The sequence below is a fragment of the Pseudocercospora fijiensis genome (assembly GCF_000340215.1).
Source record: "Pseudocercospora fijiensis CIRAD86 unplaced genomic scaffold MYCFIscaffold_3, whole genome shotgun sequence".
Lineage (NCBI taxonomy): Eukaryota > Fungi > Ascomycota > Dothideomycetes > Mycosphaerellales > Mycosphaerellaceae > Pseudocercospora > Pseudocercospora fijiensis.
In genome coordinates, this window is record NW_006921534.1 from 2892165 (window position 1) to 2958241 (window position 66077).

At 48.0% G+C, this 66077-nt stretch overlaps 23 protein-coding genes across 23 annotated transcripts; 10 read left to right on the forward strand and 13 right to left on the reverse strand.

Moving 5' to 3' along the window:
- Window positions 1–5302: 5302 nt before the first annotated feature.
- Window positions 5303–6632, reverse strand: MYCFIDRAFT_116486 (uncharacterized protein; the record flags this gene model as incomplete). Its single annotated transcript, XM_007926768.1, has 2 exons — window positions 5303–6134; window positions 6187–6632. Coding segments are annotated over 2 exons (1278 nt in total), but the record flags the coding sequence as incomplete, so codon positions are not given.
- A 717-nt stretch (window positions 6633–7349) lies between these two features.
- MYCFIDRAFT_210852 (uncharacterized protein) lies at window positions 7350–8419 on the forward strand. The gene is made up of 3 exons (XM_007926769.1): window positions 7350–8069; window positions 8140–8334; window positions 8398–8419. The coding sequence occupies exons 1-2, from the start codon at window positions 7521–7523 to the stop codon at window positions 8221–8223; spliced, it is 633 nt and encodes a 210-aa protein (XP_007924960.1). The 5' UTR covers window positions 7350–7520; the 3' UTR covers window positions 8224–8334; window positions 8398–8419.
- MYCFIDRAFT_134113 (uncharacterized protein) lies at window positions 8415–10136 on the reverse strand (the record flags this gene model as incomplete). Its single annotated transcript, XM_007926770.1, has 1 exon — window positions 8415–10136. One exon carries the CDS (start codon window positions 10134–10136, stop codon window positions 8415–8417), a length of 1722 nt encoding a protein of 573 aa, XP_007924961.1.
- Window positions 10137–10878: 742 nt separating this feature from the next.
- On the forward strand, window positions 10879–11841 carry MYCFIDRAFT_134610 (uncharacterized protein; the record flags this gene model as incomplete). Its single annotated transcript, XM_007926771.1, has 1 exon — window positions 10879–11841. The coding sequence occupies one exon, from the start codon at window positions 10879–10881 to the stop codon at window positions 11839–11841; it is 963 nt and encodes a 320-aa protein (XP_007924962.1).
- Window positions 11842–11929: 88 nt separating this feature from the next.
- MYCFIDRAFT_173348 (uncharacterized protein) lies at window positions 11930–12345 on the reverse strand (the record flags this gene model as incomplete). Its single annotated transcript, XM_007926772.1, has 5 exons — window positions 11930–12007; window positions 12034–12067; window positions 12101–12153; window positions 12180–12281; window positions 12313–12345. 5 exons carry the CDS (start codon window positions 12343–12345, stop codon window positions 11930–11932), a joined length of 300 nt encoding a protein of 99 aa, XP_007924963.1.
- A 385-nt stretch (window positions 12346–12730) lies between these two features.
- On the forward strand, window positions 12731–13525 carry MYCFIDRAFT_195418 (uncharacterized protein; the record flags this gene model as incomplete). Its single annotated transcript, XM_007926773.1, has 1 exon — window positions 12731–13525. One exon carries the CDS (start codon window positions 12731–12733, stop codon window positions 13523–13525), a length of 795 nt encoding a protein of 264 aa, XP_007924964.1.
- A 602-nt stretch (window positions 13526–14127) lies between these two features.
- On the reverse strand, window positions 14128–15061 carry MYCFIDRAFT_133559 (uncharacterized protein; the record flags this gene model as incomplete). Its single annotated transcript, XM_007926774.1, has 2 exons — window positions 14128–14890; window positions 15012–15061. The coding sequence occupies 2 exons, from the start codon at window positions 15059–15061 to the stop codon at window positions 14128–14130; spliced, it is 813 nt and encodes a 270-aa protein (XP_007924965.1).
- Window positions 15062–15431: 370 nt separating this feature from the next.
- MYCFIDRAFT_135022 (uncharacterized protein) lies at window positions 15432–17879 on the reverse strand (the record flags this gene model as incomplete). The annotated part of the gene is made up of 1 exon (XM_007926775.1): window positions 15432–17879. One exon carries the CDS (start codon window positions 17877–17879, stop codon window positions 15432–15434), a length of 2448 nt encoding a protein of 815 aa, XP_007924966.1.
- A 3463-nt stretch (window positions 17880–21342) lies between these two features.
- On the forward strand, window positions 21343–22833 carry MYCFIDRAFT_152568 (uncharacterized protein; the record flags this gene model as incomplete). Its single annotated transcript, XM_007926776.1, has 3 exons — window positions 21343–22281; window positions 22406–22517; window positions 22578–22833. 3 exons carry the CDS (start codon window positions 21343–21345, stop codon window positions 22673–22675), a joined length of 1149 nt encoding a protein of 382 aa, XP_007924967.1. The 3' UTR covers window positions 22676–22833.
- A 9456-nt stretch (window positions 22834–32289) lies between these two features.
- On the reverse strand, window positions 32290–33063 carry MYCFIDRAFT_210854 (uncharacterized protein; the record flags this gene model as incomplete). The annotated part of the gene is made up of 2 exons (XM_007926777.1): window positions 32290–32725; window positions 32786–33063. A coding segment is annotated over one exon (217 nt), but the record flags the coding sequence as incomplete, so codon positions are not given.
- MYCFIDRAFT_182322 (uncharacterized protein) lies at window positions 32521–33063 on the reverse strand. The gene has a single exon (XM_007926778.1). It carries the CDS (start codon window positions 32715–32717, stop codon window positions 32541–32543), a length of 177 nt encoding a protein of 58 aa, XP_007924969.1. The 5' UTR covers window positions 32718–33063; the 3' UTR covers window positions 32521–32540.
- A 1957-nt stretch (window positions 33064–35020) lies between these two features.
- On the reverse strand, window positions 35021–38710 carry MYCFIDRAFT_114131 (uncharacterized protein; the record flags this gene model as incomplete). Its single annotated transcript, XM_007926779.1, has 3 exons — window positions 35021–36825; window positions 36865–37300; window positions 37343–38710. Coding segments are annotated over 3 exons (3609 nt in total), but the record flags the coding sequence as incomplete, so codon positions are not given.
- A 27-nt stretch (window positions 38711–38737) lies between these two features.
- MYCFIDRAFT_173354 (uncharacterized protein) lies at window positions 38738–40421 on the reverse strand (the record flags this gene model as incomplete). The annotated part of the gene is made up of 12 exons (XM_007926780.1): window positions 38738–38762; window positions 38794–38950; window positions 38978–39149; window positions 39178–39349; window positions 39386–39539; window positions 39567–39591; window positions 39656–39769; window positions 39881–39912; window positions 39939–39967; window positions 40016–40051; window positions 40113–40189; window positions 40230–40421. 12 exons carry the CDS (start codon window positions 40419–40421, stop codon window positions 38738–38740), a joined length of 1185 nt encoding a protein of 394 aa, XP_007924971.1.
- A 764-nt stretch (window positions 40422–41185) lies between these two features.
- On the forward strand, window positions 41186–42165 carry MYCFIDRAFT_120403 (uncharacterized protein; the record flags this gene model as incomplete). Its single annotated transcript, XM_007926781.1, has 2 exons — window positions 41186–42005; window positions 42068–42165. Coding segments are annotated over 2 exons (918 nt in total), but the record flags the coding sequence as incomplete, so codon positions are not given.
- Window positions 42166–42648: 483 nt separating this feature from the next.
- MYCFIDRAFT_202985 (uncharacterized protein) lies at window positions 42649–44057 on the forward strand. Its single transcript, XM_007926782.1, has 3 exons — window positions 42649–43251; window positions 43318–43381; window positions 43554–44057. Exons 1-3 carry the CDS (start codon window positions 42975–42977, stop codon window positions 43954–43956), a joined length of 744 nt encoding a protein of 247 aa, XP_007924973.1. The 5' UTR covers window positions 42649–42974; the 3' UTR covers window positions 43957–44057.
- MYCFIDRAFT_210856 (uncharacterized protein) lies at window positions 44025–44780 on the reverse strand. Its single transcript, XM_007926783.1, has one exon. The coding sequence runs from the start codon at window positions 44742–44744 to the stop codon at window positions 44310–44312; it is 435 nt and encodes a 144-aa protein (XP_007924974.1). The 5' UTR covers window positions 44745–44780; the 3' UTR covers window positions 44025–44309.
- A 2017-nt stretch (window positions 44781–46797) lies between these two features.
- On the reverse strand, window positions 46798–47046 carry MYCFIDRAFT_173357 (uncharacterized protein; the record flags this gene model as incomplete). Its single annotated transcript, XM_007926784.1, has 2 exons — window positions 46798–46918; window positions 46949–47046. The coding sequence occupies 2 exons, from the start codon at window positions 47044–47046 to the stop codon at window positions 46798–46800; spliced, it is 219 nt and encodes a 72-aa protein (XP_007924975.1).
- A 78-nt stretch (window positions 47047–47124) lies between these two features.
- Window positions 47125–47943, forward strand: MYCFIDRAFT_135169 (uncharacterized protein; the record flags this gene model as incomplete). Its single annotated transcript, XM_007926785.1, has 1 exon — window positions 47125–47943. One exon carries the CDS (start codon window positions 47125–47127, stop codon window positions 47941–47943), a length of 819 nt encoding a protein of 272 aa, XP_007924976.1.
- Window positions 47944–48230: 287 nt separating this feature from the next.
- Window positions 48231–49704, forward strand: MYCFIDRAFT_152572 (uncharacterized protein; the record flags this gene model as incomplete). Its single annotated transcript, XM_007926786.1, has 2 exons — window positions 48231–49193; window positions 49259–49704. 2 exons carry the CDS (start codon window positions 48231–48233, stop codon window positions 49664–49666), a joined length of 1371 nt encoding a protein of 456 aa, XP_007924977.1. The 3' UTR covers window positions 49667–49704.
- An 87-nt stretch (window positions 49705–49791) lies between these two features.
- Window positions 49792–50989, forward strand: MYCFIDRAFT_173359 (uncharacterized protein; the record flags this gene model as incomplete). Its single annotated transcript, XM_007926787.1, has 4 exons — window positions 49792–50739; window positions 50782–50882; window positions 50912–50947; window positions 50974–50989. 4 exons carry the CDS (start codon window positions 49792–49794, stop codon window positions 50987–50989), a joined length of 1101 nt encoding a protein of 366 aa, XP_007924978.1.
- A 145-nt stretch (window positions 50990–51134) lies between these two features.
- Window positions 51135–51938, reverse strand: MYCFIDRAFT_135526 (uncharacterized protein; the record flags this gene model as incomplete). Its single annotated transcript, XM_007926788.1, has 1 exon — window positions 51135–51938. One exon carries the CDS (start codon window positions 51936–51938, stop codon window positions 51135–51137), a length of 804 nt encoding a protein of 267 aa, XP_007924979.1.
- A 1734-nt stretch (window positions 51939–53672) lies between these two features.
- Window positions 53673–55413, reverse strand: MYCFIDRAFT_182325 (uncharacterized protein). Its single transcript, XM_007926789.1, has one exon. It carries the CDS (start codon window positions 54143–54145, stop codon window positions 53813–53815), a length of 333 nt encoding a protein of 110 aa, XP_007924980.1. The 5' UTR covers window positions 54146–55413; the 3' UTR covers window positions 53673–53812.
- Window positions 55414–55721: 308 nt separating this feature from the next.
- Window positions 55722–57493, forward strand: MYCFIDRAFT_173361 (uncharacterized protein; the record flags this gene model as incomplete). The annotated part of the gene is made up of 3 exons (XM_007926790.1): window positions 55722–55764; window positions 55796–55968; window positions 57485–57493. 3 exons carry the CDS (start codon window positions 55722–55724, stop codon window positions 57491–57493), a joined length of 225 nt encoding a protein of 74 aa, XP_007924981.1.
- Window positions 57494–66077: the final 8584 nt, after the last annotated feature.

Consider the following 66077-nt stretch of genomic DNA (forward strand, 5'->3'; position numbering starts at 1 on the left):
TCGAGAACCCTAGGACACCGCGATAGGGAATAGTAAGGTTAACGCTCCTCGCGGGGAACCGCTACTATTAGACGGTCTAGGATCGGCCGGATAGTCCTTATTTGTTACCGGCTTAACGCCTACGCCTAAGCTAGAGAGTAGGGCAAGTAATAAGGATATAGTATTAGATACTACGGTCGAGAGGTATACGGCCGCGCCTAAGCTAGATAATATAATAGATAAGGAGGTTGTAGTATTAGATACTACGGTCGAAAGTCGTATAGCCGCGCCGGAGGTAGATAATATAACGGATAAAGAGGATGCGATATTAGACGAAACAGTCGAGAATCGTATAGCCGCGCCGGAGCCTAAGGATATAACGAACGAGAAGGATATAACGCTTAATACTACGGTCGAGGAACGTACGGCTACGCCTAAGCTAGAGAATTTAGAGGGCCTAGAAAGGGATTCGGCAGGTAGAGAAGACGTAATAGCGGATTAGATCGGCGAGCATCGTAGAGAGATAGATAACGCTACGCTTAACCCGCAATAAGCGCGTCTAGAGGAATACGGTACTAACCTAGCGTAGACGCTAGAGGGCTTTACGATCCTCGCTACGGTAGAAGGCAATCTTCGATAGACCTTTCGTAAGGCGCTATCGCTTATTTCTACTAATAGTAGTTTAAGTACCGGCGAGGTTTAGGCGGTATTAAGCTACGCTACTAAGAATAGACATATACGGCCTTTCCTAATGTTTACCGAGGACGGATTAGATATAGAACTATACTACGTATTAATAGACTCCGGTCGACAACTATTATAGCGATACGCCCCGTTATTCTTAGGCTATAGTCGCATTAACGATACGCTAATAGCGAGCTTAGCACCGTTGCCCCTAGCTAATAATATAGACGAATCTAATTTAGAATTACTCGAGGTAATAGCTCGCCCGTAATCGTAGAGGACGCCGGATAGCGAGTTTAGTACTATATAGCGTTAGACTATTACTAGCCTATCGATAGTACTTCCGAATCTAGACTATCTGCTCTCTAATATTAGACAGTTCTTTTTTCTAAAATATTACGTACTAGCGGTTATTGCGGCGGTTAATCTAGATTACGTTTTCGATAGGAAGTCGTTTATATAGGCGGTTACGGCGCTTACTACGAAGAAGAAATAGTTAATAGAGCTAGCGAAGGCGTTGCTAGACGAGGGCCGACAGACGGGCCGAGCGCTCTATAAGGCTATAGCTAACTACTTTATCGATAAGGACGACCCTCCGCCGCACTATTTAGGTAAATAGGAGTTTGTTTAGAAGGGTAAAGCGTTATAGGTCGAGATTCTAGAGGCCGAGAAGCTATAGGATATCGTGCCGGGCTTCTTTGCCCTTTACCGAGACGCCGCTACCTACGCGTCTAGTAGCCCGGTTAACGGTACGGAAAGCGGCCTAATTAATCCTATTAGCGCGCAGCCTTTTAACGCGCCTTCGGCTTTAGAATCGGTACTACCGTTAATAATACCTACAAATCGACCGGCTTTACTAGAATTACTATCTCCGCTAGCGCGTATACTTCCTAATTTACCGCTACTATAGGTACTCGCCTCCCTAACGTAGGCGCCGAGTAACGGCTCGCTATAAGCGCCCGCACTAGCTCCTCCTAAGCTCCTAGCTACTCCGATCGAGTCGGTTTTTAAGGAACCTCTAGTCCTATCCCCTAAAGAACTTAAGTTCGAGCGGTAGCGGCTTCGAGGCTAGCGCGCGCGCTAGACTTTAATTAACAAGCGTCTCCTTTGCGCTAACGAGACGCCCGAGCAAGCTATAATCCGGTAGTACGTAGAGTACGAGGACTATAATAAGAAAGTCGATACGCTAATCGCCGCTAATCCTATAGAGCGTAATAAGAACAGAGACGTACGCTTTGTCTAGGCCGCGAAGCTTGTACGCAACGCGTACGCTAAGGACGCTAACGGTCGGCTGCCTAATCTTTTTCGCCTATGCCTATATAAGCGAATAGTCGAACACTATTTAGTAAGGCTTTAGCATTACCTATATTATCTACACCTTATAGCTAGCGATCGGCGCTTCTAGATTCTACGCGAATTGTATTAGTATATAGGTAAGCTAGTTACTAATTTTAAAAACCTACTCTTTACGTAACCGTGCTCCTTCTAAATTGTAAACAACGATCTCGCCCGTAAATACTCTATCTTTAGGACCGACCTCTACTCGGACGGTTACGATATATAGTAGGAGATTTACGCGATTCGCTTTAGCGAGTATATAGCGCTTATAACAGCAGGCGAATTAAAGGAGCTTCCTAATCTAGCTAACCTCGATACGAATTTTCTACTAACTATTACTTTCTACTACGCGAAGTTGTAGTACCGACTTCTAGTAAATATTACCCGCTTACGCGAGAACTTCCTTAGCTTAAGTACCTATACTGGCGACCTACGATTCTAGCTAGTACCGTCTCTAATCCGCAATAGAGCCGTCGGTCTTATAGTACGCGCTATCTTATACTTCCTATAGACGGTCGACCTCGTACGAGAGTAGTTCTACCGCTTCGTCCTAAAAGAACATCGCGATAGCATTATAGTAGGCGGTTACCCGGTCCTATATAAGCGTAGCGAGAACAGTAAGGACGTATTCTACTATAACTACGGTAAGGAATACCTAAAGACAGGCAAGCGACCTATTAGCGAACACGTCGGAGCGATAAAGTATTATAAGATCGACCTAACTACCTACGGCGAAGTCTAATTCTTATAGATAGTAGCTACCGGACGACTCTCGATAGTACGCCTACCTTTACTAGACTCCTAGCTTAAGGACTATACAGTTTAGCTACTGCTAATCGGTATAGAACTTAGTGCCTAGTCGGCTATATAGCTCTATAAGTAGTACGAGTCGTCCCTTAATTCTAGTAGTCTACCCTACCTATACCGTCGCAACCTAGGTCGCCTAGCTATTACCTAGGACGTCGTCGCTTATACCTAGCGGTATATTACAGTCCGCAACGCCTATACGCTTCGCGGTAAGGGCTACATATCCGCCCTCTATACTAATAAGGCGCTTACGGATACGAAGGCTACTAATGCGTCGCGTATAAAATAGTACGCTTAGCTTATAGGTAGCGGTCGCTACTAGAACGGTACCTATACCGCTAACAAGGGTAAAGGTATACCTCTACTACTCCTTAACCGTTAATGCCCGATAGACTTTAGCCTAGTCTGCTAGCTAACTTAGATCGATCCGGTATACGCCTTATCTATCTTTATCGCCTATATCTAGACGCTTAAGGACGGCGCTATCCCTAATAGATTAGAGCCCGCGCTAACGCTATAGTTCTATAATTTGCCGAAGACGGTCTCTACCGATTTAGTCTTCGATCCTTTAGGCGTCTAGGAGCGTATTATATAGGGCAATACTATTTTTAAGTACGATAAGATAGTAACGAATAAGAATTACTAGTAGTACAATATCGACTATACTTAGGATCCTATAGGCGTATTCCTAGTGCCGTTATCCGACTACTCGCTAGACGAGACCGACCTTACTAACGTATACCTTTTTAGTAAAATCTTCTCTCCTAAGCTCGCGACTCGGGCTAAGCCGCAACCTCCGGCCGTTGCCTCGCTAACTAAGGCGATCTAGCTAAACTCCTCGCACGTATTACTATCGACTAAGTTAAATACTCGCTAGAAGCTAACCGCTAGCCCGTTCTTAGCGCCTCGCCTATCGTCGAAGATACCGCTACCGTCTAACCTATTCTCTACGCTTACGAAGGCTCTAGCTACGGCTTAGCTACTACCGCCTAACAATACGGTTACGTAGCTATAGTACAAGCTCCTAGCGCTTCCGATACGCTTACTACCTTTGCCCGCCCTATAGGAAAACACTATAGGCGCCTACGGATAATACTAATATAATGCGACGGTAATTAGTATATATACGCTTAACTTATAAGCTCTCTGCTATATGCGCTAGTCCGAGTTAGTAGTAACCGAGGTACACTAGCTACAATAGATGCTAGCTAAGGTATAGATCCGCGAAGTAACTAAGCGCTAGATAGCCTAGTAGTATCGTCTTTCTGCTACAATCTTAAAGGAGTCGCTTACGCTATCGCTAACCTATCTTTACTACGATTTCTTACGCGTCGCGCCGCAATAGGCAATCCCTATACTATACCTAATCTACGAGGACGCTTTTAAGCTACTCGGCGGCGTATAAGGCAATACTACTAAGGATAAGATCGCGAAGCTTAATATATAGATAGCCGACTACTTTAAGCTATACGGTGCTATATACGACGCCGATACGCTACTATTACTAGATGCCGACTTCCCTAACATCCCTATCGATTAGTTAGACCGCGCTGCTACTATAGCGGACGTAGTTAATACCTCGCTATCCGATAATAAGACTATAAAGACTGTCGCGCCTTAGCCGCAGCTAAAGGCGGTTTAGACTATACCGACTAGCTTACGCGACGCCCTTCGTAACCGTCGTAATAAGCAAGCATAAAACCGACGTAGTTATTACTAGAGAGATACGATTCTATACCTAGTATTACCGTTCTAGTATACTGTTTAGGCTTAGCCTTTATATAACGCTATTACGCTCTTTTGCCTTAAACCTTCCTATAGTGCGGCCTACTAAGGACCTTTGTTTTAGGATACTATAGATAGTGCCGACTTTTTTTATAGAAAGGGAGGCTGTTACGATATAATACTATTATATATACGATAGCAGGTAGCAGTTACTATCGACCGCTACGGTCGCTATTGCTACTAATAGTGGGACTATTATATAGATAGCTTGCCTCGCGGCATCTTAGAGAATGTATTAACTTTTATACCGTATAACCGTTACGATACCTTCGTACTATAACCGTATGCCTAGTATGCTAGTATAGCAGTAGAGCATAGCACATTCTACCTAACCGTTATTCCTAGTTATATACACCTAGAGTAATCTAGAACTAATATATTTGTAAGGATTAACTGGTATACTTATGAGTTCGGAGATTAACGTAGTGCCATCGCGCAGAGCGGCCAAAAAATATATATCGATTACTCGTGCCTACTCAGTCACGGCAGAATCATCGCAAATTTGTTGTTGTCATCGAGACTATGGATCTACCAATTTGCTATAAGTCGGCCGCCCGCACATTCTGCGAATATACCTGCGAATGTGTGGCATGCGGCCGAAAATCAGTGGCACTGCTATACCTGCGAAAAACGCCAATGCGACTCTCGCGCCGGAATATGGAGTCGACCTGGCCTTCATGACCCAATTGCTCGAGCCTGGTGCTGAGGAGAAGCCCCGACCATGCCATCCCAGAGGCAGTTCGGTGGACTCCAACGATGAGTTTCCGAGCGAGCGACCATCGCTGCTCACAGCCTCCACGAATACAAAAGGGTGGAATCCTCTTACCACGAACGACGTCTCGAACCCGGTCTTCTGCTCCTGGCCACGCAAGATAGCACTCTCCTCTCCATTCTCCGCCGAGTACAGTCGCCATTGGTCCACTTCAGTCGCTCCGTTCCAGCTTACGTATACGACTGTCGTTACACCTTCATACTGCGTAGAGGAGGCGAATGCCTTGATCGCCGGTGTGCTTGCTGGACTCGCCTTGAAGTGAAACTTATAGCCACGATACGTGCTAAAACGATCCGAGGCGAACTGAGCCTCAAATACGATGTCGCCACTCCGAGTATGCTCGCTAAGTCTCGCGTTCTCGCTCCAGCATCCGAGGCGGTTGCCATTTTCCAGAAACTGCATGTTCCCTCGAGAGGTAGTGTGTCCGCCACCAGGGCGTGGATGCCGCTCAACGACAGTGGCAATCCTCTCGATCTTATGCAAAGCTACCACCATCAAAGAGGATGCCTCTGCTGTCGACACGGAATTGTCATTGTCATATGCCGCATTGTCGAAGAAGGATAAGATCACGTGCGTTTCGTTCTGCTCGCGCCAGCGTGCGTCGTGTTGACGCGAGAAGGTGAAGTCACGCAGCTCGAAATCCGATATGACTCCGCCGAGACGCCAAAGGACAGTACCGTTGTCGCCCGAAACGAGATAAATCGTATCGGCATGCCGTCCGGAGACCAGGAAGTTGCCATCCTCATTCTTGTCAACGGAGTTCATATGCCTGGACATGGCATCAGCATCATGGACAACTTTACATCTGTCGAGACACGTACATGAAGTCCCAAGAAGAATCGTTTGGTCTAGGTACCGTGGATTCCAGGAGTGACAGATGCTCGAACGCCTTCCACTGAAAAGCCACTGCCTCAGAAGGCAATTGGAGTTCCTGAAAGAAGTTTTCAAGAACGGCTCCCGACCAGTTTGTTTGCGAATCCTCAAAGTGGGCCTCGGCCATGAAGTCGAATTTGCCTACGAGGATTGCAGAGGCTCCAGAATTGATGATGGAGAATTCATGCAAGTTGAAAGATCCGCCTCGTACGGAGAAGTTCGACCTCATCTGATAAGAAGCATCCAGGATGACAGCACCTCCGCTGGGAAGTGGCGCATTTGGAACATCACTTTGCCCAACCATGAAGGTCAAGATTGGACCTTCTGATGTTTGTTGGACCTTGAAGTCTTGATAATGTCTTTCGGGAAACATCGAGCTTCCACTCCATATGAGATCCTGTGAACGTTGGCATATCTTCTTAACCAAAGCTGGCGCGTTGACCAATTAACGATACTGTTCTCGAGGGACTATCGGTTGGTACGCTGTAGACCGATGTCACCTGCTTTGATTCGAATTATTATAGTATTGCAGAAAAGCTCACTGGAAGATATCATTGTTCATCCACGAGCATACGACACTCGTTCACGCTCGTTAGTACGCTGCATCCACATCGCGCCTTCTTTCACTGTCTCATTACTACAGTGCAGTCGATCGTTCTAGATTGCCGGAACGATCGCTCGACGGATCTCGGGATAATGTACGTATTACAACCTGCGGTCGCACAGTCGTGATTAAGCGATCGGTCATGTTGACGCGACCGAGGACGTAATTTCATATACACTCTGCAAGCTCCCCTAGACAGCTGTTTACCGAGGTCTGCTACTCACAATCAAAGGTAGTCATTGGTCAAGATCAAAGACACCATAGGCAGAGCCTCACGACTCATTTGACAGCAACTAGCATCATCGTGCAACACCGAAGCTTAACAAGGCTGAACGCCTGTCTCCGCACCGAATTGGCCAATGACACCCCAGAGACAGAAGACCCAAATATCAATCCTCACTCGGCCCTCATCCGGATATGCAAGGCTGCAAGCCCGTCTTTGACAGCCCGTTATAGACGAACGTTTCGCAGCCATGTTCCAACCCATGGATTCTGGTCACGTTCGAAACGCCATCTCCTTCTTCTCACGTTGGCTCACCACACCATTCACTTAGTATTCGCAGCCGGTTGATCTGCGAACCCACACTCGTTTTGAAGGGCGAAACAACGAAACCACGACACTCCTTTACTTTACCTCCCTCTCCGACCGACTAGACGAACGAACGAAGAACGATCAAGATGCGTCTCCTCACCACCGTTTTCTTGAGCGCGTGCGCCCTCCCTGTAGCTCTGTCACAAAATGCCCAAGCAATCGTCTCCGGCCTTCAAGCAATCCAAGGCCAGACACAATATCTCGACAACATGGTCGCCCATTTCACGGGCACACCACTGCTCGGAGCCGTTGACGTGGTCAATATCCAACAACAGTCCGACCAAGTCGCACGCGCGATTGAAGCCTGTATAGCGGCAGCACGTGCAGTACCTGCCAGACTCAGCCCAAGGGATTCCGAAGCGGTCGCTGCGGCTGTTCTGGCCTTGCGTCCGGTCACTGAACAGCTTTTGGACCGACTCGCAACTATGAAACCAATCTTCGATCAAGCCTTCGTGGGGCTCGTCAGTGTGAGCAAACAGGTGCAGACCTCGTTGCAGGATCAGAAGGCGTTGGTTTCGGCTTTGGGGTATGCTATCGCAAGGAAGTTGTCGGGCGCGTATCGAGCGGCTGCACGGGAGCTGTTGGATGAGTTCAAGGATGCGTTTGATGAGGCCATCTCAGAATATGTGGTTGCGGTATGGTTTTTTTTCCGTGTCGAGAATGTGCGCTGCTGTCGTCGTGTCAATTGCTAATACGTCCACGCAGGATCATGTTCAACTTCCAGTAATTCCCATCCCAGGTCTGATACCGAAGCGCGAAGCCGCAGAGCCCGTCGCATCCGAAGCGTGAACGTGCAAGGTCGAAGAGGTCTCTTGCAGGAGTCGGTTCGACGGAGCAAGGGAGAAAAAGAACTCAGAAGCCCCACAGAAGTCGATCTGAAGGGAATGGATGTGGTAAAGTGTATTGCATAATGTTTGAGCGGTCAACATATATAGTACAAATTAACTTCTGGGTATCATACAGCGAAATCATCTACCAATCTATGCCACGCCCTGCCACTTCAGCCCTTTCTCTCCTCCATTTGGTACTGGACCGTACGTCCATCTTGGCGAAGGCTCTGCAATGTCGAACTTGAAACCTGGCGCTAGGATACGATGCTTCTTGCCGAACTTGGTGTCAAATGTGACGAATCTGTCTTCTTTCTTCAGGACGTCTGAGTTCTCTTGCCATGCGCGGACCATAATGTCCAACAAATCGGTAACCATATGATGTGGTCTCATCGGCTCGAACTTGTAGGTGTCCTGCACCCTGGCGACGATGTCCTTGGAGTAGAGACCGACCTCAGGTTCCAATTGCCATGTGTCGAGGGCAGTGAGTGCAACATGGGCATGGTAGCTACCGCCCTTGACCGCTCTGTCTCGGATTCCGAGCAGAGTCACCAGAGTACCGACAGCGCCGGTCAGCATGTCGGCGATCGGAAGCGATGGCAAGACACCAGTGCCTTCTGGCAATCCATATGCCAAGCCATTGATGTAAGAGCAGCCTGACGCACAATCCGCAATCTGCTGATAACCAGGGCGCTCAGCATAGTAGCCATCTGGGCCATAGCAGTTGATGTCGACGTAGACCATGCCTTTGTTACGCTGACGAGCCAGTTGCACCATGTCGTCCAGACCGAAGCCCTTGCGTTCAAGAGACTTGAGACGGAAGCCTTGAACTAAGACATCAGCGTCATTGAGAAGTCCTTGGACCTCTTCGCGGTCCTCTGACGTCCGCAGATCGAGTGACGCGACTCTCTTGCCAGCCTGCAACGTTACACTAAGGAAGCCAAGATCAGGCAGATCTGGAGACTGAATTCGAATGACATCTGCGCCGAGAGCGCTCAGATATGTGCCGATAGCAGGACCAGCAATCACACGAGAGAACTCCACAACTTTGACGCCTGCCAATGGCCTCTTGTCGCTGATGTTGACTGGCAGAGGCACCCGAGGGAGGTCTTGTGTTCCTCTTACTTGCTTGTAGTTGACCATTGGGTGTTTCGCAAGCGCTTTACCCATGGAGGTCTCCCTCCATGCCTTGGGAGAAAGCACAGTCTGACCGACGTATCCTTTCTCGATGCAAATGTGTTCGAGCTCCCGAGCAGAGTAGGTAGTGGTGACAGACTTGATCTTCTCGTAAGCTTGGTCATTGGTCTTGATATCGGGGTCGTCTGCGTTGAGACCAAAAGTTGCTAGGAAGTCCACCGGGCTGAGGGAGGAGAGAAGCTGGAACCATTCATTGCCGTTTTTGGTCGGATAGATTGACCATGATCGGAACCGCATGGGCGTTTTGCTGATGACACCCTGGTCGACATCGAGTCCAGCTTTCTGCACGACTCGGTTCTTCTGGATCGCCTTCCAGTCCTGGCCATCAACCGTGACGAGTCCCACAGTGGCTGGGTACAGAGCCGCGAGGTCGGTGTCCACGTGTACGTCTCCTGTCTCAATCCCTCGGAGTGCGCAGATCTCTTTCGAGACCAAGCCGATCATGCCCTGACATACTGCGCTAAATATTTGCCCCTTGATTGGTCCTGGTAGAAGTGGCAGGTCTTGACCGCTGAACTTGACCTGCTTCAGGAAGTCGGGAGATGCGTTGAATCCGGGAGTTTTCTCTGCAATATATTGCAAGATTCTTGATGCCTCTTCTGGCACAGGCGTGAATGAAGTATCGGTGTAAGAGCCTGGACCATACACGTCCGGCACAGTCTGGTGCTGTGGTGCCATGTCTGTTGTAGAAGGCCTAGCGAATTTCTTGATTAGAATGCTTATAGAACGAGAGATAAGCTGACAATCAATTTGTGAGGGTGAAAGGGCTCTGCGAGATTGTATATATCAATGATAGCCCGCACAGCATACCGCATCATTACGGACATGGCCCTCGTCCGAAGAGCGGAGCGGAGCGGTGGAGACATGTGCTGCGGCATAGCCCGACGCATACAGAGCCATGAAGTCGTCTTGCCATTCAGAAATCCTGTATAGAATCCTCTGGCAGTTTGTACGGTGGTGGCGAGTTTTCTCCGGGCGTTTGTTTCGCCGAAGATTCACCTCAAGTTGTGCAACGTCAGTCTGCAGAATGCTCCCCCTCTATTCTATGCACGGCCGTGCAAATGTGACATGGGCCGAGTGAAGATGTGGTCGTGGGGATATGCGTCATTTCGATCGTGTAGGTAGATCCATGAACAGATGGCCAGGATGTTGTCGAAAAATCAGTTGCCGCAGCGATCTCCATCATCATCATCAATGCGGCGAACTTGACGTCTTGCTGTTTGGGGATCACCAAGATGGTACCCACTGCAGCCAGTGTGAAAGAGAAGAATGGCATTACTTGCAGCGATTTCACTCTTACTCATACCACAAGCGAACTACCTCTATGCTTGCGCCCAAGATTGCCCGAGCCACGACCACCATAGTCCACAGACCCATCGCCCAGAGACCATTCCAAACAATCGCAAAGCAAGTATCGAACATGAGCGAACGCGGCATCAAAAACGTGCTGGTGGTGGGCACAGGGGTAATCGGAAGCAGCTGGACCACACTTTTCCTCGCGAAAGGCCTCAAAGTCATCGTATCAGATCCAGCTCCAGGCGCGAAGGAGAAGCTCGCAGAATTCATCAAGAGCGAGTGGCCCCGAATGCAGCGAGTGGGCGCTGTAGAACACGCAAACCCAGACAGTTACCAATTCGTGGAGGACATCTCGACCGCAAGCCTCGATGATGTGGATTTTGTCCAGGAAAATGCGCCTGAAAGACCAGACTTCAAGACCAAGCTCATGGGAAGCTTAGACTCGACATTGAAGAAAGATGTGGTCATTGCCAGTTCCTCAAGCGGCATTCCGTCGAGCAAATTTATTGGCGAATGCAAGGTGGCTCCCGAAAGAGTCCTCATCGGCCACCCTTTCAATCCCCCGCACCTGATACCTCTGGTCGAAGTGGTTCCGCATCCCGAAACGAGCCAAGACGCTGTTGAGCGAGCAACAGAGTTCTACAAGTCTGTGGGCAAAGCTCCAGTTCTGATCAAGAAGGAGACACCGGGTTTCCTGGCCAACCGGCTTCAAGCCGCGGTCCTCACAGAAGCATATAGCCTCGTAAGCAGAGGCATTGCGAGCCCAGAAGATGTTGACACTGCCATCAGTACCGGTCCAGGTCTGAGGTGGGCACTCGCGGGGCCGTACACGACCAACATACTAGCTGGAGGAGCGAGTGATGACCCGTTCAAGCACTTCATTGATCATCTTGGTCCTGCCGTGCATGGCTGGAAGAAAGATATGGACGAGCATAAATTCGAGTTCCGCGAGGACGAGATGAAGCAGTTATCCGAGCATGTCAGACCTTTCCAAGGGAAGCTTGACCGTGAAGGAGTCAGATCGGACATGGGCAATGGATTGGTCGAGCTGCTGGACATGAAGAAAAACAAGAACAACCTGATGTAGATACCCAGAGTGACGATTCTATGATTTCTCGACCGCTTCATGCATCCCGTTGTCAACTATGACTGCTAGCAGTTCATGTCGCAACGTGTCAATTGCCTGATGCCAATAGATCGAAGCGAGGGTAATGGCGTGAGCTGTATGGTGAGCCATGCTCACGGAAAGCCTGCTGACTGCAATCAGTACATTGACCACAGCTTCTCGCCTTGATGCCCACGTGCTGGAAACGCTCAGACAGCATCGATGTGCTTCCCCCGATGACGTTGTAGCCAGTATACAAAGCCGGAGATCTGGCGGCCTAGTCTGATCATAATCCTTGTGACTGCTTCCCCCGAAGCAACTCCGTCCATGTCCGATTTTACAGCGACTGTTGTTCGGTGTTTGAGAAAGACGAGAGGCGCGAGTGCATGCGCGACGAGTTTTCGCACAAAGACTTCTCCCGTCTCAAGGTCGCGATGATGTTATGCCTTTCACCCACGACTCAGAAGCGATCCAGACTCGCGTCATAGTGGTAGACCTGTCTCCGCCTTGTCTCCGTGTAGGAACCTGTTCGAAGTCGTAAGATTGTATATACGGATTCGAGATGCGTCTCAAGAACGTCCGCAAGAAGCTCAAGCGCAATCAATTCACATCTACCCCATTCCGATCAGCTGACTTTCGCCTCAGCTCTTTCGACTTACTGCGCAGAGTACCATCAAGACCTCTCAGTAGAAGAGCTCCTGCAGCAGCTCGTCCATTCATGACGAAATTGTACGTACTAAGCATATATCATGCTACGCCTGAGGTACCCCTGGACACTCAAAGCTTGGACGACATAACACATCGAGGCCGCATCTTATCCTTAGATGCAGGATGGAGCGCGGAGCCGAAGATTTTACTAAATAGCCTCCATATGCCAGATGGTATCGCCATCAGTAAGAAGCATGGCCGAATATTTTGGACGCAAATGGGTAATCCTGGTTCAAATGACGGCTCGTTAATGTCTGCCAATCTCGACGGCGGCGATGTCAGGTCTCTCTTGCCTAACGGGGCAGTCAACACTCCAAAGCAGATCGTAATTGACGAGGACGTCGGCAAACTGTATTTCTGCGATCGAGAAGGCCTTCGTGTGTATCGCTGCAACCTGGACGGCAGCGACCAAGAGATATTGGTGCAGACAGGAGATTGGCAGCTGAAAAAGGACCAGACGAGATGGTGTGTCGGTATTGCTTTGAGCAAGAAGCTGAATAGAGTCTTCTGGACGCAAAAAGGCGCGCCCAAATCCAAGCAAGGCCGAATCCTTTGTGCAAGTCTGGACATACCCAAAGGCGAGACACCTCAAACCCGACAGGACATCGAGCTAGTAGCTGGAGGCCTTCCAGAGCCGATTGATTTAGAGCTTGACGAAAGTGGGCCAGCGCTAGTTCTGTATTGGACGGATCGTGGAGAATTCCCATTCGGCAACACGCTCAACAAGAAGACTCTAGTCGGCAGCGAGGTCCCTAATGCTGAGAAGAAGCTGGGAAGACAAATTCTTGCAGAAGGCTTTGCAGAGGCGATTGGCCTCGCATTGGACCACGACAATGACTGCATCTGGGTGGCTGATCTCGGCGGTCGCGTGTGGAAATGCGATATGCACAAGCCGGCAAAGAAGGTCAAAGTGTATGAGAGCGAAACCAGTGTGTTCACGGGGCTGGCGATTGTTTGAAGATAGATGCTGTGTTGGAAAGGAGGGAAGTCCGGCAGAAAGCGGAAAGCAGAACGGGCGCTCAAAGAGCCACAAGATCCACAATGGCTGTACTCAGGACACGCCTCCGCGATCTTGAGGCCAAGTGCCTGCTCCACAACTGCACTCCATGACCCAGCAAACGGCGCTTGAATGCAAACAGCACCACTCCCGCACCCTCAAGCGCTGCTTCAAGCCAGTGCCGGCCAAATTGACAATTTGGCTTCTGCAGCTGACTGGGGAAGCTACTCAGCCGAGAGGCGCACTGCGTCCCCCCAGGATAGAAGCTCAAAGAGTCGCGCTCGAGGCATTGACTCGTCCGGACGAGATGTGCATTATGGATGGCGAGAGGATGATTGTGAGAGCTTAAATAGAAGGGTAAGAAAGCAGAGTTTCGGCAAGCGTGCATTGATCTTGATGAGCCGTCGACAGAGACGAGTGTGGTTGAGGAAGATCGCTCATAGAACCTCATAGCAGAGCTCTCATATAGCAGCTCCAATGCTGGTGTTCCCTTCCTTCTCAGTGATTCGCCGACTTCGTGGGTATACCCTCTTCCTTGAGAACAATTCACATATGCCCAACCACTAACCCCGAATCTGTGTCCAAACCAAAGTCAGCAAGAGTTGCACATCACACATTTTGTTGACCCGACTCAACTTACCGACATGGACCGCTTGGCCAGTGACACTCGTATTCTTGGCCAAATCCACAAAGGCCTGCGCACAGTCGTCCAGCTTGGTCTCCTGCTTAAGCGCAGCAGCATTTTTCAACCCATTAATCCTCTCATCACCATAGAGATTGCCCCAGTCCGTGAGCAAAAGACCAGGCAGAACAGCATTGACCCTAATTTTCGGCCCCTGCGTGTTCGCAAGGCACTTCATCAAGTGTACCTGCGCAGCTTTCGTGACACTGTACGCCATACTGCTCCCACTCAGAGACTTGCCCGCCACAGAGCCGGTCATGATCAGTATTCCACCATCCGGATTCGAATTGAAAGTTGGAAGTGCTTCCTTCAGTAGGGCATGGTTTGCCGTGACATTGGTATGCCAGCATTTATCCCACTCTTCGTAAGTCATGGCATCGAGGTCCTTGAAATCCGAGAATTTAGTGAAGCCCGCGTTTCCAACGATAATGTCCAGGCCTCCGAATGCTTTGATCGTCTCTCGGACACAATTTTGGACGTCGGACACTACGCCGCCGTCGCCTTTGATTACGGTGGTTTTGATGCCGTGATTTGATTCGAGCTCTTTTGAGAGGTCACGTGCGGGTCCCTCGTTGTTGGCATAGTTGATCGCGATGTTGCAGCCTTCTGCTGCGAATTTTCGAGCAACTTCGGCGCCCAGGCCTCTGTGGCGGTGTCAGTGTCAATAAGAGTGTCGCGTGTAAGAGGATGGTTGGGGCAGTGGAAGCTCGGAAATAGTGTGGGAATAGCTTTCGACCCAAGTTCAAGGTAGAAGCGAAGGCATACCTTGAGCCGCCCGTAATCAGGACATTCCTTCCTACCAGAGCGTACGGCATGGTATCAGTTTTGGCTGTTCAATGGCAAGCTAGTGTTTGCGTAGGAGGAGATGAAGTGTAAGCACAAGGAAGGGTGAAGCGCGATCCACAGAGACCCCACTTCCGCGCCTACTGCAGTTTTTAGTGCAACATGACCCGAGGCACGAGCAAGTGTCAGATAGCTGCTAGACTAGCAGCATCAAGACAACTTTGACTGTAGGAATGAGAACAGTACGACGCGCAACCGCCGGCATTGACCGTCGCGCCTCGACGACTGCGGAGAAAAATCCGCGGTCTATTCTTCATCTCGCCGCGGAACCAATGCTACCCTGAGTATCTGCAAGAACGATCAATGCTACAAACAATGTTCAAGTGGACTTGCTCACAGAGGCTATCCGAAGTTGAAGTCCAGATCATCTCCCATGTCACCCATACCCATGTCCAGGCCTGCGAAAATATCCTCTTCTTGGTTTTGGAGATCACCCTGTTGATTCTGCTGCTTGTCGTCCGTATTCATGCCCAGTTCGATGAACATCTGGTTCGAGTCGACGTCCATTGCGCCTGGCCCAGAGGCCATCTTGAGAAGATCGTCGGCAGTAGCGTTGTTGATGCTGGTCATGTCAATTTGTTGCTCCAGGCCGCTCATATCTGTATTCTGGTTGAGTGCGCCGTCGTTGGTAGCACTGGCAGTATTGCCATCTAGCAGATCCTGCAGCATCTGGTCTGCTGCCTGCTCTGGAATTTGTAATGGGAGCGCCATTGGTGGCATTTGTGCGGCGAATGCAAGTTGCGCCTCAACTCTGCGTCCTAGGCGCACGAGGACCTCAGCCTCACTTACCGGTCGTTCCAAGAGCCCTTGCACATTTGAATTGGTCAAACGCACGCAATCGCGGAGTTTTGCTGCTGAGGACGCGGCTGCAGATGGTGACTGCATGGACAAAGGTCCTGCTGTCGGCGCACATATGAGACCAGTACAGAGATCGAGAGCGATAGACATGTTCGCCGGTCCGGATTGCAGCACTTCCTCGACTAGGGTTTTCAGTATTTCTTGGTCATCGAGAGTCTGGCAAGCAGCCACAAAGAATCTATGCGCATATCTTGGTGGTGGGTTGGGTGGGTTGGACTGTGTGGCACCCCAATTGATGACGTCGCGGACAGTCTGTCGGATGAGGTTCTTCATGCCCCCCTGATTGATGATAAGGTCAATCTCCGCCTGCGTACATCTGAACGTTCTCTGCTCGTTGACGTAAGGTCCGAGCAGTTTGAGAAGCTCGGTCACTTGCTTCTTGCTGGGCTGCTTCTTCGAGAACTCTTCGAGCGAAGAATGGAGGGAATCTGCTACGATGGCAAGCACAGCTCGGTGCATTGCTTGTGTCTCTTGAGAGCTGCTGGAGTGCCGCAACAGCTTTTCGAGAACTTGAAGCAGGACATCGGCATCATTATGATCTTCCCAAGAGTGGCCGGCAAGCCAGCCGAGGCCCATGATTAGCGAAGGAAGCAGGAAAGGCTCAAGAAGTAATTCAAGTCCTCCTTTGAAGGTTTTCATCTTGAGCGCACTGGCCTTGCAAGCCAGAATGCTCTGTTCGAGCAGGGTTGGAACTAGTTGATAGAAGCTCTGAGGTGGGCATTGTCGCATCACCTCATCACTTATGCCACTTGGCTCCCCGTGCTCATCGACTGTAAACAGTCCTTCGAGCCATTTACCAAGCTGTGATCCTTGTTCGGCGGACAGCTCGGTCGTGGGCTTGCTGACAGTCATGTCATCAAGGAGTTTTGCGATGAAGCTATCGCCTTGAACACCAATATCAGTGAATTTGAGGTTGTATCGGTGTATGACGGAGAGGGCGAATAGCAGAACCGAAGCGAACTCTTCGTAGGCTGGTGTGAACTCGGTCTGGTCTTGATCATGAACCCAGTTGTTCAGCAAGTTGCACACCGGAAGTAATAGTACGCCAGGCTGTGCGAACAGCATGATGTAGTCCATCAGAGGAATGCGCTTGACCAGCCTGTCGCAGACGGATTTCAGGGAGATGGTATCTTTGCTCAAGCACAAATTCCCAATGGTTTCCACAATGCAGCTAGCAATGGCGCCTGCATTGCCCTGCATACCGGAGAGGTCCTCGAAAAGCTCGCCAATTTTGCTGATGTTGCTTGTGCACTGGCCGACAAGTGAATCCTTGTTAAGCTTTTGAATTCGCGAGAGAGCAACACTCTCTTGGAGGATGGCCGAGATGGCGCCTTCAGTGACCAGGCCATGAAGGGCGCAAGCCTGCAGAAAGTCAAGTCGTGTGCCTTTAAGATAGTCACCGACTGCATTCGAATCTGCAGTCATCGGAGGAAGAGGATTGACGGTAATCAAGCCTCCGGGCATCATCGCCATCTGTATACAGGCCTCGGTAGTTACGGCAGCCTGCATGTTTGCTTGTACTCTCGTGATCAGAATTGGCACTTTGTTGACGATGAAGGATCTGATGACCCTGTGATATTGAGGTTTTGCCTTGGTCAGAAGCGAGTTGGTAAGCACATCGAAGGAGGCGACAAGAAGGTCCACAACCAGTAGTTGCATGTCGTTGGGGTACCGTCCTTGCAGGTAGCTTAAAATGGTCATGTCGTCCGTGAGCGGTCTGGCTGACAAGGCGGCACTGAGCCAGACGAAGAATCCAGCGCGAGAATTGACCACTGAGAGCTCACTGACTTGTGCGAGGATTTGCTCGTCGGTAAATTTTGGTCTTCCTTTTGAGTCGAGCTCAGTATATGGCGGTATGCTTGTGATTTGAGTGAGACGGCCAGCAACTTGCGGCTGCGACCATTGCAAAACGTGCGTGTCGTAGTTCTGCATTTCGGCAACGACAGCGGCTCGGCGCTCCTTCCACCACTTCGACTTCATCACCATCTTAATGCCTGAGTTGCCGAAGACAGACAAGGCCATATTTCCGAGGGCTTCATACATGCCGTTCGTAACGTGGTCGATGGCCTGAATTCCCTGCAGCTGTTTTGCCATTGCGTCCTCAGTGACCTGCTTCAGCCAGCGCGTGGTAATGTGAACCAAGTCCATAAGCTCAAGCGCGGTCTTTGGTAAGTCCACCGCCATATTATGCTGTGCGACAAGTACGAAGATGCGTTCTTCACATGTTGGAAGGCCGGTCTTGCTGGTGGCTGTGCCGCCTGACGCGTAGACAGAGTGCTTCAGCAAGGCAATGAGCAGGTCGCTTGATGTGATATACTTCCGCTTCAGCAGCTCTGACGCATAACTGAATATTAAAGGATCATCAGCACCACCTTTGGCAGCGCGAAAGCGAAGGAGCACGTCGGCGATGTCTCTTGGTCTTGCGCCGTGGCGCTCCTTGAGTTGCTCGAATACTTTCCAAAGCTGGCCGGCTCGCAGTCGTCTGAGAAGCGCCTTTTTGAACGCAACGTGCCACGACTGAGCAGCGTCGCTCGTCGGAGATGGCGCGCCCAAGTATGGCATTGTTGTGGCGGATGTAGCGATGATGTGCAGGGTATGGATGTGCTCTCGAGGCAAGATGGCAAGATATTGTGGCACGTCCGGCGTGCCGAAGAGCAGATTAGAGGGACATGTCAAGATGGCAAACTGGAAGAACAAATGGCAGAGTCGGTTGCGTGAGCACAGCCCCAATTGGAGCGGAGAGCGGTCGGCGTTCAACAGTGAATCATGAGATGTTGAAGTTGAAGTTGCAGTCAAGACGATACATAGATGCGCGTCTGATCGGCATTATCCTTGCACTTCCGTTCCCGTCTTCCCGTCTTCCCGCTCCCGTCAGCCATTTCTTGGCACGCTGGACAAGGTTCCTGTGTCATGCACACCCACGCACTCGATGCTCCTCCCGCTCACCAACACGTTTGCTCCGGCAAGAGCCAGCCACCTGTAATATCACCTGCAGCTAAGTATCATTCATCTTTCTATGTTACATTCTTCGTGCGACTCACCCCGCCCTTAACAATTGCCTTGTGTCCAGCGCGCATTGGGGCACCGACTGCTATCAAGCACATATCTGGTTTTTAGCTGAGCTCTCGAGCTACAGCAAGCAGTCGACAAGCTCCACTCTTGCTGCGGGCCCATATGAAGGGCTACGCCAGGCTGCTCGCATTACCTGCGAGTCTGCTGGTCTTCCTCGCGAATGTCAATGCCGAAGCTCCAGCCCTGGAATGGCCTCACAATCTACCACGCACCGCGCGATACTATCCGGAAGACGAAGAGCATGTCAAGCGCGGCCTGGAGGCACAACAAAAGCTATTATGGAAGGTGCCAGCGGGTATGCGCAAGATGGGCGACGATCCAGGGGAGAAGTTCTTTATGCACTATTGGGACTTTGGAGAGGAGCCATCCGTGCCTGCAACGGATGCCGAAGAGCACGAAAGACAACGAATAGCATATCATAATTCCCTCGAGCCCGTTGGAAACGCATCGGCGCTCCTACCCGCTGTTTTCCGCCATACATCTCATGACCGGCTCCTAGGACGCAGTCTTTTCGCTCGCGAATTCAAATGCCCAAGTGGCTTTAAAAAATGTGACAACGTGGGTTCTGATGTCTGCTGCCAGAATGGTGAGCTGTGCGTAAGCACCTCAAATGGGGTGGGATGTTGCCCACAAGGAGCAAATTGTGGAGACAGCGTTGCGGGCTGCGATGCGGCTGCCGGATACCACAGCTGTACCAATGATGAAGAGGGAGGATGCTGCCTCCCGGGATCAGAATGCGCTCATAATGGCTGTGTGTTCTTTGGGACTGCTACGGTCACGAGAACGCTTCCCATTTCGACAGTCAGAGGTATGCCTAGCACACAGCAGCCTACGACCATTATAGTGACGCAGTCCGGATCTGCAACAACAGTAACGATTACCATGCCTGGAGTCGACATCACTGAAACAGTAACCGTGACAGAGCCTACGACGATCGTGCTTGGAGGAGGATCAGGCACTACGCAGGCCCCCAGATCGTGCACTGCGGGCTTTCAACCATGTCCAGCATCATTAGGAGGTGGATGCTGCCGATCAGATCAGCTTTGTGCAGCGAGCAGTAGTTGCGAAGAGATCACGACGACGACATCCGCCACTGCCAACCCTGCGGTCAGGCCCACTAGCAGTGGTGAAAGCTCAGACGCCTCGATCACTGCCGCAGGAAGCCCAGAAAGTTCTTCGACGACGAATGTCGAGGGTTGCCCGACTGGCTTCTACATGTGCTCCGCCGTCTATCTTGGAGGATGTTGTCGAGTAGACCGTGATTGCCACACCACTTCGTGTCCTCCAACAGCCACGACAAATGTTGTTACAGGCTCTAGTCTAACAGTGGCCGCCGATGCGACTGGCTCCTGCGCCCACGGCTGGGCTTCGTGCGCGGCTGATGAAGGAGGTGGCTGTTGTCCATCGGGCTATCTCTGCGCCTCTAATTGCATTAACACAGCTGGAGGAAGCAATACGACCAAGCAGTCTCCGAACGCTGCAACGGTTGAGGGCTTTGCTTGGAGTTTTGTGTTCGTTGGGATCACTGCAGCACTCGGCATGCTCTTGTTATAAGCTCAACCCATTTTCGCGAGCGTATTTGATACCCATCTTGATGTTGTAACAGGTACATAGATCAATCCACAAAGACAGATGTTCGGAGGCTCTGATGCATCATTTATTGTGGCTTGTCTTTTCACATGCCACCCTAGTGAGCCGCGCCGAACCGAAGCAAGTTTAGGCGCTGGGTGTGGGTCTGGAGCACAGCCATTGGACGTCGAGCTCCTCCTTCGAGCATGAAGTGACCTTCTGCAAAAGAGCTACTAATGCTACCGCTATACTGCGTCGCTTAAGTAAGAAGCCCTCCGCAGTGTTGCGGCCACACCGACATCCAGATCTGCCTCCGAAGCATCAAAATCGTCTTGTTGCCAGTTTTTGGGAGCCAAAGCACCGTGGCGGACTCTCGTGTCGTCACCGATTGGGAGCGGTACCCATAGCAATCTTCACCGGGAGCCACAACGACATCCTGGGATTGTACCTACAATATACCAGCCAGAGCGTACCCCGCTGTGATCACCGCCGTGTCTCTACTCCACGACGATCGCAGGCGACCATCGACACAACATAAAGGCTGTGAGCACTCGAAATACAGAGAATAAGCTGCCGCCCCACCAAAGGCTTCAAGATCCTCAACGTGCGGCACACATCGGCGACAGCCACGACCAGCCAGCGACAGCAGCGACGACGGCTTCGCACGAAAAAGACACACCCATCGGGCTTCATGGAGTGCCTTATCAGGCTCCTCCATCGAACGCTTTGATGAGAACCGAGTTCTCGACCAATGATGCCAGTGCAAGATGAAGACCCACATCAACAACACCACCACCACCACAATGTACAGCAGCAATCGCCGAATCCGAATCCTTCGACCAGCGCCGCACAGGACGGAAAGAACGCGGGAAAGGCGATAGGCCACCCCAACTCCTCCATCTTCTACTTCCAACCCAGCAAAGATGTGAAGAAATTCGCCAAACGATATCGCACCGAGATCGCCGCCTCGTCGTCTTCCGTGCTATCGACATTCGCAGCATTCCCGCTCGACTTTGCCAAGAGTCGCATGCAGAGCTATGAGACTGCTTTCCTAGCCACTGTGAAAGACGCGTATAAAGCAGAGGGGCTGCGCGCCTTCTGGAGAGGTGTCTGTCCTCCTCTGATCTCCGTGACAGTGGTGAGAACGATAAGCTTCAGTCTGTATCAGAAAGCTAAGTATGCCTTGGATGCATCTATACACCGCGTCACCGGTGAGAGTCCGCTGGTCATCGCCAACGCTCCAGGCTCCTACCCGACACTCAGCACCATGACGTGTTTTGGTCTGGCAGGAGCATCGGCAGGAGCAGTCATCACCACCATATCGTGTCCGTTCGAGCTCACAAAGCTCAATGAACAGCTCGCTGGAAAGATGGCCCGCGAAGCAGCATTGAAAGCTCAACGAGAGTCCAAGTCCAAGATGCCGGCAGGCTCACCACCACCGCCACTAGTCGTGGATCTCAAAAGTGGTGGCTCAATGGCCACTGCGCGTCGCCTGGTCCGCGATCGAGGCATAACTGGTCTATATGCTGGGTACAGATTGCACCTTTTACGCGACACCGTGGGTACTGCGATATACTTCATGACGTATGAGAGCGCTAAGCAGCTCATGGGCAACGCAAGGGGCAAGAGCGCCACATCTCCGTACGCTGTCATCGTAGCTGGGGGGCTTTGTGGGATTGTTAGTTGGGCTTGCGTAAGTACGCCCTTGGCTATGCTGACATCTGGAATAGGCTGTTGTTGCAGCGGTATGATGCGATGCATACACGTGAGGTCGAGTATTCTGGTCCAGTGCGCTGACTTGTGTTTATTGCAAACAGATATACCCTGTCGATGTCGCCAAGACTCTCTACCAAAAGGCACTCCTGAGTGCTGGAAGCGGTCACGCTACAAGGCCAGATATCAAGTTCTTTGAGTTTGGAAGTTACAGAGGTGAGCACAAATTTCACTCAGCGACCGCTGCGTGCATTAGAGAATGCTGATGCCATTAAGGACTCGGTGTATCTGTCTTGCGATCATGCATCATCAACATGATCTTCTTCAGCAATTTCGAGCTCGTGAAAAAGCATATCAATGCCTTGGAAGTATGACGAACCGATTTTGGGAAAAACACGTCTGAGCAGGAAGCAATGTCAGCCCGCAAATGAAGTCATTTTTGAGCGAACAGGAGTCTGTGGAGTTGGGGCATCCGGCCGGTAGAGCATGAATAGCTCCTGGCTATGAATATGGCGGTATCGCAAATCTGGGCCGAGGTACTTACTGTTGATCTGGGCATATCTCGAATACACACATAAGCATGACGCACGCTGCTTTTGCAGGCACTCGATGAGATGAGCTTCCAGCTGGAACGCATACGGTCTACGGGGTGGCTCGGCTGTCTATCACGAAGTACATGTACTCTCTGCACCAGCTCCATTTGACTTGCACATGATAGATACGTTGCTGGGCATGTCGTAAACGAGCCAACCTTCCCGAGTCGTTCATGACAAGCCGGTGTCAAGCAGGTGCGATCGTGATTGCAAAGGCGGCTGGGCTCTCGTGCTTCCTGCGTGAGTGTTTTCATTATTTACCTCCTATGCAGTCTCTAGCCAGACCGTCCGCGTCGGCAGCTTGCTGGCGCCTGCGCAGATTAAGAAGACCCGAGATCCGAAATAAGATGAAGGAAGTTACTACACAAGAGCTTACAAGCGATACAGCCTAAGAAGCAGGCAGCTCTGATGAGCCTCTCTTCTAGAATAATCACGAGCCGCAATAAACGGTAGCCGGGTAGCGACTTCTAGTGTGGTCTACAATCAATCCGGGATTGCAATCCGGATTGGCTTGGCAATTCAATCCAATCCAATCTGGCTATTCCTGCTGACTAAGCAATCCAATTCAATTCAATCCGGCCCTTTTCTAAAGCAATCCAATTCAATCTAGCCCTTTTTGAAGCAATCCAATTCAATCTAGGGGCTAAAGGGCTAAATTAGGCAGGCTTAGCAATTCAATCTAATTCAATTTAGCTTATTCTTGCTAATTTAGCAATCTAATCTAATCTAATCTAGCCCCTATTAAAGCAATCTAATTTAATCTAATCTAGGGGTCCTAGCAATCTAATTCAATTTAGGGGGGTCTAGATTGATTAGATTAATTGTAGACTATACTAGCGACTTTAGTTAGCGTTAGTATAGTAGTGTTTTTTAAAGTAGCTACGTCCGTATAACGTCCGTATATTAGTATATATCGTAGGGGATTAACTATACTGCGATTAAGCGAGATAGCGGACGGGGGTAATCCCCGTAAACGGCAGCTAGCTTAAAAGCGTTAGACGTAAACTTTTTAAAGGTACGGATAATTCCTTTAGGTAGTACGCTAGCTTTAACTAGTTAGATCCCGTTCTTAGGGATTACCGCCGTCCGCTATCTCGCTTAATCGTAGTATAGTTCTTAGCGCTGCGCCGCTGCCTTCTAATTCGTTAGATTTAAACCTAATTAAGTATAGTTAGGCGTAGATTAAAAAAGTGCTTAGACGCTATAGCTAAATAGGGCCTATTATTAGGGCTAAAGAGGCTATACGTAATTAGTATATAACTAGGCTTAGTAAAGCTAGGGTCTTAGTGCCTTAGGTAGGGCTTAGCGCTTAGTAATAGGCTAACTTGCCTGCCTTCCTCCCTCTCCTCTAAGATCTCTATCGAATACTACCTATACCTACTACTATCCTATCTACCTACTAATATACCCTTGTTATATAGTATTCGATCTACCCTTTAAGGGTAGTAGCTAGATAGTCTCTATTTCAAGCTTTTAGCGGTATAGCTATAAACAAGACTAATCTAACTATATTACGCCCGAAGAACGGGACCTATACGTACTATTCTATCGAAACAACTGTACTAATTATTAAGCAAGGCCTTCTATACGGCCTATTATACTAAGTCAATCGTACTAGACTAATATCTACTAATTCCGCTATATCCGCATCTTAGGGGCTAATAATACATTATTAGTGTCGCCTCTTATAATAGCCGGTTTATTACGAAACAACAACCGTGCTACCGCTAGTAGCGCTAGCAACGATAATACTAGTAGCACAGTACCTACTAAAGTGCCTACTAAGGTACCTACTAAAGTACCTACTAAAGAGCCTACTACTAGGCCTGCCGAAGAACCTATAGTTCTAGGTAACGACCTAGAGTTGCCTATTAACGATATACTTAACAACATCGTTAACCGACGATATAGCTAGCTAGCCTTTAGGCCCTAGCTAGTAGCGAGACTTTAGGAAGCTACCTAAAACAGGCTCGCTGCTCTACGCTAAGAACAATAGCTAAAGGATAATCTTCTCGAGATTCGTCGCCTTTAGGAAGCCCCGACAACTAAACTAATAGCAGGGCCTTCCTTACTAACTATTTAAAAGAAGGATACTAAACTCAAGGATTGCACTATATTCGATAGCTCTAGTCGGAAACAATATAACGACTATATTCGTAACTGCGAGCTTAACTAGCGCAATGCACCGAGAGCGCTGCTAGATAACTATTCCTTAGTCGTCTATGCTATATAGTATATTAATAGAGACCTAAAACGTACCTAGGATAACCATTTTAATTCCCTCGAGGATTAGACCGCTATTTAGTAGCAAACCTATAAAACTATTATACTAGACACCCTTAGAAACCCTATACTAAGGCAACAACATACTTAGGACCTATATCTTCGAGCTAAACAAAAGACTAATCAATCGGCCCGCTTATTCGAGGCCTATTTAAAAACCCTTAAAGACGACCTTCCGCTTAAGACTAATTCTATATAGATCTCCGAGATACGCCTAAAACTTAGATAGGAGCTTATCCTTAAATTAGACCGTCGCCGTATGTTCGAACAAGCCAATCTAATACGTATTTAATTTATAGTCGAAGTAGAAACAGCCGAACGGGCTATTTAGCTCTAATAACGACTAGAATTAAGGATCCGACTAACTAGTACTAACCGTAGCAACCGTAGCCGCGGAGGAAACTAAGGTTCCTACTAGGACAACAATGCTAATAGTAGGAACAGTAACAACGACCGTAGAAGAGGCCGTAGCCGTCGGCTATATAGAGGAGGCCGCGATAGGGGCCGTAGAAGGGGCTCATATCCCTATAATGCTAACCGCTCGGCTAACAATAGCAATAACAGCTACGGCAGTCTACTAACCGGATTGAAGTGCTTCAATTGTAATAGCACTAGCTATCTACTAGGCTAATGCGACAAACCTAAGAACTAGGCCCGAATTGACTATGCTTCCGCCGAGTATAGGAAACATCTTTTAGCCGCTAATGCTACCTTAGTCGGCTCTTTTAATTAGTCGAAAAAAGAGTAAGCGCCGCACTAACTATTAGCCTTATACGGCGTAAGACTATCGACATTGTGCTAGCTATAACACGCTCCTGCCTTATATAGGATACGAAGGGCACTAGCTATTAAACTAAGGTTATACTAGATCTAGGAAATTCAGTTAGTGCCCTTATCAGCTATCGCCTAGCTAAGCAATTAGACCTTCGACAACTGCCGAGGGCTAACCTACTAACCCTTGCTTAGTTTAATAACGCTCGGCACTTAACCTATAGGGCCTACTATATTCCTATAGCTCTAAAGGACGACCTCGGAAATAAACGCCTACTAGACTTTACTGCCTACGTAGTAGATACAGACAACCTATATAGGGGAGCTGCTATTGTTATTAGCAACCCTGTTCTTAAGTACTACGCTATAGCTATAGACCTAGGCCTCTAGAAGTAGCGATTTAGAATCGCTAGAAAAGAGGACATTAAATACATTAATATTAGCGAGTATCCTAATGATATTAGGGTCCTATTTATTAGCAACCTAACACTAGCCTCCGCCTTAGCTAATCCGACTACCGATTTGCTCGGTAGTAATAACGATGAACCTATGCCCCCTAATAATCCTAATTAGCTTACTCGTATACTAGAGCCTATTCGAGAGACTTATATTAATGTATTCAAACATTACCTAGCATCGATATTGCCTATATTTAAGGAGACGGATTATAAGATTGATATTGTAGAGGGCAAGGAGGTTCCTTTTAGCCCCCTCTATAACCTTAGTAAGCAAGAGCTTACTATATTACGTAAGTACCTAGAGGAAAACCTAGCTAATAGCCGCATTCGGTATAGTAACAGCCCTGCTAGTGCCCCTATCCTATTCGTACTAAAGAAGGATAGTAACCTGCGCCTTTATATCGATTATCGTAGGCTTAATGCTGTTACTATTAAAGATCGCTGTCTGCTTCCTCTTATTAATAAGACCCTCGATCGCCTTTCTAGTACCTACTACTACACTATATTAGACATTAAGGACGCCTATTACCGCATTCGTATTCGCAAGGGCGATAAATAGAAGACAGCCTTTCGCACTCGCTATAGCTATTTCGAGTATTTAGTTATACTATTTAGGCTAGCTAATGCCCCTACTACATTCTAGTCCTACATTAATCGGGCCCTATTAGGCCTACTAGACTACCTCTATATAGTTTACCTAGATAACATCCTAGTTTATATACACTTACCTAACATTGCGGAGTACTAGGCTATAGTCCGTAAGGTGCTCGATCGCCTACGAGCCTATAGACTATATTGCAAGCCTTCTAAATATACCTTTGCTGCTAAGGAGGTAGCCTTCCTTAGTTTCATCGTATTAACTAATAGTATTAAGGCTAATCCTAATCGGATTAAAACAATTACTAAATAGCCTATTCCTACGTCTATTAAGGAGCTTTAATCGTTCCTCGGCTTCGCTAATTTCTACCGCCGGTTTATTAAGGGCTATTTACGGCATGTAATACCCCTAACTAAGCTTACTAAAACTAAGGCCAACCTAACTAGAGAGTTTAAATAGACTAACAGAGCACAAGCCGCTTTTAACGGCCTAAAGCAACGCTTTACTAATGTCCCCTTGTTATACTATTTCGTGCTAAGTAAGCAGATCCGTATCAAGACTAACGCTTTATAGTTCGCTATATCGGCTATTATATTATAGCAATCAGATAAGGACTATTACTAGCACCTAATTGCCTTCTTCTTACGAAAGATAATCGATATAGAGCGTCGCTACGAGACCTACGAGTAAGAGCTCCTAGCTATTGTCGAGGCCTTTAAACATTAGAGGCACTATCTCGATAGTGCATAGCACACTATTTAGGTCTATATAGACTATAACAACCTCTGTAGCATTACTAAGGTTACTAGGGTTATAGGTCGACAGGCTAGATAGGCCGTCTACCTCGCCGGGTTTGATTTTAATATATTATATCGGCTAGGCGTAAGCAACCCTGCTAATAGCCTATCGAGGCGACCTAATTATAATAGCGAGACTTAGTACATTAATTCATTGTTTCTAACCCTGCAGCATAAGATTGCTATAGCCCGTATTGTTAATAAGCAAGCGTAGGATAAGCGGACTTCCGGACCCCGCGGCGGCAACAAATACTATAGCGGAGTTGTCGTTCTTCTAGTATACGTTAAGAAGGACGTAGATCGCTCGAGCTATAATAACTCGATTAAAGATATTGCTATCTATAGCGACAGCACTATAGAAGAGGTTGCAGTAGTTCCGGCTACTAGTGCTATTAGATATATATAATACGTACCTCGTTCGATAGTACGGGTGCTATTAAATAACCTTATAAATAGGGATAGTTAATCGTTTATAGATAAGCTATTATGTACTTAGCAGAGGGACGCCTTTGCTATCGAGCGCATTAATAAGCTTATAAGTAGGCGAACGACTTAATCTAGTAAGAGTAATAGTTAGTCGATCGACGACAAGGGTTACTTAAGATTTAAGGGCAGATACTATATCCCCGCTAAACAATCGATTAGATAAGAGCTTTTAAAGAGGCACTATAATAGTAAGCTCGCTAGTTACTATAGTATAGAGAGGTCGCACGAGTTACTATCGCGTATATACTACTAGCTAAATAGTAAGCGGTATATAAAGGAGTATATATAGACCTATATAGTATGCTAGCGAGTTAAAGCACCGAAGCACTTGCTGTTCGGCGAGTTGTCTTCGCTCCCTATTCTAAAGAAGCTATTTACTAAGCTAATAATAGACTTTATTATAGGCCTTCTACCTGCTAGGCGTAGGGGCAGCAAGGACGTATATAATGCTATCCTTATTATAGTAGATCGATTTACTAAAGGCGCTCGATACATCCCGGCGCGGAAAGACTAGACTGCTATTAATATAGCAGAGGCGCTATAGAGTAACATCTTCTATACCTATTAGGGAACCCCTAAGGGGATAGTCTTCGATAGAGGCTCGATATTCATATCTTACTATTAGAGCGAGATCTGCTTATAGCTAAGACTAAAGCATCGGCTGTTAATAGCCTTCTATCTATAGACTAACGGTTAAATAGAGAGGCAGAATACTACCCTATAGTAGTACCTACGTAGCTATATTAATAAGAACCCCGAGGATTAAGTCAACCTCCTATAGCCTATAGAATTCGTATATAACAACAGTGTACACTTATTAACTAAGGTTTTACTATATATAGCTATAATAGGTCAAAACGCCGCGTTGCTATAAGATCTATTTACCTCGCTCGAGGCCGAGCGTAAGGAAAGGGAAGCGCGTTAAGTACTAGAGACACTAGCGGCAATAGAACGTATCTAGAAGATACGAGAAATCTATACTAAGATAGCTAAGAAGTTAACAAAGGCTTAAGAATACCAAAAGGCCTACTACGATAAGCGTTATATACTAATAACCTTCAAATAAGGCGATATAGTTATACTTAGTACTAAGAACCTCCGCATCCGTAAACACCTATCGCCTAATAGTAAAACAAGGCCTAAGCTCGTACTAAGGTACATTAGCCTATTTCGCATCCGAGAACCGAAGGGCAATAGCTAGGCCTACTAGTTATAGCTTCTACCTTATTATACTATCTATAATACCTTCTATATCTCCCTCCTTAAACTATACTACTAGCGCGAAGGCGATAAAGCACCTGCTAAATCCGAGGACATACTAGCTAATAGCGAAGAGCTATAGTCTATAGAACGTATCCTATAGTATCGGACTAGGAAAGGCAAGAAGGAGTACCTATTAAGATAGTAAGGCTATTTACCTAAATAGGACTCGTAGGAAGCTAAAGCCTCTTTTAAAGACATAACTAAGTTGTTAGATAAGTATTAGACTAGTATAAAGAATAAGAAGAAGGCTAAGGGCCTATAATATCGCCTAGGAACAATGCTACCCCTAGGGTGCTATTAGCTAACTAATTAGAGACAAGCAAGTGTTAGTAACAAAGGACAATAAGACTATACTAGGCGCGCTACGACGCGTTAATTAATTAATCGCATGCTCTTTTAAGGACTCTACCTCTTTACTAACGCGCCCTATAGGTCCCCCTCTTATTCCTTTATTCTATCGGAGCCTTAAGACCTAGGCGATCGGCGAGGACAGCGCGGCCGGCGTAGCTATGTTAGTAACGGTATTACGGAGTGTGTTACTGTTTAAGAAAGGAAGCTATATTAGTAACGGTGTTGCCGAGTTATTGTTAGTTAAAGAAGGAACTTAGAAGAAGGTAAAGTTAGCGCTAAGACGACTAGCGCTACTATTATTAATATTACTTACTATTGTCGCTGCGCCTATAGACACAACCTTACCTACACTACGAGCCTAAGGCACCTTTAATTAAAACTTTAATTAAAAGCTTTAAGCCTATTAAAGGTTCGATCAAAACTTTAAGGCTAAGTTAAAACTTTAACTAAGTTAAAAGATTAAGTAACTAATAGACTAACTAAGGGCAAAAACTATAGAGCTAAGCTAGCCGGGGTCGATCTTGTAGATAATAGGTTACTCCTCGATCTTTCTAACCCTTTAAGCAAGGCGAACCTTAACTACTACACTTATAATAGCCTTTACTTATAGAAACTAGACGAGCTATGTTTTTTCTAAAAAGTAAATAATAGCCCTCGTAATAATAAGAACAAACTCTCGGAAGCGGACAACCCTCGGAAGCGGACATTGCTAGGTCTTTTAAGAGTAGACGTAAAGAACTCGATACGATATTACTTAGAACGGAGGTAGTGCTATAATACCTCGTATATCTACCTATTATAGTAGGGAAGACGCGCTCGTATTATAATTAGTCGAAGGCCTTTAATTCTTATAGATACATATCGCTTTATAGTTTATTATATATAGAGATAGCGTAGTTAGAGTTATATATTATATTGTTTAGAGGTAAGGTTTAATATAGTTATATAATTAGGTAGTTAAGTGTTCAATTTAGCGCGGGCTAAGCAGCTTATTAGACTTGCTAAGTTAGCGGCAATAGAGGTCGTAAAACATAGACAGGCTACGAGGGCGCGGCCTTTAGAAGGGAAGCGTATATCAGGGCCAAAGAGGCTACACGTGATTAGCATGTGACTAGGCCAAGTAAAGCCAGGGTCTCAGTGCCTCAGGCAGGGCTTAGCGCTTGGCAATAGGCCAACTTGCCTGCCTTCCTCCCTCTCCTCTGAGATCTCTATCGAATACTACCTGTACCCACCACCACCCTATCTACCTGCTGATATACCCTTGTCACACCTGTCTTGTGCATTCGCGAAGCCGTTCGGAGTCTCGGAGACCAGGATGAGGACCTTACCAGCACCTTCTGCTCGTTTCAACGTACTATAGACGGACTAGCGCTTGGATCATAGCAAATCTGACTTCATCGAGAAGGCGGCAAAGGAAACACCACTGATGAGCGGCTTCTCGAATGCATAGGACATCCTGTAAGCACTCGTAATGTGGCAGGCATTGATCTTCATCTGGCCCGCCCACGATGCATTCAGCCCAGGTATGGAGTTCGGCATATGCCATTCTCTCGAAGTCTTTCCATCTTGGCGAACGAACATCAAAACACGCAGGAACATCCCGAAACGTCACTTGGCTGGTTAAACGGTCAGTCACAAATGTCCATCAATGCCAATCTGTGACGTTATTCCACGACAAACTCACCTTCGTACATCGACCTTGCTTATCCACGGCCAGAGTTGCATCGCCAGCCGCATAGGTGCTATCACTTTTGGCCATCTTCCCAGCGCATTCATGGCAATCTCTAACTCCTGATCCACACTTCGGGTCACTATCCAGCTTCCAAATAGAGGCGTCTGCAGAATCCCAGAAATTCTCCGGTAGGACCTCTTGCGGTGTGAGGATGGGGTCCGTGGCACTGAGGCTCGACTGCTCGTTAGGGAGCCATTCCCTCGGAAGAGCGCCGTTACTAGAGTACTCTTGAGGAAGATTGTCCCGAGCTACGATGGCGTCGGATGTTCGTTTTGGGCCAGCATAAGCTAGGCTGCCATAACTGAGGTAGCATGCAAGGGCTAGTCGGATATGCATCACACGAGGTGAAATTCTGCAATCGCAAACTCGATGGCCGACACAGTGGCGACGACAACCAAAGGTGTGTGTAGTGTTCAGCTGATGGTACTACTGTTAGATGGTGCTTAACGTAGCTTTCTTTGCCCACCAGACGTGTTCTGGCAACTCCCGCGTTGTCCGGGACAAGGGTCAGAACAAGGATCGATTTAGCGGAAAGATGAGAGGTCAGAACAACTGGAGTCGCTTGTGGCCAAAGGCCGCAGTACTGCTGGTGTTGTATTGACTAACGGCATTTAAAAGCCACCTACAGCACCTCTGCGCACAGGAGTGAAAGACTTGACATGTAAGTGATGTTGTATTCAGAAGAGGGCTAATCTACAGAAAGCCCAAAGATGAAGTGTGCAGTTGCAGCCTCAGGCATCATGCACGTGATAGAGACCCTACACCACACACACACACATCAAGTGAAAGTGGACCTCGAAATCCAGCATTGGGGAATTTAGTGCTTTCACTCCGATGTGCCAACGCGGTGTATGTCCCAAGAAACACTTCAATCCTACTCGCTCCCCCCATCATCGAATCATCCCTTTCATTCCTTCTTCACCGGTACAAGGCCCTTCAATGGTAGGGCGCTGGTCAGCCCGCTGAGAGGCGACAAAAGAGAATCAGCACCGCCGCTTAGGCCTGGGAGCTGTGGTACAGGCATGGCGACCGCTGAGCCAGCAGCGAGCGAAACAACCACGGCGATGATCTTGGTGAACTGCATCTTCGAAACTACCAATGCGTATCAGCGCCGCCCAAACATCATTCTTCATCTCATGTGATACTACTCACAGGCTATTGAAAAGCTGCCGAGGGATTCCTTGGAGATGTTGGTGCAATGGGTGTGGACGGCTTAGAAGCTGTGCTGGGAGGTTTTGGAGCGGATGGTGCTATGACTATAGAGAGCGTCTTTGGTCGGATAGGAGAGCCAGGACAAGCTGGTGCTGGCGGCATTTTGCTGTTTATTATACTGCTGTTCGTCCAAATTGCTCAAGAGGCTGCTGTCTCGAAACAGCGAAGTGTGCGGAATGTTTTGATTGCATTTTTGGCGCGACGCAATACTCCTTGTCAATCACGAACTTTGGAGTGTCACGGAGTCCATTGAGAGGTCTGTCGAGCATTAAGCTCGCGAATTGGCGCGGAAGTGCAAGCATGGTGCTGGCAGGATGAAATAACACACTGCCGAAACAAGACGCAAACCTTGCCGAATCGCAGGACTCGTCACTCGTCCCTCGCATTTCGTCACTCGTCACTCGCATAAAGTCGACGCTGATGAAAGCTTCACGCTGGCAAGCCGCAATGATGTGAGCGCTCATCAACACCTGAGTCTTCTGCAATAATGATCACAGACAATAACCGAGGCCTGAAAGGGATGAGTGCATGCACAGATCTTCACATGGGAAGGAGATTTGAGAGGAAGTTGATCCGCAAAGTCTTGATGATTCTCGTTGACAGCTATGCGAGAATGATCCTTGTTTTCAGAAACACACCATTGTTTGGGTTTCTCGAACGGTGTAGTCGAAGGAAAATTCTGGGCCATAGAGATCTTGTTCTTGTTCCAGTTCAGTCCTCTCGGGGAAATTTCTCCGGAAAGATCCAATGTAGCAGTAGCAATGCCAGTGCCACTGCAATCAGGAAGCCTAGGACGACCCCAGGGAAACTTGGTGTGATGGCAATTGCCCAAACGTGGATCTAACGAATGTCCCATAGTAGTGATCTCGATGCGATTGGGAATAGAACGTTGTAGCCCATGCGGCATGCAGTCTGAAGTGAGAAGTCGCATGAGGAAACAGACGATCGAGATTCAAATCTGTGCACGGCCGTGGCCGGACTTTGCTCCGAGTATCACAAACATTTCAGAGTGCAAAGTTGGCAAATCAAAACGGTCATACAAGCCTCGCTGCATTTTGTGGTTACTCTCTCATAGAAAATTCCAAGACCGCCGTGACGCGCCACACTGAGAGGCATCTCTGAACCTCTAGACATGCATCACAAAAAACGCCTCCGCTATGCCTGCTTCATAATAATAAAAAGGTATCTTTTTGCCATCCCGATGTGCTGTTTCGCGAATTTGAAACGCAAGTAAAGTGTGGTATCGCTGCTAAGATCCTGTACCCAAGAATTCTGCTGAAACAAGAGGTCGCCAGGATCTCTTAGCAGCTGCCCAAGAACGCCTTACGCTGAAACGGGAGAACGAGTTTGTGACATACGAAAATTGTGGATATTCCGCCGTTATCCACTGGAGATGTTGCGATGCCCTGAGCTGGTACCCTTTGCGAACCTCGGCGATGGCGTAGGCTCTGGACTGAAAACGTTCCTGCGAGGCAAGTCGGGCTCGGGGCTGAAGACATTTCTCCTTCGCGAAAACGATTCGGGGCTGATGGCGGTTAGCGGTATGGGGCTCCTCTCGGGGCTGTACATGTTTCGGCGGCGGATTGGACTTGAGTAGCTTGGACCGAAAACATCCTATCGTCCAGTACCACTTCCACTCAGATCAACCGCGGCGCCGGTTCCTCTCCTTCTCCCGGCTCTATGGAGCTGCTGTTGCTGATGCGCAGCAACGGCAACGGCACTTCTCGTGCCTGCGCTCGGCGGAAGGTGGGTTGGTGATATTTGCTGCTCAGTACGATCTCGATGTCGACCCGGCGATAATAAGCTATCGTTCACCGGAGCTAGGCTCATCCTGCCAGAAGGCCTCTGGGACCTTTCGCGACCGACCGGGACCCTGCTAGAACTTCGAGATGCCGAGCCCATGGGCGCAGCTATCGAAGCGATCGAAGCCAGGGATGACGATGAACCAGAACTGCCATCACGACTCATTGGTCTTGTCGAATGGCTGAGACCGACTGCAGACTGTCTTCTGTCGATGACAGGGTGCGGTATGAGGTCAAAGTAGCTGCTGTTCCTGCCATTGACACCGCTAATGCTTCCTGCCAATGGTGTAGGTGGTGTCATCATGCTCATGCCGCTTGAGGATCGCCTTGGGAGGCCGTAGGGTTTGGCTCTGGATGGTGTCGGTGCAGGACTGGCATCTGCCAACTCACTGCTCTTCACCAATTCATTAGCCATCTCGCGAACCAGGATCGCGGGGTCATGGCGGGCAAGTTCTCGAACGGCATCGAGCAATCCGTATCTGCGAAGTAACGAGCCGCCTTCACCGAGAGTGCCATTCTCGATCATGCCTTGACCTTCGCAAGCATCGCATATGCTGCGGATCACACGAAGCAGATTGAGGCGTACAAGTGCCTTCTTGGAGTGCATTTTGACAGCCGCTCTCTCGAACAAGGTGACTTGAGCGAGACTTGCAGCGACTGCCGGGCTCAGTCTTAGCAGTTTTTGCAACGGCTCCAGGAGGTTCTCAAAAGCATCAGCCTTGCTCTCGTTGAAGCTCTGCGCAACCGCCTGACTGAACTTCAGTGGTGGATCCAAGAGGTATTCCTCCACCTTAGCGGTCTCCTCCTGCAACCACACGAAGATTGCATCGAGTGCAGTCACTGCCCAGTATTGGTCGGCAAGCAGCGAAACGTAGAATTGCAGGCCCTTGTTCTGCCACAAGATCTTGCGGCCTACTTTGCCGCTGTGCGCCATGTCACAGATGATAGGCAGCGCAAACTCCTTGAGCGGACGCTCCGTCTTAACGATTTTCTGTAGTAGAGGCACGATACCGTTGAGTGCCGCATCCTCTTGACGTGCATTCGACAGACGGCAGAGGTTGTACATGGTAGCCAGTATCTGGTTGGATATGTCGCGGAAGTGCTGTGCACCTGTAGCCGTAGGCCGCCTGTTGGCCTCCATGCTGGATCCGAGCAGGTCTGTGAGCACCTCGATGGCGTTGCTGTTCTGAAGATCCTCAAGTGTTGTGGCAAGCATGCTTAAGTTTTTGATGAACTTCAACATGACTATTTGATTTGTCGGCCGCAGGCGTCGCAAATCTTTGAGCACTCGCTTCAAGACCATCCTCTCTGCAATAAGCTCCTTCACATAGTTCTCAGCTTGACTGAACAGCAGGAAGATGTTGACAATGCGACCTTCGATGACATCTGCCAGCTCTCGATCGTCCTCGTCCAAAACTCTGTTGAGGACAAGGGATAAGGGATAGAGCACAGCACTGCGCGAGAATATCCGGCAGAAGTCATTCTTCGGCGTTGGTCCTTGCAGTTCAAAAACTGACCAGATACCATTCACGCCAACCAGGACAAGTTCGCGGCCGGCCTCCGAGTCGTAGTCCTCTTCCAGAAATTCCACGAGGACGTTCAAACCACCGCAAGAGATAAACATCTGCAGTGTGAGCCCAGGCGTCGGTGTTTGGTACATCATACGTACGAAATTCGCGGCCTCGAGCCTGATTTCGGAGGCATACTTCTTTTGTGCAAAGCGAGTGATGATCGGAATGCCGCCAACGAAGCAAAGATTCTCCTGAATCTCAATATTGTCGTACAGGATCGCATTGAGTATCTTCAGGAGACGTAAGATAATGCCGGGCCGTGTAGTCGTCTCCAAGATTTCCAGTATCGGCAGCATGCCGTGACTGCTGACGATCACATTCTTTACATCAATGCTCTCTGAAAGAATCTGTAGAAGCTGGTCCACAATCTCGGCAAGTACGTCTTCAGGTTGGGCAGCCTTCAGGTCTGAAACAAGACTTTCCACAGCAGCACAGAGGCGTGCATGTTTGTCTCTGGCGACATTGGATTCGAGGTCGACCTCGTCCAATTCCTCCTCGAGTGCTTTGAACGGATCCTCTTCATCGTCCTCTTCATCCTCGCCCCACGAAAGGGAGTGAGTAAGCTTCAGAGTACCACTGGAGCCACTTCCCACGGATCGTGGGCTGCCTCTGCGGACTTGGCCCTGCTCTTTCGCAGATTGCAAACTCATCGGCTCCTCGTCGAAGACCAGATCGGTGTGGAAGTCTTCATCTTCATCGTCTTCGGCATACTTTTGAATCTCCAAGCTCGACCTAGTTCTTCGCATTGCTGCTGCATCGTGCACGAGCATGGTTGGAGTGTGGGTTCTGCGCCGTTTCATGCTTCCGCCCAGCTTTGTGGGCATGTTTCGCATGTCATTAGGACCAAAGCGACTCGGAGAAAACCCTGCAACCTTTTTGAAGAACTCATCCTCGTTATTAGGAACCAGATCTGAATAGTCTTCTTCATCCTCTTCGCGGAAGCGCTCCTTGTCAGATGAGATTGGTCTGGATGGCTTCTTTATCGGTTGATTAGCGGCGCTCTTTACCTTTGGTATCGAGCTTTGTTTCGAAGCCGGCCGCAATATCTGGGTGCGTGGTTGCGAGTCTTTACTTGCCTTGCGCTCATGGTCCCCGGAGCGTTTGCGGCCTGCAGCAAGGCTGACCGGCGTATGGTGCTTAATTTCGTCGGAAGTCGTTCGTGACGGATAGAAAGGACGCACAGTCTCCACTGCGTTGCCTTCCGACAGCTGCAAATCTGACTTAACCGTCAGATCGCCTTCGAACTCCTCATCCCACTCCTCAACCTTGCCATCCATCTCTGGAATTGCATCGATATGAGCGAATCGTTTCAGCTTCTCCGAGCTGAACAACCCTGCAAAGTTGTCCTGCGGTTTTAGATGATCTGGGATCTGTAGGCCTCTCATGCCAGTGTTGAGCGATTCAAAGTCATTGTCCCAATTATCCCGACACACATCCTCTTGTGGAGATTGGAAGGCCTCCGCGGCTTGCGACTTCCTTGGACCCAATCTAAATGCAGGTTTTGGAGGCAGATCCGCTTTGCTCTTCACTCCACCACCACCAAGTCCTGATTTGGTGGAACTTCTAGAGACAGGCCTGGAGCCGGTTCGGCTTGATGGTGGTTTACGAGCAGCATTGTTTGACTGCGCGGGCGGCGGGCTGGCTTTGAGGGCCTCATTCCATTCTTGTACACTTTTGATTGCTTCGTCGTACTCGGTAGGCTTGGTCTTGTCGGCCTTCTTGGCTGAAACAATCCAAGGATGCTTGAGCAGTTTTTTCGCCGAGACTCGAAGGTTGGGATCCTTCTGGAAGCATTGCATCAGAAAGTCTCTCACCAGTGGACTGGCACCTTCAGGTAAGGGTGGATGATCATCGTTGACAATGCGAAACAGCGCAGGCATGGGTGCAAACTTGTAGTACGGCGGTCTGCCATCAAGCAGTTCGATGACGGTACATCCCAGACTCCATATGTCGCTGGCTGTGGTCGCCCCCGATAATTCGATGACTTCAGGAGCCATCCAATACGGAGTGCCCACCACGCTTCCCTCTGCCAAGCCTCCCTGCTTTGTGGCAACACCAAAGTCGGCCAGCTTGACGAGTCCCTCTTTGGTGGTGAGGATATTTGCGCCCTTGATATCACGGTGGATAACACCCTGGTCGTGCAGGAACAGCAGGCCTCGTAGGACCTGGGCGATGTATAGCGCAACCAGATTCTCGGGAAACTTGCCAAAATTCTTGCAAATCTGGTGCAGGCTGCCTTGTTCGCAGTACTCCAGGATGATGTAGAGCGAATCGGCAGATTTGACGAAACCATGGTATTTGACGATGTTAGGGTGGTGGAGATTCTTCAGCAAGTCGATTTCCTGCATGATGACATTGAGTTCTGTCTTGGGCATGTCGGAAAGGCGCACTTGCTTGATGGCCACAGTCTCGCCATTGGACCAGTTGAGAGCTTGATAGACACTGCCAAATGCACCTCGGCCAAGGCATTGTCCAAGTTGCTGCATGTTGTCAGTAGGATAGGGCAAAAGGGATATATGCTACATGAAGTGAAGAGGGCCATGGCTGAGACAATGTCTTGCAAGCACAACATCACTCGGTCCGGCGTAGAGGATGTATGTGTGAAAGGAGAGGAATAGCACGTACGTAGTCCTTGAGGCCTTCAACGTCCTTGGCGTTCCGCTGCACGGTGCCATCCTTGCTGGGAATCTTCTCACGCGCTGCCAGCACGTTGGCTGAGCTGGTGCGGCGGACTGCAGACCTTGCACCTGTGCTGCCACTGCCACTGCCACTACGATTACCATTACCATTGCCACTGCCATGGCCCCCGCCATTCTCCTTGTCCGAGCTGCCTCGAAGCTTGGCACTTTTCAGAGGTCCACCGCCGCTGCCAACGGGCTGTTTCGGAGTAGCGGTCCGCGACTGTGGTGCGCCGATGCTAGTCCTCCGTGCCTGTGCGGTGGTCGATCGGGCCTGCGACGTCGAGGCTGAGGGCGAGGGCGAGGGGAGGGGCGGCGGCATGGTGGAGGGGCCGACTTATGTATGGCGAGATGTCGGCGGTGTGTGGCGGGACATGGAAGTGGTGCAGGCGGGAGATTGGCCGACAGCAAGGCGGAGCATTGTCAGTAGGCTCGGCGCGTATGTGGACGGCACTGGTCCAGCTCGTGCACTACGGGCTACGAGAGCACGCGATCAGTCGCGTGAGGGCAGCTGGGAGCGGGCGTAGGTGGTGGGTGGTGGGTGGTAGCGGTAGCGGGTACCGTCGCAGTTCGCAGGGCTGATAGAGATAATGCCAGACATCTGCTGCTCTGCGGATGCGTATGCGTGTGCGTGTGCGTATGCCTCAGCGTCGCCCGTGGCCCCGCACACGCGCCTGCCAAACGCGACTCAACTCCTGTCAGAGACAACAACAAAAAACCAGTTGCAAGTTGCAACGCGTAGCCGTAGCGTAGCAAAACGAGTGGCCGCTGGGTTATCCCCTCGCCACTTCCCCGAGCCCCAGCTACCCGCCCGAGCCCCAGTAGATATACCAATATAGAATCGGCCTGAATGAGATTACGTGCTGTTTCCACCTATTACATATTATATCCATTCTTGGTTGGTAGCGCGGAGCGCGTTACCTAGGAAGTCGCGCCTATACCACTAGTACTAGCAGCAACAACAACAATAATAGTCGCTTACACAGCCAACAGGACGGCCACTTCACTACTAGGTGCTGCAACAACAGCACCATCAGTTCACTTAGCAGCAGTATCACATGCAGCAGCAGGCTAGTTAGCAAATAAGTGACCAATATGAGCTAGCATATATAGCATCACGTAGTTACAAGGCTGTAGGTCGTAATCCGCTTAGACCTGAGTAGATAGCAACCAACAACACCTTTAAATTTGCTATACCACTGATTTGCTAACAAACTTTGGCTTCATGGCTAGCAGCAGTATAGAAGTGGTTGCCCGGTCGGTGGTGGTTGCGGGGATCCGGAAATCGCTTCCCTACGCGATTTTGTTAGGAACAGCGGATTCCATAATCCACTGTATTGCTGGGGCTCGGGCGGGTAGCTGGGGCTCGGGGAAGTGGCGAGCGGGTTATCCTGGGGCCTGGGGCCTGGGCTGGCTGTTGACGGACCCCCGTCGACGAGGCGAGATTGACTTTGCCTACCTGCGTCGGCGACGTCGGGTGCCTCGCGCCCGATCCACTCACAAGCGCATCCTCGTCCGTCGGCATTGCTATATACGCTATATAACCAGGACGAGCTGCACATGCTCGAGGTACAGAAATGACGTCCATCTCCAACACACCCTCGATCGTGGAGTCAGGCAGCAAGGCAGCGAGCCTCCTCGGGGTATCTACTGTGTTGATCCGAGGGCAACCGCTTGTTTTGGGAAGATGCCTTTTCGCTTTTCGCCTAACTGCTTGTGTACGATGCCGGATTGTGGATGTGGATGTCGATGTCGATCAAAGTGTTGCGGCAGCCAGAATACGCCACAACACGTCCTCGGTCCAACGATAATCGGTGCATGTGCGATCATAATCTTCGAGCTCGGTAGTAGTCGCAAAGCTCACCTTAGCCACAATGATGTTGCCCAGCGTTGAAGCCCTTCTCCCGCAACCCTACGCATATAGGTATTTGTACGTCTCGCGATTCATTACATGATCCCCCCCCATCTACCCGACGCCAGGTGAATCCATCTCTCTTCACCAAGTCCGGCTGTCTGCTACGCGTTGGCATCATGTTCGCAGCTACTCTCCTCACTGCCTCCCTGTTGCTACAAGGCTCGGCCTTGGGCGAAGCTGAGCCCATCCCCAATCCCCATCTGGTTGCTGAGAGCTTCGAGCACAAAGTCCGAGAGCTTGACGAACGTCAAACAGCCCTGCCGCCCAATCAAGGAAGATTCTCCTTCTACGCCGTCAACACTCCAGCATCAGGGCCTTGCGATCTCGCCTACAGCCCAGTCGATGGCAACCTCTATGGCGAGGAGCAATTCATCAACCAGCTGTTCCAGCTGGATCCCAGAACCGGCAAGGTCATCGAGTACCCGATTCCATTCGCAACACCCGTGAGCAACGCGACCTTCGGAACGATTCCGGCTCCTCTAGGCGACAGGACCAAGTTCTCTTGCGCCATTCGTAGTGGTGCAGACGGAAACATCTACGCCTCGAATGGCGTCAACAACCAGCTTGTCCAGCTTCGACTACGCGATAAGCGAATCCGACTCTTCCAGAATCCAACAAACCCAGTCGGCAATCTCTTCCCCTTCAACGATCTCTACACCGACTCTCAAGGCATGTGGGTCACACAAACGACCGGAAACATTCTCCAATACTTCTCTTATTCTCAACAACAATTCGTCACTAGCCTTCAGCGCACAATTCCCACCGCCGCCTCACTGCCACTCGGCGTGTTTGTCGCAAGCGATGGCGTCGTCTATGGCTGTGAAGTCCTCGGGAACAAGATCTTCACATTTGACAAGAGGACTGGCTCTCTGAGAGAGTACACTCTCCCTAAACCACTCCAGGCACCATCCGTTGTTCGCGCCGAGAAGAACGGATGGGTCTACTTCACCCTGCTTTTCGGAAACGGCATGGGCAGAATCAACATGAAGTCCAAGGCAATCGAGTTGTATCCTACCAACCAGAACCCCGGATTCGGATCCGTGAATACTGGGCCTGCGAACGATGGTAGAGTCTGGATGAGCTATTTCGCTTCTGTCAACGCTCTTGCCGGATTCGATGATCAGACCAAAAAGTACACATATGTGCCGTTCCCCGATTCCTTGGCTCAATATGGATTTCCAGGTGCTGTTGGAGGTACGTATTCTGGCAGGTGAAACATGGTCGTTGATATATGACGAATGCTGATCTGTGTCTAGCTGTGCCGCCTTATTTCAATATTGCTGTCAACTACAAGCCAGGAAATGCGCTTTGGTTCAGCACCCCGACGTTCAATGCTATCGGAAGGTACTCTGTGCCCAACAGCAGCAAGGCGAAGAGGGGAGAACTTGAAGCTGAAGAGTGAAGAGGGAGACGGCTTTGCTCTTGGTGGTATGATTGGCATCCTGCTGAATCTTTCAGGCGTCTCGAAAGGGTGGGCGTCCATCGTTTAATATTCTAGCCTATCCATTGACACCATCACCGTTCTGTCTGCTTTACTCACAGCTTTCCCACCCACTGCAGCACAGTACTCAGTCCCCCTCTTTTCGTATAATCTGGCTCGAGGTGTAGATCTTTCACCGCGCCTTCTTTGTCAACAAGCAAGGCAGCTGGCAGCAGCAACTCGAAAGAGTCATCGAAAGTCATGATGGAGGATGTGTGAACCAGCGGCGGCTGATTCATGAGAAAGCATGAGGTGACGCCAAGCAAGCACTGACCGCAGTGTGTCTCCGCCATCGGCCTATAAGTAGCCTGACTGACTAATCCATCTCTCCCTCCACCGTGCCTTCTTCTTTGATCTCAGCGACGCGACACGTAGCCGGCTTGTCGAGATGTGAACAGCTCAGCTCAGGACAGTGCTCGAGGGCAAGCGGTACAAGAGACTCATTTCGAGCGCATTTTGCTTCACTTCCACCTTCGCCGGCACCGGACCAAAAAGTGGGCCGTATATGGGCTTGCGGGCATTGTGAACAGGGCATCACTTGTATTAACCCAGCTCATCTGTGAAATCGCCAAGTGAGGCAAGAGCATCGATTTCGAGTTGAGCTTTTCTCACATTCTCTGTGGCAACAACAACAACAACAACATCAACAACAACAACAACAACAACCTCTTTCCCCACCCAAGATGATATCCAACACGAAGCCCACCCCGGAAGAAACACTTGCCCTCTTCAAAGAAATCGAGCAAAAGTTCCCCTCCCAAACACTCGGAGAAGACAAATGGTACATTCTTCTAATCGCCGCAATCACGACCGGCGGCCACCCTGGGCTCGCGGCCGACCTGTACAAATACCTCATCTCGAAGCCAGAGTTCTCTACGCCCGAGCAGCGGAAAGCGCTCGTCAGGAGATTACGAGAGGCACTCGTCAAGCTTGTCTCGGTCGTGGGCGTGGTGAAACCCTGTACGTTGACGGAAAACGATCGCCGTGCTACATCTGTTTGCTAATTTGTTTCGTTTCCGAATGAAGTGGAGGCGATTTTCTGCATTGCTGGCGTTGAGCGACCGGAAGATCGGGATGACAGCTTCTCGAGGTAAGCAAGCAGCATCGAAGATTGATCTTGATAGCTGGGACGAGAAGGCCTTCAAGCGACGTGAGATGGGCGAGCTCCTCATATTCACCGGGGGCACTACTGAGGGATGATAACGCCGCGACACGAATGGAACGCAGACTGACATAGAAGCTAACATCCCGTCTCCTCACAGAGAAACCTGGTCCTCCGGCCCATCAAATCGCCAACGAGGTCGAGAATGGCTGGACAAAATCTATCGATCCAATCACACCGCCACCGAGAACACACTCGCATGCCACAAAGACTTCGAATGGCTCTCAATAGAGATCAGCTACGGCCTCTATCTCTCCGACCACAGCATTCTCGGCCCTGTAGAGACAGAAATCATAGTGTTGTCCGGAATCTTGATGCAGAATGCTGCCAGAGAATCAGCTTGGCATCTCAGAGGCACGAGAAGGATTGGTGTGTCCTCTGAAGATGTTGAGACGATACAACAATGTATTGAGAAAGTCGCTGACTTCTGTGGGTGGAAGCTCGACAAGATTCCTCGAGTCAAGGATATTGAACATGAAGTTCCGTGGGAAAGTGGTGCTTAGAATGAAGGAGTCAGCATCGATCATTATTAGACCCGAAGCATAGACGAGATTGAATTCGATGAAGTGGTAGCCCATAACGATCATGAAATTGCCAGCCGCTGCCCAAATGCATGCTACATCCAAAAGGGTATCTAAGAATGAATGATCCATCTCACTGTGCTCATCAATAAGTGCAGGGCATCTCACATCGTTGAAAATGGTCGTCCGCTTTCTAGCTCGTGGAGGGCCACTGGATCCGCATCGTCCCAATCCGACGCATCGACTTCAACTACACCAGCTCTTCGTAACAGCGTAGCTGAAGGATCAGCACAGTCGAAAAGATTGATCTCCTCGGCTGAAATTCCCAGGTGGTACTAGCCACTTTCATCTGGCCCTGCAACCTCCTGCGGCGTCTGTTCAATAATGACCCGAGAAGTTCGGAGTTGACTTCCAGTCGTGACATTTGTGCGTCTGACGTTTTGTATCCGACTACCGGCATCATCCTCAGAATGCTCCGAGTCTGCATCCGAAAGTTCGTCATCATCACTATCGGAAAATAGGCTTGACAGAGCCGTGGGTGTCAATCGCGAAGCGGCACGGCGAGAACTACGTCTCGGTGGCTGCCTTGCCGCTGCCGAGCTTTGCTGGTCATCGGACACTTCGAAGCTCGGAACAGCCGTTGAGGGGAGCATAGAATCGGTTGTGAAAGATCGTCGGTATGATCGAGGCGCGGCGTTGAGCAGAACATCGGCTTCGTCCATTATCATTCGACTGTTTCTCATGGCCTGTGCCATCTCATCGTCACCCATGACCGGAGTAGGACTGCCTTGTCGTGTACGTGGAGAAGCAGCTGCGGCGGCTTGCGCCCTTTCAGTTTCGATTGTGTCCGTCAACCAAGCGATCGTCTCCTTGAAGTGGGTGCCCTGACGATCACGACTGCAGACGTTGTCGACTTTCTTTCGAATGCTCTTAATAATGCCAAGATAGTACGACGCCGTATGCAATCGAGCGCAATACCCTCCGCAGTGGTGCGATTGGCAGCGCGAGCATGCCGAAGATTTAACCTTTTCCACCACTGTCTGCTCGAGCTTCGTCTTCAAGGCCAAGAATAAGGTGTCGTCAATCTGTCGAAAGTGCACACCATTGGCCAGCTTCTGCGATCCAGTCATGTGCGCGCCACAGTAGCCTCTAAGATCCATGGCGGCAAGCAAGTTGTGCAAGCTATCAATCAATATTCGGGCAACATGTTCGGCGATGTAGGCTGGGTCCTTGGAAGAGGCTGCTAACGGTCGCTTCTTGCCGTTTTCCTTCTGTGCTGTCTCCAAGGTGTGATTCATGACTCTGTTCAGGTCCTTGGCGGTGGCTGCAAGTGCTTCTGAGCCTGCAGCGAAGAGTTCCGAACCAGCAGAACCGACCAGCCTACGGTCTGCACTCTCACGAAGCTCGAGTGATCTCCGCACGGCGCGTTTCAAGGCAGCATCGAACTGGCCTTGGGTCAGCTCAGTCAGGGTGTCAATGGTGAACGTCGAGTAATCGCGATGTTGGTGTGCCTCGTAGGGTGGCAGATAGCCCTTTTGATCGGCAATGGTGTTGTAGGCAGGTGGCTCTCCCCTTCGCAGGTCTTCTCGCTGGGCTCTCTCTTCGTTCTCCAGCCTCTGCAACTCGGCCAGATCGTTTTCGACAGCTCTTAGAACGCTTTGGCTCGTGTCGTAATGCATCTGCATGATCTGACAGTTGGTCCACATATTATTGTAGTCCTGTTTTGCTTTCTTTGCCTCATCCTCGATGCAGCGGTACTTGGCGTTGAATCGCACTCGCTCTTCGTCCAGGATCTTTTCGTGGCTCTCGTTCAGCTTCTCGATCTCGCGGTCTTTTTCGGCCTTTTCGGAAGCCACGATCCTGCTCCAGCGGTTTCGTTCAGACTGAAGCTGTTTCTCGGCGCGATATTGCTGGAGAACAGCCTCGAACAGAAGGTCTTGCCTCACGCCGAGTTCGCGTTTAGCACACTCAGCCTGAAGATTGAAGCAACAAGGTCAGCGCTGACATACGATACATGGGACGATGGACGGCGGCGGATATAGCATAAGAACATCCGGGTCCGTACAACCTACTTTTGTCTTCTCCATCAAGACCTTCAGGCCCTTGATCTCGTCACATGCCTCCCTAAACAGGCGCCCGAGGTGGTATATGTGTTGGTCTCGGTCTCCTTGCTCGGCAAGGATAGAGTGGCGCATGGCGGTAGATGAGCTTTCTGGAGCGATCGAGTGCGGCACGTGGGCAACGGCGGGTATGGATATATGCAACGAAGGGTCTTTCGAGTGCGATCTCTTTTTCTTGCGTGAAGGTCCGGCTTCTGCAGATGCCGCTGCCATCACACTCGAGTGCCTCCTCTTCATCTTCTTCCTCGGCCGTGGAGTGGCAGTCGGGGAGGAGGTCGAGTCGTTGAAAGCGAAGCGACGAGCATGGGTATTGCTTTCCCCGTTTGTGAGGGAAAAGGTCGGGGCTAGCTTGCGTTTGAGGAAGGTGCCGCTTGGGACTTCGGCGGTGGGTATGTTCTCTTCTTTCTTAGTGAAGCGTGGAGGTAGCAGCGGCAGTTTGTTCTCGCGTTTCTCTTTCGGCAGGCTTGGGCTTGAGCTCGAGACATGCTCACTGCTCTTGACTCGTGCAAGCTCCAGCACATCTGCATCTGCCATAGCTGCGATTGTGCTCTAGGCTTGACCTCCTTTCCGACGATATTTCAGCTGACTCCAATACCACTGAGTGTCTTGACGCTTCGGAAATACACGTCTGGATTGAGCATGTGCTGTTCCGGGGGGAGGCGAGGCGAGGCGCGGCGCGGCTGGTGCGACAGGAATCATAGGGTCAGGGTGAGCTGGCGAGAAGGCTGGAAGTGGAGGTGGAGGTGGAGGTGGAGGTGGAGGTGGAGGTGGGATGCATTGTCAGCGTCAGGCTGGAGGTCGCTGGAGCAGGTGATGGGGGAGAGCTGATGCGAATGCTGGTGCTACACTGCTACTGCTCGGCGTGTTGGCTCATGCCCACCCGGTCCCGGTCCCTGTCCCGGTCCCGAGACCGGGGGCCAGACGCGTGAAGGCAGAGCATCAGCATCAGCATCGCGTCCGCGTCCGCGTCCGCGCAACTTCAATGCAGATATACATACATATCCTATCCAGTGCTCCCTTCTCTTTCCAAATGCACCCCGGCCACCACTTCGAGAGCATCACGAAACCCACGTTCCTCGACATTCTGGCGCAATATCCACATGTCGTTCCTGGCAAGCTCAACGATCTGGACAAAACGCGTTATGGCATGCGGCCCACTCCTCCAGGAAAGACACCCGGCGCATACTTCACCAAGGATCAAGTCGTCACGCTGGTAGAATGGAAGCTGTCTCATGGTACTTTCCGGCCGAAGCTCAAGCAACTTGTCGAATCCAATGCCGAGCACCATGTCGTATCCATCACACGATCGTCGCTAACCGGAATGGCTGATGTCTCCATCTCGGCAGAGCAGGTCAAGGCTACCTTGGCCGCACTGACTGCTCTGAAAGGAGTCGGTCCCGCGACTGCGAGCTTATTGATGAGCGTAGCCAGTCCGGTGCATGTGCCATTCTTCTCGGACGAGCTGTTCCGTTGGGCATTCTACGAGGATGCCAAAGGCAAAGGCTGGGACCGATCGATCAAATATACGCCAAAGGAGTATCTGGAGCTTTTTGAGAAATTACAGCAGCTTGTGAACCGAATCGATGTCTCAGCTGTTGATGCTGAGAGGGTGGCGTATGTTTTGGGCAAACGAACGTATGGCAAGGGAAGCAATAAGAAGACAGAGGCCGCTGCGCAGTCTAGGAAACGTGCGGCCGACGACACCAGCGCGGAGAATGTCCAGCCAGTACCAACATCTAAAAAGAGCAAGACTACCAAAAGCGATTCCAAAGATGAGCCGTCATCACAATCGGCAAAGTCTGTCACAAGAGGGACACGCTCATCCACACGGCTGAAGGCACAATCATGATGTGCTCCGCTTGGGTCAGGTATCGATTTGGCAGTACATTTGACGCCGAACGATGGGGATATTTCGCAAACACCTTCGATTGGCAGTGCTACAGACCGTTGGTAGCATGTCATATACATGCGCATTTGTGCACCAAAAGAATCCTCCGACTTCGGCCGCGCCCAATGAAGTCATCTTGATTTCAGCACATCCGCAGTCCTGCGAAGATCAGAGCAACGTCCCATCAGCGTCTATACAACTGCCGTTGCCAATTCAGACTGATTTACTGATCTACTAGACATTGCAGTATGGCTACATCATCTCTGGCTAAGTGGGCCAACGAGCTCAAGTGGGAAGATGTCCCCGATTCAGTTCGAAAAGCAGCACAGCGATCATTATACAACTATCTAGGCTGTGCTATCGGTGGCTCTCACCATCCAACTGTGTCAAAAGCTCATCAGGCCTTGGAATCGCTCTTCGGGCCGTCCACGTCCACGCTGCTGGGTCACCATGGCTCCCAAACGCAGAAGATCGATGCTCAGCACGCTGCGCTGTTGAATGGCATCTCGTCGCATGTTCATGATTACGACGATACTCATTTGGCTACCATCATCCACCCTGTTGGGCCTGTGGCATCTGCAACGCTAGCTTTTGCGCAGCTCAATGGCCAGGTAGTTTCTGGTCAACAACTGCTACTCGCACTCATCGCCGGTATCGAAGCGTCTTGCAAGCTGGGTCTTGCTGTTTGGCCGTCTCATTACGACATTGGCTGGCACATAACGTCTACGACTGGTAGCATTGGAGCTGCAGTCGCGATCGCCAAGCTTGCGAATTTGTCGCAAGAACAGACCGCGCATGCTATCGGTATTGCAGCAACACAAGTCACTGGACTCCGAGAAATGTTTGGATCTGACACGAAATCATTCCATGTCGGCAGAGCTGCACAAAATGGCTTGCTGGCTGCACAAATGGCAAGCAAAGGCTTCACGAGTAGCTTGGAGGCTATAGAGGCGAAACGAGGTTGGGCAAATGTCGTTGTTGGTCCTGAAGGAAAGCCCCAGCTCGATCGATACCTTTCGCCTGACAGCGAAGATGGCCTCAGCCGAGTATGGGAAGTTGAGCGGAACACATTCAAACCTTTCCCTTGCGGCATTGTCTGCCATCCAGCTATTGATGCTAGCATACAGATCCATCGTGAAATGAAGGAGCAGAATATCTCAGTGAAAGATATCGAGAGCGTAAAAATGCAAGTGCATCCGCTAGTGATCGAGGTAAGACTATGAAAGCTACTCGTTACCGAAAATGTCGCTAACATTGCTTTGTTCGATACGTATAGCTCACATCGAAGCGGCAGCCCAAAGATGGACTGGAAGGGAAATTCTCGGTATTTCACGGCGCTGCTGTTGGCCTTATTTATGGCAAAGCTGGACCAGCCGAATATGATGATCAAGTCGTAGCAAGCTCTGCCGAGCTTCGAGACAAAATCGATGCCACATCGAGCGATGAAATAGCAAGTGATGCTGCAAAAGTGGTTGTTCAACTCCGAGACGGGAGCGAGTTGGAGAAATTTGTCGAACACGCCGTTGGGTCGTTGAATGTCCCAATGACGGACGAGCAATTGACCGAGAAATTCGTGGACCAGTGCTCGTTGGTGCTAGGTAGAGACGGCGCCACACGAGCAAGTGCACTCGCTTGGAGTATTGGCGACGCACCGGACAGTCGAGAAGTAATCGAGCAGCTCTGAGCATGTGAAAATATGACGTGATTGTGGTCTGTGCGCAATGCGCGAGCGTTTCCTGCTGCTCGGGCTCTGCGCATCGAGAACGCCCATATTGAGCCAGCTACCCCGATCACCTTACAGAAGAAAACATGGTTCAATACACAGCCAGGCCATACGGCTCCAGCACACAAATAGATAGCAACGACTGCGCAACCTATTGGATGCTTGATGACTGCAGCAAAATCTCCGATGCCAACATCGAGTTGGAGCTGAAAGATAAAGGCATATTTCCCCCGGCTGGCACTCAGCCCGCTCGACGTATCGCGCTCCTATCACGCGCTCAGCGAGGACTACTGATCTATGAGAAATGCACGTTGGAAGAGCTCAGAAGATTTTGCATGCAACGTGCCATCCTCAAAACAGGCGGGAAGAAGTGCGAAAGGAGCAATATCAAACACGCGGTCGAAGGGCGCTTCAAGAAAAGCAACTTCATCAAGCAAGCCCGAGACGATGAACTCATCACGCTCCTGGAGACAGCCGACGAGCACTCCACCTTGGAACGTTTCCTCGATCTTGATCCAGCGATCCGCAAGCAGATTTTCTCCATGCATCTCTCGAGCCTTGAGTACCACCACATCCCAACTTTGCCACCAGTGACTCGAGTCTCGCGCCTCATCCGGCAAGAAACATATCCTCTCTTCTACGACCTCTGTCCAGCAAACATCCGCATCGCGCGCAAGCCACCGTCTATCAACACAGTCACCAAACTTGCAGACCCGCCTTTTCTGCCTGCCGTGGAACGTTTCTTCACCAAGCACACCTTGCAGCTGAACAGATTCCGACGCATCAACGTCTTGTTATCAGTCGAGCCCGAGGCCTGGAAGTTCACGAGCTGGAGGTATACGTTGAAGGTGGGTGAGAGGGAGGTTTTGAGCCTAGAGAGGGAAGAGAAGCCGCACAATGAGAGGAAGAAGGAAGTTGGGCTGCGGGAGACACGGGTTAGTTTGAACAAGAGGATGCAGGAGCTTGTGGATGACATGGTTGAAAGGGGCGACGGGATCAAGTTTAGGAGGACGGATTGGAAAATTTTGAAAGGGGTATTTGGATAGACGAAGAAAGATTGGGTTTTGGTTGACAAGCACATTCTGTCATTAACGATTTTGTCGAGCGGGCTCGACATTGATCAAGGATCTAAAGTTTTCTGTCCGATTGTCGAAGCACTGAAGGGCCCAAATCAGTCGTGTATTCAAAATATGTCGACTGATGCAGATTTTCGAAGCCCAAGCAAGCATATGCTCTCAGCTTGTGAACCACGCTGTTTGCGGGTGAAGTCCGCCAAGGCTATGAAAGTGCCTTCGGATATAGCCAACAGGTCATCGAGACGTCGTCCGTACTACCTTACAGGTATGCCTCGAAGAGATTGAGAGTTCGTTGAGGAAGCTGCTGGTAGATTTGTATCGCAGACGTTTCACGTCGATAATTTTCTGCAACCTCATGCTTGCGTCGCTTGCACATCCGTTGCATCCTTTTGCAGACTATCAATGCGCCTTGGTAGACATGTCCCCATCAGTCCCGGCTCGGGCTGCAACATTTCGACACCCTCCTCGGAAGCACGCGCTCTGCTCACAACCTCGACAAGATCGCTTGGAGTAATGCCAGCAGGGTCTCTGAATTGCCTATTCTCCGCCCAGTCTTTCGGGCCAAGAACACCAGCGTCCTTAACAAAGCCTCGGCTTGCATCAAAGAAGAAGAGCGTAGCATGCAATTCTTGTGGCTTTACGATAGTCGTGTGGTATGCCGCAGCAGGCACGGTGTAGGTGTCGCCGCGACGATGGATGGTTGATTGTGTAAGCTTTGCTTGCATCAACTTGCCAGTATTCACGACCGTTGACGAGAGCTGATGCGTTGCGTACTTGGTGGACTGCGAATTCCCGTCATTCCAGCCGATAGCGTACGAGCAATGAGTAGCTTCTTCGTACTCATCGACAGGATTCACATCGTACAGCACATCTGTGCCTTGGCCGTGCAGAGTCCAGCTCTGGGCGAATGCTTGATGCGAATGTATTGCGACTTCTGCTTTTCCACGTTGTCCGTCGGGCATCCAGACATGAAGTCGAAAGAGAACATCGATGTTGCCGTCCTTAATTATGCTACACAATGGCAGCGAGAGAAAGCCTTGTGCACTCCGTGAGGGTGCGTACCTGGCACCAGCCATCGTCAAATCCGCGATGGCTTCTTGTATTAGGCTCCAAATGTAATCCAGAGTAGTAGCCTCTACGAAACCTGACGAGATCATGTAGCTGACTGCTAGAGTTAAACTCGCCAGATTTCGAGGGCCATTATCCGTTAATCTGGCATTAATCGATTCTTGCCACCCGACCAGTGAGTACTTCGAGATTGTGTGCTCGGTGAGCCATTCCGATACAACACTGTGATTATGTTGAGCTGGTTTGGTGGCTATAAGCACGCCTGGAAGGATTCGTTGCAGCGTCGTGCCGGGGATTTTCCTACTGTCAATGCTGCTCGGGTCCATTGTTTCAGCTGTGTTGTTGATGTAAGTGAGCATGATTTGAGAATGTGCCGGCCATGGCAGAGCTTTTCACACTGTTCGCATGAGGCTGTAGCCGCCCGAGTGACTCCTTTAGGAGGCACTGCATAGCTGCTCAGCCTCACTTATGTAACTACCTGGCTGCATGATCCCTGCAGAGCATGCAGCCACTTGAGCGGCACAACAGACGTATGGCCTTATCTACGCCCCAAGATTTGGATCTAAATGCCTTCGCCGCCAGCTGCCCAAAAGGAAGAGTGTCGTGATGGCGGCTCGAATGTTTTCACCGAAAGCAGAGGCAAAGGCCATCAGGCAGAAGTCGTTCCTGCCTGAGATTTGAGGCCCGTGCTCAGCTTTGGCGCCAACTCAATCCCCTCCTGTTCTCCTCGCTTCCAATTGCTTAATAACTCTTGATGCATTTCATCTATCGAAGAATCACATGAAGCACAACCACGGCCAGAGCCTCCCCACAGCCTTGAACCATGTATCGCGCCCCACGCTGAGTACACAGGGCAGATGCCTAATCCCATATCTCAGGAAGGACACTGTGCTTAGACAAGATCATTATGCATTTGGGTATCAAAATTTGCCTATACTATGAGCGGTTCACCATCTGCCACCCGGTCCTCCTAGCCCGCCCGGCCCTCCAGGTCCTCCATAGTGACCTGCACCTCCACCCCCTGGACCTCCATGATGGCCATGACCGCCTCCAAAGCCACCTTGTGGTCCTCCGCCACCATGATGCCCGCCAAATCCGCCCCCATGCTGTGGTCCGCCGTGGTGAGATGGTCCGCCAGGCCCAGGCATACCTCCTCCGAAACCATGATGCTGTTGTCCAAACCCAGGCCCGCTCTGAGACTGAAAGTGATGTTGGCTTTGTGGCTGGAATTGTGATTGCTGCTGCGACTGATAATTCTGTTGCATTGGAGCTTGGTGGTTGTGATGCTTTTTCTTAAGGATTTTCTCCTCGACCTTCTTCTCGATCTTTTGCAGGAGCCCCATATCTGTGATCTATGCTTGGTAGGTAGTCTTTGAATTTGATAGGTTGATGTCCGTCCCCCAAGTTCCAGGCTGTTCTTCTGCGTTACTGCGTTGATTCTTTGGCGAGTGAATGCTCATGGCATGGAAGCCATATATTCGAGTTTCTGGACTCATGGCATCACGTCACGATGAGGGACCTATTTGATGCCGCGTCACGCATTGAAGAAGTGGATCTTTCGTTTAGATGTTTAGTCGAGACTTGACGTCGCCTCGCCTTGCGAACACGCCTTGGCATGACGAAGAATTGAAGCTTTTTCAAAGAAAAACTTGCGCCACGACCACGCGGTGCCACGAGCGGCTGTGCGGTCCACTTCGACCGGCATGTCCATTGGCTTCTGGTACGTTGCAGAAAGTGCGATAAAGGTCTCATTTGTGTGCTTTCATTGATACTCTGAACATGACCGAAGCTTCGCTCAGACCGATCTTGAGTCAATGCTTGCTTCATACTCTGGGCTTTCTGCTTAGACTTGATGCTACTTAAGATATCCATCTGTCGTAGTCAACTCCATGTCCGACTGTCGCTAACCGCAGTCGCTCATGGTAATGGCGTCTTCACCACTGACTCCCAACAAGCGCAACGATCACTCCTCAGCAGGCAACGGCACAGCACTGACAAGTCTGCTTAGTTCGCCGCGCTGCTCCTTCAACTTGAATAAAGCATTATCCAGCCCAATGAACTCATGTTCTGGCTTACCGACCGCTTTGCTTGGCTCGACATGCTTCCTCTTCATGGACTCAACGGTCTCCTCGAACCGATCGAGCTTCTTGCCAAAGGCCTTGACCTCCTTCTCATACAATTGCCACTCTCCAATCAAGATGCCATAGGCTTTTACCTGCGAGTCGTACTGGCTCGGTGGTGCTTTCGGGTCTCTTTCGAACAATGGCTCCCTGTCCGGTGGAGGCGATGAAGGCATCGGAGTCGATTGTGCACGGGCAGTGAAAACGCCGGCTTTCGATTTGAGCACCTGGCATTGGGCGTCGAGCTCTGACGCTTGAGTGTTCATACTATCGATTTGCACCTGGAGCTTCTGATCTGCCGTCACGTGTGGTCGTTTCCGAAGCTTGGCTACGGTTTGGCGCAAAGTCTCCTTCACACTCTTCCTTCGATGTTGTTGCGACATGGCTGATAACTCAGTGAGGAGGAATTGAGGTCGAGGAACAGGAAGTTCGACGACTTGAAAAGACGTTGAGAACCCACAGGGAATGGTGGATGTTGTGTTCACCAACTTCCGGGTCTGGGGTGTTTGCAATCGTCATTCGTGACAATTCGAGCCATGTGCGACATAGTAAGCCTGCTGAGGCAAACTCTATGTCACTTCAAGCCAGGACATGTCGCAGAACACGCAGATACCCTCGAACCCGAGCTCATTCATATCAAAGCTCGTACGTAGATTGGACTCGTCACCGACTGTGCGCACGAACGATTCTTGTTCTGGCATCGTATTATTCCAGCAGAATACGAATTGTGAGTTACACTGCCATAATCAGGGTACGATCAATCGAAGAAGTCGTCCTCGTTCCATGGTATCATTATGCAAGACTCGAGCTCCGGGCTCAGGAGATGTGCATCACTTGAAGTAGGCGGTGGTGTAGATCCACTAGAAGATGTTGAGACACTGGATGGAGACGTTGATTCCAGCATAAATAGTTGTCCCGCGTCAGATGTGTCGATGTTGTGCTCACTATCAATGAGGACATGTGACTTCCGCTGGGAACGGACCTTGATATTGGTTCGTCGCTGCTTGTGGTTTGGCTGCCGTCCATGTTGGTGGTACCGGAGAACATCAGGTGATGAGCCATCAACAGGAGTTTGATGATCAAGGCGCTTGGCGTCGCCTTTTGCTTGCTGGATCCGTGAGTAACGAGTGGTCACATCTGCATCAATGGCTGAGACGTAATCGTTCCAGCGAACGCGCTTATTCGTAGGCTTCGTCGTCGTCTTCGAAGTAGGAGGAATATGGCGACTACCGTCGTCTTGTATGATACTCTCTAGCATCAATCTCTCCTCATGAGTGATCTTGAAGCCATCTAGAGTGTGCACATAGTCCTCCAGAATTGATGGGTACACTGGATCCAGCCAAGCTGCCAGTGAAGAGATTGGCTCAATTGCATTTCGTTCTTCCATGCTGTCCAACCAATTTCTCAATTCTAGAAATCCGAATCTGGACATAGTTTGCTTTTGTCATTGATTCAGAAGCGCGATTTGTTCTTCTTCGCGCGGACAAGAACTTGAGAGATATTCCTGCACCCCGGTATATTCCTGCGCGAAGTCGCTCAACTGGCCGATATTCTACCCCACGTCCAGGTTTGAGGAGAGATTTGCGTCAACGAGACTGGGGATATGAACGATCCGGAGAACATTTTGCTTGGGGTGATGCGGACCGGCGAGGTGGATGTTCGATTCTTGTACAGCATCGCGATCCGTGCCCACGATGTCTGCATCCTATATCCGCGTTCCCTCAACGGAGACGGACGCGTGTGCTCGCTTATATGCTACTACCGAGCCTCGGCTCTATCGATATTATCATCTTGCGTGCCGACTTCTGGAAGAGACAATAACCGAGCGAAGGCATGGTCTCATCAATATGCTGAGAAGCAGAAGTTCTTTCGACAACCTGCCATCATGGTCGGCACAAGCAGATTTCCTGGGTCTGAGATCAGAAAATCTTCGCTGAAAGTACTTACCCGAGAGCGCAGCGCCGGTCTGACCACCGAAATCGCCGAGCTGACCACCGCGGTGGTTAGGAACTCTAAAATGATAGGGGGTTAGCCGAGGTTAAGCTGAAAGGTATAATATACTAATGTGCGGGGAAAGGCATACCTTTCCCTATTGCTTTCCTATACTATTTACTACGAATATAAACACGAATAAGAAAACTACGGAATAGTAAAGATATTAAATATTCTACCGACCTATACTAAGAACTAGATGCTAACGCCGCCATCCTTAGTAAACCTACCGCGGGAGAGGCCTATTCTATTACAAATCGTATATTATTCTAATACTATTCCGATCTTATTCTAATTAAATCTAATTTAGATACTAAAAGCAATTTAAGGTCGATCTTACCGAAGGGGATAGCCCCCCTACGACTGCTTAGCTCGGATTTAACGACGATAATACCTACGAGAGGGACTGCTAAGGGCTAGAATTTAAGGAGTACGACGAGGAGTACTATAAAAGCCGATTAGCGGTACTATATATCGACGACGACGTTAAGGACGTTATAAGATATATAAGGGCATTCCTATTGCAATATTAAAGGAATAAGAACTTATTTGCAATAGGATAGGATTGTTATTACCTCGAACCGCGACGCTATTCGGGCTCGTTTTATCGAATACGTAACTGCGATGCCGCAATATCCGAAGACCTACGAAGATAGATACGCGTACGTAATCGACTGCTCTGCGACTAGTACTAAGCCGGAGCTAGATATAAGTAGATTCTTAATCCGATATTATTTTAATCTTATCGCTTTAAGAAACGATTAAGAAACGATTAGTAAAGATAGCTAAGAGAGAGGTAGATATAATATAGCATTCTCTTAGTAGGAATAAAGGGGGCTATTCTAACAATATCTAGTTACTTAGGTAATATACCGTATACTAAGACGTCGTACGACTGCTTAGGTATTAAGCAGTGCTAGTAGTTATACGAGAACCTAGCATCTATAGATTACTACGAGGTTCCGGAAGAATAGTAGAAGACGAGAAAGAGATTAAATCTCGAAAGGTTTAACGAGGATAATCCTAATCTAGCGAGAAAGAACGCGTTAAGGTATATAATTCTAATATTAATAGTTTTATAGGCGAATAATAGCGATAGGCTCTACTAGTCGCTCCGAAAAGAGTTCGACAATAGGACATTCTATAAGGCCTTTAGGTACGACTCTTATAAGATAAAGTTTAGATTCTTTAATCTACGTATAAGTAATAAATCCTATACTAATATTAATCTAATGTCAAGCTAATAGTATTCTAATGTAAATGGTTTCCTATACTAATACTAAACGAAATAGCTTAAAAGGACAATACTAGGCGAAGGATTTATCTACTATACGAACTACGACTCTTCTAGCCTAAATAAATACGATTATCGCTTCCGCGCGATTAAGCTAGCAGAGAATGTCGATTACAAATAGATATAGAGCCTAGTTATAGAGGTAAACAATTAGTCTAGGATTCTAATTACAAAGCGATAGTATACGGAGATCGTATAAGGGACGAGCCTGCGGAGAACATACCGTAAGTGCAAATAGATTCGGATTAGATTCCGAATAAATTAATATCGCAATTAGGTTACAATTACCTCCCCTCTAGACTAGGTTTCCTTAAGAAGATTAGTTGTCTAGTTAAAATAAGGAAGATTGTACCTATTAACTTTGCGGTATGTCCTTACGTTATCTTCGTATCCTTTTATTAGCATTGTTATCTACCGCCGCCGCCTATACGACCGCTTTAATCCTATAAGGATGAAATCTTAAGACTTGTTACTCAAACGCTATTAGCAACGATAACACTATATAGATAGATAGATATTTCATTTGCCTATTATAGTGCCTTTCGGCCTATGCAGGTCTGTTTCTATGTATTGTTTTAGGTAGGAAACTAACTTAGTTAGTAAAAACCTCCCTCCTGTCCTATTTATAAGTGTTAATCTTCCTCGTTTCCTTGTTTTCCTTCCTCTAGGGTATACTAGTGTTATAGTTGTTACCCTCTAACTACCTTGCCTGCTGCCCTGCCCTTCTTTCCCCCTCTTCTTCCCTCCTTCTTATCTACTCCTTAGTTTCCCTTACTAGTACGAATTGTTATACAAATCCCTATTTAATAATCTACTTTACTATCCTCTTTAGGTCTTCTTTGCTCTAGATTAGCTTGTCGTATTCCCTTTCTATTGCTTTTAGTCTCTAATTACTTCTGCCTTCTAACTATTAAGGGTAGACTAGTAGTATATACTTAGGGTTCTGAGATTAGTAGCTATATTAGCAAGCTCTACTTTCAATTCCTAGGACGTTTCTTCTAAATAGGTAAGATCTGAGTCTAATGTGTTTAGATCTGATTTAGATAGCTAGGCTTGCCTCGGCCCTGTTTAGGTCCTTATAGAGCTAGTAGTTATATTGACTAAATTTAATTAGTGCCTTTAGGGTTCCTAGTCTAACTTATGTTTTGTTCTATTCCTACTCCTATAGGTATCTAGCAATTGATTCTGCTAGGCTTTGTTTCTCTCTCTTTAGCTTGTCTTCCTTTAGCCTTATATTTAGTCCCTAAAGCTCTTTCTCTAGCATTTCTCTTATTAAGACTCTATATTGCTCTAGGTCTTTAACTTTCTAGGGAGTTATTTATAGTCTGTCTCGCCTCCTAGTCCTAATATACTAGGCTTTTATCTTGTCTAGTACCTTTTAGATAGTCTATTAGGCTAGGTATTCTATTGTCTTTGCTGCATATTAGTGTCTTAGTCCCTTGAAGTATTGTTTAACTAGTAGGATCCCTAATTCCATTTCTACTACCCTTATTAGTATAGTTTTATATACTCCTAGGATTTTCTTTAGGCTTTAGGTTTAGGACCTGCTAACTAGTTGCTTAATCCTCTTTAGTGTTTTCTCCTAGGCTGTCTATATCTGTACTCTATATAGTATTGCTAGCTTAACAATTGCTTTGTATATAACTTTAGCTTTCTCGAATATAGCCCCCTATATAGAGGCTATAAGCCTATTAATAGATTGTATGTTAGTATCTACCCTCTGCTTTGCCTTCTTTACTTATAGTCCCTAATTCAGTTTTGGATCCAGCTAGATCCCTAGTACCCTAAGCTCTGCTAATAGTTAGGTTTTAAAGCCTTAGATAGTAATTGATTGCTTTATATTATAGGTTGATTTAGCCTTACTAAAGTAGATAAGCTAGTACTTTTCTAGGGCGAATTTTGCTCTATACCTCCTTGCCTATTTTTTATACTCCTAGTGCTTCTCTTCTAGGATCTTGCAGTTGGTTTCTATTGTCTTAGACTAGGCTAGGATGTTTGTATTATCTACAAACCCTAATACTAATATGTTTTTTGATTCTAGGAGTAGGAGTAGGTCTGCTATAAAGATAAGGAAGAGGATTAGGGAGAGTATTAATCCTTAGGGGATTCCCTTTTTAGTTAGTATTAGGTCTAATTTGAATTTGCCTAGAATAAGCTATATTAATCTTTCCTATAGGAAGGACTAGATGAATTGGACTATCTAGTTTAGTATAGCTTTCTATTTAAGTATATATAGGAGCCTTTTATAGGAGATATTGTTAAAGGCTCCTAAGATATTAAGGGAGAGGAGGGTTGCTACCTAGTTTTAACTATAGTGCTAGATATGCTTGATCTGTTCTATAATTAGTTCTATAGCTATTAGTATTGACCTCTTCTTTCTTCCTCCTATCTAGCCTTTAGGAAGGATGTTCCTTTCTTCGGCAAAGGTTGTTAGCCTTTTAGCGACAATTTTTTCTAGCACCTTGCCTATTGTATTAAGTAGGGCTATTAGTCTATAGGCCTTAAGCTGTATATAGTCTTCCTTCTAAGGCTTCCTTAGTACTACTATTAGGGACTTCCTAAATAGTCTTAGGTAGTGTCCTAGTACTAGGCTTTATAAAAAGATATTAGCTAGTGCTAGGGCTAGCTCCTTCCTATATGCTTTTAGAAGTTTGTTGTAGATCTTATCTTCTCCTAGTGCCTTATTGCCTAGAATTTTCTTTAGGATCCTTTCAATAGTTTCGGGTTTGACCTAGGTATCTCTTAGTGTATCTAGTAGTAGAGTCTCTTGTTCTTTCTCCTTTATATCTAATAGGTCTACTTGTACTTTTCTATAGAAGAAGTATTGGCCTAGGGCTCTTGCTTTCCCTTCTATTATAGTCTGCATTTGTCCTTATTAGTCTATAATGTCCGGGAATTGTAGTAGTATATCCTTATCCTGTTTAGGTCTCCTTACCTATTTAGCTATCCTCTATATCTCCTCTAGTTTCTTTGTAATTATTCCTATTATAGATCTCTATTCTTATATCTTATCTTTCTTAATCTAGATCTTTTTTTCCTAGTAGGCTTTATTATAGATGTCCTATGCTTCCTAGGTATAGGTTTGTGTCTACTGCCTCCTAGCCTTCCTTACTGCTTTAACCTTCCTTATACACTTACTAGTCTAGTATAGTTGCTAGTATAGTAAATGTTTCTTTGCTAGGGTATGCTTTCTAGCTACCTATTTTAGGGCTCCTATTAGTTCTTCTACTGCCTTGTTAATATCCTTTAGCCTTAGTAGGTGCTTTATTAAGAGTTCCTCTAGTTTTAGGTCCCTTTCTAGTTCCTCCCTAATCCTGCCCTATTAGGCACCTTTCTAGTTAAGCTTCTCTTCTAGTTCCCTTTCCTAATTGGCTTAGACATTTAGTTCAATCTGTACCGGGAAGTAGTCTAATAATTCTTCTAGTTCCTAGTTAACCCTATATCTTGTAATCCTATTCCTAATCTAATATAATACAAAGTATAGGTCTAGTATGCTACTGCTTCCTCTTGCTTCCTAAGTAATTAGTCCCTTTAGGGTAACAATTTCTATTCCTTCCCTCTCTAATATATCAATCAGTCTTCCTGCTAGGAAGTAGTAAGCTAGGGTAAAGTCTAAGCCCTAGAGGGGGTAGTAGAGGTTGAAATCCCTAAGTAGGATTTAGTAGGTGTTCCCCTAGATAACTCTTAGTAGTCTTTCTAGGGTTTTCAGTTAGGTACTGCTTCTTAAGTCTAGTAGTAGGTTGTATATATAGTAGACTTGGAGTATACCTTAGGATATCTCTACTTAAACTAATATTAGGTCCCTATCCTCCTATAGTATAGCCTACTAGGTTTCTATATCTATCTCCTTGCTAATGTAGATGTATGTCCTTAGGGCTCCCTAGTTGTAGATAATTAGGTAGTATCTTAGGTCTTTAACTGTTACTAGTCTCTTTATATATAGGTTAAGCTAGGGCTCTTAGATTGTAATAATGTAATGTTCTTTTAGGTTTAGTGCTTAAAGGAAGCTCCTCTATACCTTGTCTTTACTCTTATTAATATTATACTGTATAATATTCAGTAATGTTGCAATATTCATTAGGTTTTATCTATATCATTTCCCTATAAGTTTTCCTTTAGTCTTCCCTTACTTTAGACTAACATTTGACTAAGCTTTGTCTGCCCTGCTTCCTTTCCTACAATATTAAGGTATCTTAGTCTCCCTAGTTACTAGTGACTCTCTTGTACTAGTAAGGCCCTAAATGTGAACCTATTATCTTATCTAGACCTCTTTTATAGCACTTAGCTAGGTTGCTTCTATACCTAGCTGCCTTAGCTTGTTGTATATCTTTTTAGTGTATTAATTCTAGCTTCCTTTGCCTTCCTAGCTGCCTGTATTCTTACTAGGCATTCCTTCGCCTAAGAGGGGTATCTTTTAGTATAGTATATATATCTTACTTCTCCCTTATGTACTTTACATTCTTTAACCTAGTAATCCCCTATATAATAGGAGTAGGTATTAGTTGTCTTTATACACTTAGCTGCTAAGTGTCTATAGTGTTGACATTTGAAGCACTGTATTATCCTATAGTTGCTTCTATATATCTCTGTTTCTAGTCTTTTAAAGTCCTAGAACAACCCCTAGTCTAGCACTATATTAGCTTACTCTATACTCCCTACCTAGATAATTAGGGAAGACTGCTTCTTAATCTCTTCGATTTTCCTTTTAATCTATGCCACTTTTGTAATCTTTAGGCCTAGGTATGTAGCTTAGTTTTGTCTCTGTAGGCTCTTAATATCCTGTTCTTCCTTAAAGCTTCTTGTTATGCTATAGGCTATAATTATAAATTGCTATTAGGAGACCTTTGCTGTTTTCCCTATCTTGGTTGTCTATTCTTTTTGTGTTTCTAGCTTCTTTTTGTCCTGCTTTTATGCTATAAATAGCTTGATTACCCCTTTACCTTCGTTCCTAGCCCTAATTACCTCTTTAACTATAATTCTTTCTACAATCTCTTTCCCTATAAGTCCTTAGATTTCCTTTTGCTCCTATAGGTCCGTAATGTAGACTCTAACTACTGTCCTCGGGGGTTTTAGCGCCTCCTAACTAGCTACTACTGCCTAAGTGCGGTAGTTTAGGCTTATCTCCTGTTGTTTCTTCGTAATCTTTGCTACGACTATATTAGCTACCTTTATAATTACGTAGCTCGCCTAGTTGTAGATTGCTTTCAGTCCTCTAAGGAGTTCTAAGATTATTATCCTATATACCCTCTTAGGGGTTCTTCTATCTTCCGCCTTTAGTACCTCCTCTGCCCTAGTATATAGTACTTTCTATTCGTCCTCCCTTCCTTCTTAACTATCTTCCCTTCGTCTCTAATTGTTCGCTGCCATTTTTCTTTCCCTTAATTACCTTTACTAACTATATAGTAGCCTCGCTAGTTAATGTGTTCTCGGGCTCGATAATACTATATATATTAAGCAAATAAGAATCGTATAGCAAACGGTTAAGAAACTAATTAGAACGGGATAAGCCGTCTTCCTTTAGACGTTCGCCCTATAGCAGTACCTCCGAGATAAAGGGGTTTACGCCCTTAGTGAAATTTATCTTAGTCTAGAGAATACTAATAACATTAGACGGGAAATCCGACGACAAAAGCTTATTTATTACCTAGACGGAACGACGATAAATAGAGTCTAATTTAAGTATAATATCGAGCGGAAGAACCCCGAAACGGTAAGTAAGTCGATTCCTATTCGATTGTTATTCCGTTTACATCCGATTTATATTCGATTTACATTACTTTGTTAAAGCAATCCGATTCTACTAACATTCGATTTAGCAATATATTTAGGGTATATAGTAGACAGAACAAGAGTGTATAACTATTATATTCTTCGTAGAGTAGGCGTCGCTATTCCTTTCCTTCGATACCTTCGAGGTCGATATATCGTTCTAACGTATTAAGGAAAAGAATATAAACGAAGTAATTCTCGGACGATAGGATAAAGAGCGAACTATTCGTAAGTAATTCGCATTCCGATGCTATTTAAATATTATTCTATTCTAAATACATTCTTAGTCCTTATCTTCGCCCGAGCCTACGTCCGTAGAGAATCCGAGTCTATATACTAGAACTTCTTTACGCAAGTCTTCGGAAGGATACGTAAGGTTACTAGAACGGTAGTAACCTTTCACTATATCTACGGTAAAGGAATTCGAGCGGTCGTAACCGACCTAAACTTAAAGCAGGCTAAAGATATAAGAAAGCATTCTTATAGTAATAATATTACGATAACATTGCGATAACAAACGCTTCTTCTAGGCTTAGGACTTTATCTTTAAGAAATTGACTATTAAAACCGCGATTAGAGGGTGCAACTCGAATATATTATCCTCTATTGCGTAATCTATTAGCGGAGGAACATTAATAAGGCTATTTAGAACGAGAGCCTATACGATCGATCGATCCTTTTCGCTCGGATAGATAGTATCCGTAGATTGAAATTAAAAGAGGCTTATATTAAGGAAGTTAAAGCTTTAGCAGGTAAGTGAGAAAGCTTTTAGATTGGAATCTAAAATAAATCCTATCGCTAGGTTATTTAAACGAGAAAGTAGCAAGGTAGGCTAGGTATAAGCTCTATCGCTATATCCGCTATAGCCTAGTACCCGCCTTCTTAAATATTCCTAAGGCAACTTAGCGGACAATTAGATACTATACTAATACAATCGAGTTAGCCGGGAAACAGGGGTACTATACTAGAAAGCATCGGGAAATTCTACCTACGATTAATGCGTATATTAAAGCTTTCTAAAAGGTTTCCGATTAGTTTAACAAAGCAATAATATTGAAATAGCGCTACTATCTTAAATCGAAAGACTCTAATATCTATAAAAAACATCGAGTCCTATAGCGTTCGTTTAATATAGCGGGCTTACTCCGTATACTCGTTAGCAACGAAGAGTAAACACTAATATAGTATAAGTAATCGTTATTCGAATAGTATCGGAATAACATTAACTTCCCTATCTAGAGAACCGCTATCGTAAACGGGATGCGATAGAAAAGAGAACAGAACGAGAATTTAATAAGGATGCAATCGTCGCCGAAGAACCGAGTAGTACTTAGACACTAAAGCGGCGTCGTTCGGCGCTATCGTTACGAGCGAAGGAAAGTCTAGCCTTACGTAAAGTAACTAGTACGCCGACACTACCGAGTATACCGGCGACTAGCGACGATATACCGCCGATCGACGTAGAGCTTCTAGAACGGTAGAATAAGGCGAAACGAGAGATGCTAGATCTCCTTTGCGAGGAAATAGTATTAAAAGAACAGATAAGAGAGAAAGGTTTGTAATTAGTATATTAAAGGATTTAGATTAGTATAGGAAACGATTTAGACTGTAATACAAAAATAATTATAACTACTAGTATTCACTTCTATAAGATTCTTAACCCGCCTAGAACTCCCCCGCTATTCTATTTACATCCTATTCTTATTCCATTCTTATACTATTCTTATTCTATTCTTATTCCTTCGTTACCGCTCTAAGAGCCCTTAAGCTATCGTCCGCGAGATCTTAAAATAATACTCGGTATTTATAGCTACGGAAGAGGTCTTAGGTCTATCCGTTTCGTAAACAGGTCGGACAGCGATCGTGCTATCCCTACTAACGTAGAAGACCGATAGCGCTCCCGAAATTAATCTAAATAGAATAAGAATAGACTTGCAATCGTTTGAGATATAAATAAGAGTAGGCTTACCGCGTTTCCTCGCTTATATCTAGGCACTCGAATAGAACTATAAGAGAGAGGCTATAGATCGGGAAATCCCTATCGAGGATATAAGGGCTGCTAAGCTAGTACTAGCTTAGGCGGAGGGGCTATCCGGACTAGTAGCGTAGGCGTAATAGGCGGATTAATCGAAGGCTCGGGCGTAGGCCTTTTCGGGGGCTAAGCCGGGGGGGGTTCGGTACTAGGCTCTCGCTTAACATTAGAATCCGAAACGGATATTATTAGTTTCGGATTGCGAGAAGGCGCCGACGGGGCATTTATCGCATTCTATTTAGAAGCGGATACCGCGAGCTTCTCGAGGTCCCCGAGGGGGTTTTCTTCCTCTAGGTTATAGACCGAGCCCTCCGACTTATCCGAAGAAATTACTATCGGCGCTAATTTATACGATTTAGAAATACTAGAAATATTAGTAAGAGGTCGACGATAGATAGGATAAAACGAAGATTATTACTTACCGCCGTCGCGACTCTTTAGTTTTATTCTTATCGTCCGGAGCAGTCTTATAAGCAAGGTTAATTTTTTTAAGGCGTATTTCTACCGTCGTAGGTTAAATAGATTCGCATTCTAATTACAAACCTTTTTATCGGACTCGATTTCCGGATAGCGATAGGACTCTTAGGCCGTACCGCTATAGGACTTAGTCCTAACTATTCCGATTCCTCGTCGTCCTCGTTAGCGTCGCTATTGTTAGTACTTATCGACAGGGTTCTTTCTCGAGGTATCGGATTTTTCGAAGATATAGCCGTTTTATCTCGATTAGACCTATAATTTATTAGTACTAAATTAAGTATAGAAACAGAGGCATTTAAAGACTTAGTATTATAACCCGTTGCTTTTACTAACCGAGATCCTTTAGCCTTACCGCCCCTAAGAAAAGTTAGTAAAAAATCATTTAAATCTAAAATTATTAAGAAAGCCCGAGGACTATTATTAGATTCTTATTAGTTTGAGAATAGTTTAATAGTACTTATTGCTTTCTTATTAGTATTAGAAGGGTATCTCCTAACTCTAACGCTACGCTAACTATACTAAAAAAACCCTACTTACAAGGTCT

What these genes read in the sequence shown, in the direction of transcription:
- MYCFIDRAFT_210852 (XM_007926769.1), top strand. Translation starts at nt 7,521, where the DNA reads ATGCGTCTCCTCACCACCGTTTTCTTGAGCGCGTGCGCCCTCCCTGTA. An exon ending in TCTCAGAATATGTGGTTGCG is followed by an intron (nt 8,070 to 8,139) that starts GTATGGTTTTTT and finishes ACGTCCACGCAG; the next exon opens with GATCATGTTCAACTTCCAGT.
- MYCFIDRAFT_182322 (XM_007926778.1), bottom strand. Translation starts at nt 32,717, where the DNA reads ATGCAGTTCACCAAGATCATCGCCGTGGTTGTTTCGCTCGCTGCTGGC.
- MYCFIDRAFT_202985 (XM_007926782.1), top strand. Translation starts at nt 42,975, where the DNA reads ATGATATCCAACACGAAGCCCACCCCGGAAGAAACACTTGCCCTCTTC. An exon ending in CGTGGGCGTGGTGAAACCCT is followed by an intron (nt 43,252 to 43,317) that starts GTACGTTGACGG and finishes TTCCGAATGAAG; the next exon opens with TGGAGGCGATTTTCTGCATT. An exon ending in CGGGATGACAGCTTCTCGAG is followed by an intron (nt 43,382 to 43,553) that starts GTAAGCAAGCAG and finishes GTCTCCTCACAG; the next exon opens with AGAAACCTGGTCCTCCGGCC.
- MYCFIDRAFT_210856 (XM_007926783.1), bottom strand. Translation starts at nt 44,744, where the DNA reads ATGGGTGACGATGAGATGGCACAGGCCATGAGAAACAGTCGAATGATA.
- MYCFIDRAFT_182325 (XM_007926789.1), bottom strand. Translation starts at nt 54,145, where the DNA reads ATGCCTTCATCGCCTCCACCGGACAGGGAGCCATTGTTCGAAAGAGAC.